This window comes from Ranitomeya imitator, chromosome 2, assembly GCF_032444005.1.
Source record: "Ranitomeya imitator isolate aRanImi1 chromosome 2, aRanImi1.pri, whole genome shotgun sequence".
Lineage (NCBI taxonomy): Eukaryota > Metazoa > Chordata > Amphibia > Anura > Dendrobatidae > Ranitomeya > Ranitomeya imitator.
The window spans coordinates 79,547,468-79,619,556 of record NC_091283.1 but is presented as its reverse complement, the minus strand read 5'-3'; positions in this window follow the sequence as shown (position 1 = coordinate 79,619,556).

Here is a 72,089-nt window from a genome sequence, read left to right as displayed (position 1 = left end):
ATGGGGGATGATAAGACGCTGTGTAGGGAAGGCGGAGATGATGAGACACTGTGTGGGGAATGGGGGGATGATGAGGAGCTGTGTGGGGAATAGGGGATGATGAGATGCTGTGTGGGGAATGGGATGATGAGGAGCTGTCTGGGGAATGGGGGATGATGAGACGCTCTGTGGGGAATGGGCGATGATGAGACGCTGTGTGGGAAATGGGGGATGATGAGGAGCTGTGTGGGGAATGCATTGATGATGAGACACTGTGTGAGGAATGGGGGATGATGAGATGCTGTGTGGGGAAAGGGGGATGATGAGATGCTGTGTGGGGAAGGAGGGGATGATGAGACGCTGTTTGGGGCATGGGGGATGATGAGACGCTGTGTGGGGAATGGGGGGATGATGAGACGTTGTGTGGGGAATGGGGGAATGATGAGGAGCTGTGTAGGGAATAGGGGGAAGATGAGATGCTGTGTGGGGAATGGGGGGTGATGAGATGCTGTGTGGGAAAAGGGGGATGATGAGACGCTGTGTGGGGAATGGGGAGATAATGAGATGCTGTGTTGGGAATAGGGGATGATGAGGATCTGTGGGGAATGGGGGGATGATGAGACGCTGTGTGGGGAATGGGGAATGATGAGACGCTCTGTGGGGAATGGGGGATGATGAGACGCTGTGTGGAAAATGGGGGGATGATGAGGAGCTGTGTGGGAAAAGGGGGATGATGAGATGCTGTGTGGGGAATGGTGAGATAATGAGATGCTGTGTTGGGAATAGGGGGATGATGAGGAGCTGTGGGGAATGGGGGGGACGATGAGACGCTGTGTGGGGAATGGGGGATGATGAGACGCTGTGTGGGGAATGGGGGGATGATGAGATGTTGTGTGGGGAATGGGGGGATGATGAGGAGCTGTGTGAGGAATAGGGGGAAGATGAGATGCTGTGTGGGGAATGGGGGATGATGAGACGCTGTGTGGGGAATGGGGGGATGATGAGGAGCTCTGTGGGGAATAGGGGGAAGATGAGACGCTGTGTGGGGAATGAGGGATGATGAGACGCTGTGTGGGGAATATGGGGATGATGAGATGCTGTGTGGGGAATGGGGCATGATGAGGAGCTGTGTGGGGAATGAGGGGAATCATGAGGAGCTGTGTGGGGAATGGGGGGATTTATTATGTGGGGAGATTTGGAGAGGAGATGGGGGATTTAAGGACACAAAACGAAGAGCAATGGGGGAGATGGGGGGCATATATGAGGAAACAGTCCTATGGAATTGGTTCGCATGTATGAGGAAACAGTACGGGGGAATGAGGGCATGCATGAGGAAACATGTATGAGGGTGATGGGATGTGTGCAGACACAGTATGGGGAGCCAGGTGAGCAGGCAGTATAGAAAGTGAGGGGGTAAATATATGAGGAGACAGTATGGTGAACAGGAGGGATGTGAGAGGAGACAGTATGAGGAGGGAGGGGAATAGTGTGAGGAGACAGTATGAGGGGAGAAAAGTAAGTGGGCACAGAATAGAAACTGAGTAGTGGGGGAGTAGCATGGGGGACAGTGTAAAGGCACAGCCAGAAGTGGACCAAGGAGGGGGAGTGTGATGAGAGAGTACAGTATAAATACTGAGCCCATAGGGGGACACAGTGTGAGAGGACAGTGTGAAGAGGGGGCCGGTATGGAAAGGAGAAGTCAGTGTGAAGAGCATGTACCATAAGAGGGACAGTGTGAGGGTTATATTTTGTGCAGACAATATAGTGATAGGCAATTTTTCATTCAGGAGCATTATAATGACACTTGTATCTTTAAGGGCATCATGTGGAGATTTGCTGCAGAAGAGCGGAGAAGATGGAAGTCTGCAGAGATGGTTGTTGATGAGAAAACTCATCATGGGGTCTGGACAAGATGAAGAAAAGAAGGAGAACGGCTTCAGAGACAACATCATCTATAAGGTACCTGGTTGTAAATGTTATTTGTGATACTGACTAATTCTCATGTTTTTATTTATGTTAGGAGCATTAAAGGGAATGTCCAGGTTTGTAATGAGTCTGCAGTTATTCTTCGTGACTGCAGACTTCTGAGTTCTCACAGTGCGCACTGCACACTGTCAGGATTCTCTCGTGCTGGCGATTTACATACATGCGTTCACGTGCTGACTAGACATGTGTGGCCTCACTCAATGAAAATGAACTGAGCGAGGCCGGGCACGTCTAGTCGGAATGTGGTCAGAAGTATTCAAATCACATGCTTGTGCTGACATGACTGTCCACCGGCCAGGGAGAATCCTAAAAGTGTGCAGTGCATTAGTTGTGAGAATTCAGTATCCTGCGATGTCAGGATTCAGCGCTGCAGGTTCCAGCAGTCGTCACATGGACACTTCACTCATATGTGACTTTCATACTTATGGTCCTGTGATGACGAGCTTCTCTTCTGCTTCTCTGTTTTTCCCTGAACATTGAGAGCATTAGGGAGAGGAGCTTGTCGGTACATGACTAAGTGTACAAGTCGCATATGTCCTTGGGGGGGGGGGCACCAAATTGAATTCTTGCCCCGGGTGCCAGAAGCCCTAGATACACCTCTGTGTGTGGGGGCTGAGTGTTACTCTGATGGGCATTGAGAACCTGGAATTCAGACACTAGCCTCTGCTGCTCACTGAGCCTTGCCATCATATGAAAGGTCAAACACCATTATGTGGGCAGGTCACAAATCAGTCGATGATGAGACAAATTAAAGCACTGCTGCAGCGCAGCCAGTCTGGTGAAAGCCTGAAATTACTTTCGCAAAAAAATGAGTGCTCACAAGGGTTACCTTGGCAAGTAGATCCGGCAAGTCAGGGTATGTTTTTAATAACCGCTGTATGACCAAGTTCAGCATGAAGGCCATACATGGAACATGTCACCAAGTTACATCCATTATCACACACGACCAGACCAGGTTGGAGGTTTAGTGGGGAGAGCCACTGATCGGCTGGTCTTTTATCCATTTGAACACTTCTGCTGCGTTGTGAGCTTTATCAATTAAACAAGTGAGCTTTAGCAGAGCTTGCTCCCACTTCGCCAAGACAGTGCTGCAGACTTCCGAGATGGGGAGAGGGGGAGAGATGGAGAGGTTAGTTCAGCTGAGGAGGATGAAGAGGAGAATTAGGAACTGGAATATGAGGAGATTGAAACACTGATGAAAGTTGTGTTATATCCCACCCTCTGACTCTGTCCCAGACTTCACAAGGTTCACTCAGTGGGCAATGAGGAAAATATAGCATCCCTGTCCACAAGAACTGGTCCACGTGTCTGTGGTTAGGTTGACCTTCCATGGGACCAGAACACAGCTGATATTGCGTAAAACATACTTCTGTAACACGGGGAAGGCACACCGGGAAATATAGTGGTGACTAGGAAGTGAAAACCATGGGGGCTGCCACTCTCACGACATAGCAGAAATACTCAGTTCCCACAAGTTGAAACAGCAACATTTCTAGGGATATAAAACTAGCCATGTGGATGTTTAGCATATGGGCCTGTGAGTGGGTAGGTGGATATTTCTGCTTCTTGTGAAACGTCTGGGGCAGGGACAACTGAACGCTGTGCTGGGACAACAAACTGGACATGGTTGCTGACTGTTGTGTCTGTGCAACTGCCAGTTGTGGGCAGGAGGCATCAGTGCCTGCTTCCTGAACAGCAGATTGGGAAGGCTGTAATACAAGGGAAGGGGCAGTGGCTTCACCATCAGACACATATTTTGTACCCAGGCATTACACCCACCTACTAGGGTGCTTGGCTGCCATGTGCTTCTGCTTGCTGTTGGTGCTCAGGTTGACAGTTTTCTTGCCTCTTCTTAGCTTGGTGTGGCAGTTGCTGCAAATTACAGTTGTTTCATCTGAAGGACTTTCAGCAAGAAAATGCCATACAGGGGAATAACGCACCCTTGGCCTGTTTTCTAGCTGAGTGGGGGGCTCTGTCGAACAGATGACCGAGTTCTCCTTTTGGTCAAACTATTACCTCTTCTTCCCTGTTTTAGTGCAACGGATCCATCCCTCTCTGCACTGCTGTGCTCGCTAGGCGTGCCACCATGCCATGTTGGATCACTGGCCTCATCATCGACCTTGTCATCTTCCAATTTGTCAATCTGATCCTCTTTCTGAGTTCCAATTTCACGCAGACATGATGGCAACTGTGGTCATAATTATCCTCTTCCCCTGACGAAGCTGCTGTTGCAGTGATACGCATGGGGCTCTTACCTCACCCCTTACCTCATCTCTTGTCTCCTCTGGGTGCCTTAGTCTGCCTCATTTTCCCACAACTTGAGCTGCATTTCTCTATCTTCAGTACAAATATTTCTTCCACCTTGCTCTTTTCTGCGGTTTTGTGCGCTTTTCATCACAATTGGCAGTTCACCTTTGTTCCTCATTGGACCAGGTTACTATAGGTATTATGATATACATCTTCTGGGGTTTATGCTTGTACCTAAACTTAATACTTTGATATATACATTGGGACTAAGGTTCTCTAGGTACTGAGCATGCTTAGATAATACTGCTATTAACTATATAGCCATGTTTATCATATAGGGTCTCCATTATGTTTATGCATGACTGCAGCGTATTGTGTGCTACTAGGCCCCTGAGCTAGAGGCATTTTCGCATTTGTATTTATACAACCAACTGTACTATTTATATTTATTTGTATCTGTATTTTTGGCTGTGTTACACCATGCATGTGATGTATAGGGGAGATGGTCATTGGTCTTATACTTAGACCTTTTTTAATGCTTTTATTCCGTGTCTGTCTTTTCTGAGGTGTAATAAAAGTATTTTGGATTTTTTTCATATTATTCATGGGTGTGCATACCATCATTAGTCTAGTCTTTCTTTCTTCTGTATTGTACCAAATTTGCCTTGCAGACTAGGTTTTGCACCCTGTATCGCTATTGGCATAGGGGTGCACCCCTTTTATATATATTTACAAGTCATGATTATCCTCCACCTCTTCAGACATGAATTGACTTTCCTCAACATGGCTTTCTTCTGGCCGTGGGTGCTCAAATGTTTGTGCATCATTGCATGCCACTTGCTCATGATCCTCTTTCATGGTGAATGGTGAGAGGCCAGAATAATTACAAGGGAAGGTAAACAGTTCCTCGGAATGGCCATCACTGGGATCATATGTCTCCTGGGACTCTTGATGGTGGGAGGAAGGAGGACCAGGTTCAGGATTGTGAGGCCCAGTCTCTTGGCTATGGAGACTGGACCATGTGGAAGACTTTGTGGTGCTGCATGTTAACACACTGGAGCCATTCTCTGCCATCCAACCAACAACAATTATGTAGCCCCAAAAAAATTTGTTTCGTATATGCTGGTACTGAGTAATAATTTTTGGCACTAAAAAGAGCTGTTTTGTATATCTAATATATAAAGCTGAATATGTGTGTGTGTGTGTGTGTGTGTATGTGTGTATGTCCGGGATTGGCATCTGCACCGTCGCAGCTACAGCCACAAAATTTTGCACAGTCACACGTCTGGACCCCGAGAGCGTCATAGGCTATATTGTGAGGCAAAATTTTAACCCCGCGCGTTCCAATTCACCAAACAATTTTGCCCCTATCTACATAATGGGGAAAAAAGTAAAAGGAAAAGTGTTGGAGTCGTCGCAGCTACAACAACAAAATTTTGCACAGTTACACATCTGGACCCCAAGAACGTCATAGGCTACGTTGTGAGGTGAAATTTTAACCCCGCGCTTTCCAATTCACCAAACAATTTTGCCCCTATCTACATAATAGGGAAAAAGTGAAATGAAAAGTGTTGGAGGCGTCGCAGCTACAGCCACAAAATTTTGCACAGTCACACGTCTGGACCCCGAGAGCGTCATAGGCTATGTTGTGAGGTGAAATTTTAACCCCGCGCTTTCCAATTCACCAAACAATTTTGCCCCTATCTACATAATGGGGAAAAGTGAAAGGGAAAGTGTTGGAGGCAAATTGACAGCTGCCAGATGTGAACAAGGGGGACTTAAAGAATGAGAGCGATGGCGCCAAAGAGTATATACCGTACAGTTGCTAAGGTGGGGCCCCGACATGGGATACTCACCACACGGGGATATGAACACACACACAAAATGCGCCACACACTACCACGTGCTTGAACACATATTACCCTCAGCACACATTTCACCACAAATACACCAACCTCGCCACATAAAAGTCGAAACACAAAAGTCGCCGCTCAAAACTCGCCACGCGCAAAACTCGCCACATGCAAAAACTAGGCTCACGCAAAACTCGCCACAAGTGCAAAACTCACCTCATGGAAAACTCGCCACACGCAAAACTTGCACACGCGGAAAAATTGCCACATGCACAAAATTTGCAACACATGCAAAAGTTGCCTCACACAAAACTTGCACATACTCAAAAGGCACCACACATAAAACTCGCCACGCGCAAAACTCGCCATGCGCAAAACTTGCTGCACACAACATGCTACACTAACCTGTCACATGCAACTCGACACACAAAAAGTTGCTACACGCATGTTGCCACACAATTCATCTCACAAAAGTTGCTACATGCATGTCGCCACACACAACTCAACACACACAACTTGACAAACGAAACTCGCCCTAAAACACACACAAGTCTGGTATTATCCTTCAAAAACAAAAATCTGATTAATAAGCAGACAAACTACAAGAGCAACAAATGTACCATATAGGAAATACGGCAGCTGTCAGTCACATGACCTGTCTATTATGTGTATGTGTGAGCTAATATATACTGCCAGGGGGAGGGCTTCCTGTTGGCTGGGGATTTATCAGGCTGCCAATTTATCTTACAAATACTGAGGTAAAAATACTGAGCAAATAACGTGTGAACGAGGTCTAATACAGGAGATCACACAGGTATATACTATACACAGGGGAGATGACACACAGATATATACTATATACAGGAGAGATGACACACAGGTATATACTATATAGAGGAGGAGATGACATACAGGTACATACTATATACAGGAGGAGATGACATACAGATATATACTATATACAGGAGGAGATGACACACAGGTATATACTATATACAGGAGCAGATTACCTACAGGTATATACTATATACAGGAGGAGATGACATACAGGTATATGCTATATATATAGAAGATGACATACAGGTATATACTATATACAGGAGGAGATGACACACAGATATATACTATATACAGGGGAGATGACACACAGGTATATACTATATATAGAAGGAGATGACATACAGGTATATACTATATATAGGAGGAGATGACATACAGGTATATACTATATATAGGAGGAGATGACATACAGGTATATACTATATACAGGGGAGATGACACACAGCAGGTATATACTATATACAGGGGAGATGACATACAGGTATATACTATATACAGGAGATGACATACAGGTGTATACTATATATAAGGGAGATGACAAACATGTATATACTGAGGTGAAAATGAGAGGTGTGAGGTGAAAATGAAAAGGTGTGAGTGCAAAATGAGAGGAGTGAGGGAAAATAGTGGAGTGATCGGAAAATGACAGATGTGAGGTCGAAATGACAAGTGTTAGGGGGGAATGAGAGGAGTGAGGGAGAAAATGAGAGGTGTGAGGGAGAAAATGAGAGATGTGAGGGGGAAAATTAAAGATGTGATTGGGAAAATGAGAGGCGTGATGGAAAAATAAGAGAAGTGACGTGCTATAACTAACCACAGATATTTACTATGCCCAGGCAACGCCGGGCTCTTCAGCTAGTTATGGTATAAAATATGAAACCCTGCCTCTCTCACTAATCACACAGTTTGTTCCTACAGTATACACAATGCAAAATAGCAGAGATCAGCAGCATGTACTTGCAATGATAACATCTTGCCTGTTTTTCCCTCTCAATTGTATAAAATGTCTCCTCCCTATGCAATCTTAGCCTAACATAGAACTAATCTTCACTCTCAGTAGCTCTTAAAAGAGCTTTTTGGAATCAGAAACTCTGTCCCTATGAGCTGCTTTCACTCTTCCTACCCTCACACTACGCTCTCACTACTCTATTTCCAGATGTAATATATGCAAGATGGCGCATGCAGGGAATGATATCCCCTATGATGCTGTAAGGTCAGCCAATGACACTAATGCCACACCAAAGATGGCGCCAGCATTACTGTGATTGGCAAGCAAGCCCAACATGTTCATTGACTGCAAATATGTGGCAAACATGCTGGGCGGGTCACTCAAATATAAATTCACTGAAACGGTCCCCTAGAAAACCAATATAAAGCCACCAAAACTAACAATAAATCACTGACTGCGGTGGACAACAAATGCCTAAAACATAACTTTTAATATCAAAATTTAAATGGCCACCAAAAATTGTGTGCAGTCTATTCACTTTTATTTACAATAGCGGGTACAAATAGAAACTAAACACTGAAAAAAAGGGGAAGGGAAGAGTGACAAATATTGCACTAAGACCCTAGATAAATAATATTGCCCTAGAGTCCTATATCAAAACCTCAAATTTCCCAATCTATGGGTTAGTGTAGACAGTCTAAATGCTAACCTTGGCTAGGTTAATATATCAACCCCCAGCAGAGATATATGAGATGAATTGCACACTAGCCCGCTAGTTTGGCAAACACCAAATTGCATTAAATATTTCATGTATCGCCATATAGTGCTGACTTCAAAATCAGTGTCGCAGACTTAACACTATAAAAAGGGCTCAATATACACTAGTGTCAAAGGAATGGGGCTATATTATTTTTGCACATTACGTTCCTTTTGTGCCTATGCTGTCCTATAATTAATCTCCAAGCGACGGCAGACACTGCTCCTATCATTTATGTCTGGGTGTCAAGTGTCACATGTTAATGTAGAATTTGGTGTAAATTGCAACTTTCTATGTATGTTTGCAACATACAGTAAATATATTTTTTGCGCATACACAATTATCCTTCAGGTGTTGAAAAAAGGTTTACATTTTTGCTTTATATGCTATTAGTGTATGTTGCCTCCTATAAATGCTGCATTGCTGTTTAAATGCCCAGTTCATGCTCCTTTCGAAGCGTTGCTAATCTGCTGCTAAGCAATATCTGTACACTGCATTCAGACAGTTTGCGTTCTGAACTTTCGATAAGTATGTAGTTGGGGAGATGAGAAGCTCAGAGAAGGAAAGTCCCATAGAGTATATGGATTTTTATTGAGCAGAAGCTAAAATGAGCTTCTAAAGGTGCATTAACCGGGAAATGATATAGAACTGCAGCATACTGTTTAGGAGAGAATGAAGCAAAATAAGGTAATGGAGTATGGTACAGTACAGACCAAAAGTCTGGACACACCATCTCATTTAAAGATTTTTCTGTATTTTCATGACTATGAAAATTGTACATTCACACTGAAGGCATCAAAACTATGAATTAACACATGTGGAATTATCTACTTAACAAAAAAGTGTGAAACTACTGAAATTATGTCTTATATTCTAGGTTCTTCAAAGTAGCCACCTTTTGCTTGTTGACTGCTTTGCACACTCTTGGCATTCTCTTGATGAGCTTCAGGAGGTAGTCACCGGGAATGGTCTTCCAACAATCTTGAAGGAGTTCCCAGAGATGCTTAGCATCACTTTTTACCCCTTTTGCCTTCACTTTGTGGTTCAGCTCACCCCAAAATCATCTCGATTGAGTTCAGGTCTGGTGACTGTGGAGGCCAGGAAATCTGGCCAAGCACCCCATCACTCTCTTTCATGGTCAAATAGCCCTTGCACAGCTTGGAGGTTTGTTTGTGGTCATTGTCCTGTTGAAAACTAAATTATGGTCCAACTAAACGCAAACCGAATGGAATAGCATGCCGCTGCAAGATGCTGTAGTAGCCATGCTCATTCAGTATGCCTTCAATTTTGAATAAATCTCCAACAGTGTCACCAACAAAGCACACCAACACCATCACACCTCCTCCTCCATGATTCACGGTTGGAACCAGGCATGTAGAGTCCATCCATTCACCTTTTCTGCGTCGCACAAAGACACGGTGGTTGGAACCAAAGATCTCAAATTTAGACTTATCAGACCAAAGCACAGATTTCCACTGGTCTAATGTCCATTCCGTGTTATTTAGCCCAAACAAGTCTCTTCTGCTTGTTGCCTGTCCTTATCAGTGGTTTCCTAGCAGCTATTTTACCATGAAGGCCTGCTGCACAAAGTGTCCTCTTAACAATTGTTGTAGAGATGTGTCTGCTGGTAGAACTCTGTGTGGTATTGACCTGGTCTCTAATCTGAGCTGCACTCAACCTGCGATTTCTGAGGCTGGTGACTCAGATATACTTATCCTCAGAAGCAGAGGTGACTCTTGGTCTTCCTTTCCTGGGGCGGTCCTCATGTGAGCCAGTTTCTTTGTAACGCTTGATGGTTTTTGCCACTGCACTTGGGGACACTTTCAAAGTTTTCCCAATTTTTCAGACTGACTGACCTTCATTTCTTAACCCTTTCATGACCCAGCCTATTTTGACCTTAAAGACCTTGCCGTTTTTTGCAATTCTGACCAGTGTCCCTTTATGAGGTAATAACTCAGGAACGCTTCAACGGATCCTAGCGGTTCTGAGATTGTTTTTTCGTGACATATTGGGCTTCATGCTAGTGGTAAATTTAGGTCAAAAAATTATGCGTTTATTTGTGATAAAAACGGAAATTTGGCGAAAATTTTGAAAATTTTGCAATTTTCACATTTTGAATTTTTATTCTGTTAAACCAGAGAGTTATGTGACACAAAATAGTTAATAAATAACATTTCCCACATGTTTACTTTACATCAGCACAATTTTGGAAACAAAATTTTTTTTTGCTAGGAAGTTATAAGGGTTAAAATTTGACCAGCGATTTCTCATTTTTACAACGAAATTTACAAAACCATTTTTTTTAGGGACCACCTCACATTTGAAGTCAGTTTGAGGGGTCTATATGGATGAAAATATCCAAAAGTGACACCATTATAAAAACTGCACCCCTCAAGGTACTCAAAACCACATTTAAGAAGTTTATTAACCCTTCAGGTGCTTCACAGCAGCAGAAGCAACATGGAAGGAAAAAATGAACATTTAACTTTTTAGTCACAAAAATTTTATTTAGCAACAATTTTTTTATTTTCCCAATGGTAAAAGGAGAAACTGAACCACGAAAGTTGTTGTCCAATTTGTCCTGAGTACGCTGATACCTCATATGTGGGGGTAAACCACTGTTTGGGCGCACGGCAGGGCTTGGAAGGGAAGGAGCGGCATTTGACTTTTTGAATCAAAAATTGGCTCCACTCTTTAGCGGACACCATGTCACGTTTGGAGAGCCCCCGTGTGCCTAAAAATTGGAGCTCCCCCACAAGGGACCCCATTTTGGAAACTAGACGCCCCAAGGAACTTATCTAGATGCATAGTGAGCACTTTGAACCCCCAGGTGCTTCACAAATTGATCCGTAAAATGAAAAAGTACTTTTTTTTCACAAAAAAATTCTTTTCGCCTCAATTTTTTCATTTTCACATGGGCAATAGGATAAAATGGATCATAAAATTTGTTGGGCAATTTCTTCCGAGTACGCCGATACCTCATATGTGGGGGTAAACCACTGTTTGGGCACTCGGCAGGGCTCGGAAGGGAAGGCGCGCCATTTGACTTTTTGAATGGAAAATTAGCTCCAATTGTTAGAGGACACCATGTCACATTTGGAGAGCCCCTGTGTGCCTAAACATTGGAGCTCCCCCACAAGTGACCCCATTTTGGAAACTAGACCCCCCCAATGAACTTATCTAGATGCATATTGAGCACTTTAAACCCCCAGGTGCTTCACAGAAGTTTATAACGCAGAGCCATGAAAATAAAAAATAATTTTTCTTTCCTCAAAAATGATTTTTTTAGCCTGGAATTTCCTATTTTGCCAAGGGTAATAGGAGAAATTGGGCCCCAAATGTTGTTGTCCAGTTTGTCCTGAGTACGCTGATACCCCATATGTGGGGGTAAACCACTGACCCCATTTTGGAAACTAGTCCACCAAAGAAACTAATCTAGATGTGTGGTGAGGACTTTGAACCCCCAAGTGCTTCATAGAAGTTTATAACGCAGAGCCATGAAAATAAAAAAAAAAATTATTTTCTCAAAAATGATCATTTAGCCTGCAATTTTTTATTTTCCCAAGGGTATCAGGCGAAATTTGACCCCAAAAGGTGTTGTCCAGTTTCTCCTGAGTACGGTGATACCCCATATGTGGGGGTAAACTACTGTTTGGGCACATGCCGGGGCTCGGAATTGAAGTAGTGACATTTTGAAATGCAGACTTTGATGGAATGCTCTGCGGGCGTCACGTTGCGTTTGCAGAGCCCCTGATGTGGCTAAACAGTAGAAACCCCCCACAAGTGACCCCATTTTGGAAACTAGACCCCGAAAGGAACTTATCTAGACGTGTGGTGAGCACTTTGAACCCCCAAGTGCTTCATAGAAGTTTATAATGCAGAGCCGTGAAAATAATAAATACGTTTTCTTTCCTCAAAAATAATTATTTAGCCCAGAATTTTTTATTTTCCCAAGGGTTACAGGAGAAATTGGACCCCATAAGTTGTTGTTCAGTTTCTCCTGAGTACGCTGATACCCCATGTGTGGGGGAAACCACTGTTTGGGCACATGCCGGGGCTCGGAAGGGAAGTAGTGACTTTTGAAATGCAGACTTTGATGGAATGGTCTGCGGGCGTCACGTTGCGTTTGCAGAGCCCCTGGTGTACCTAAACAGTAGAAACCCCCCACAAGTGACCCCATTTTAGAAACTAGACCCCCCAAGGAACTTATCTAGATATGTGGTGAGCACTTTGAACCCCCAAGTGCTTCACAGACGTTTACAACGCAGAGCCGTGAAAATAAAAAATCATTTTTCTTTCCTCAAAAATGATGTTTTAGCAAGCATTTTTTTATTTTCACAAGGGTAACAGGAGAAATTGGACCCCAGTAATTGTTGCGCAGTTTATCCTGAGTATGCTGGTACCCCATATGTGGGGATAAACCACTGTTTGGGCACACGTCAGGGCTCGGAATTGAGGGAGCACCATTTGACTTTTTGAATACGAGATTGGCTGGAATCAATGATGGCGCCATGTTGCGTTTGGAGACCCCTGATGTGCCTCCAACACTAACCCCCCCACACCCCTAACCCTAATCCCAACTGTAGCCATAACCCTAATCACAACCCTAACCACAACCCTAATTCCAACCCTAACCCTAAGGCTATGTGCAAACGTTGCGGATTCGTGTGAGATTTTTCAGCATCATTTTTGAAAAATCCGCGGGTAAAAGGCACTGCGTTTTACCTGCGGATTTTCTGCGGATTTCCAGTGTTTTTTGTGCGGATTTCACCTGCGGATTCCTATTGAGGAACAGGTGTAAAACGCTGCGGAATCCGCACAAAGAATTGACATGCTGCGGAAAATACAACGCAGCGTTTCCGCGCGGTATTTTCCGCACCATGGGCACAGCGGATTTGGTTTTCCATGGTACTGTAAACCTGATGGAACACTGCTGCGAATCCGCCGCGGCCAATCCGCTGCGGATCCGCAGCCAAATCCGCACCGTGTGCACATAGCCTATTTCTAAAGGTATGTGCACATGCTGCGGAAAACGCTGCGGATCCGCAGCAGTTTCCCATGAGTTTACAGTTCAATGTAAACATATGGGAAACAAAAATCGCTGTACACATGCTGCGGAAAAACTGCACGGAAACACAGCGGTTTACATTCCGCAGCATGTCACATCTTTGTGCTGATTCCGCAGCGGTTTTACAACTGCTCAAATAGAAAATCGCAGTTGTAAAACCGCAGTGAAATGTGCAGAAAAAACGCGGTAAATCCGCCATAAATCCGCAGCGGTTGAGCACTGCGGATTTATCAAATCCGCAGCAGAAAAATCCGCAGAGGACCAGAATACGTGTGCACATACCGAAACCCTAACCCTAACCCTAGCCCTAACCCTAACCCTAGCCCTAACCCTAGCCCTAACCCTAGCCCTAACCCTAGCCCTAACCCTACCCCTAGCCCTAACCCTACCCCTAACCCTACCCCTAACCCTAACCCTAACCCTAGCCCTAGCCCTAACCCTACCCCTAACCCTAACCCTAGCCCTAACCCTACCCCTAACCCTAACTCTATTCTAACATTAGTGGAAAAAAAAATCTTTATTTTTTTATTGTCCCTACCTATGGGGGTGACAAAGGGGGGGGGGGGGTCATTTATTATTTTTTTTATTTTGATCACTGAGATATAATCTATCTCAGTGATCAAAATGCACTTTGGAACGAATCTGCCGGCCGGCAGATTCGGCGGGCGCACTGCGCATGCGCCCGCCATTTTGGAAGATGGCGGCGCCCGGGGAGAAGACGGACGGACCCCGGCAGGATCGGTAAGTATGATGGGGTGGGGGGGATCGGAGCATGGGAGGGTGGAACGGAGCACGGGGGGTGTAACGGAGCACGGAGGGGGTGGATCGGAGTGCAGGGGGGGTGATTGGAGCACGGGGAGGGTGATTGGAGCACGGGGGGAGCGGACAAGAGCACGGGGGGAGCGGAGCACAGGACGGAGGGGAGCCGGAGCAGTGTACCAGACAGATCGAAGGGCTGGGGGGGGCGATTGGTGGGGTGGGGTGGGGGCACATTAGTGTTTCCAGCCATGGCCGATGATATTGCAGCATCGGCCATGGCTGGATTGCAATATTTCACCAGTTATAATAGGTGAAATATTACAAATCGCTCTGATTGGTAGTTTCACTTTCAACAGCCAATCAGAGCGATCGTAGCCACGGGGGGGTGAAGCCACCCCCCCCGGGCTAAACTACCACTCCCCCTGTCCCTGCAGATCGGGTGAAATGGGAGTTAACCCTTTCACCCGATCTGCAGGGACAAGATCTTTCCATGACGCCACATAGGCGTCATGAGTCGGATTGGCACCGACTTTCATGACGCCTACGTGGCATCAAAGGTCGGGAAGGGGTTAAAGTAATGATGGCCACTCGTTTTTCTTTACTTAGCTGCTTTTTTCTTGCAATAATACAAATTCTAGCAGTCTATTCAGTAGGTCTATCAGCTGTGTATCCACCAGACTTCTGCACAACACAACTGATAGTCCCAACCTCATTTATAAGGCAAGAAATCCCACTTATTAAACCTGACAGGGCACACCTGTGAAGTGAAAACCATTCCCGGTGACTACTTCTTGAAGCTCATCAAGAGAATGCCAAGAGTGTGCAAGCAGTCCTCAAAGCAAAAGGTGGCTACTTTGAAGAACCTAGAATATAAGACATTTTCTTTTTTTTCACACTTTTTTGTTAAGTTTATAATTCCACATGTGTTAAATCATAGTTTTGATGCCTTCAGTGTGAACATACAATTTTCATAGTCATGAAAATACAGAAAAATCTTTAAATGAGAAGGTTGTGTCCAAACTTTTGGTCTGTACTGTATATCTACAGTATGTTTCATTAATGAAACCATACCTTTCCTTAAGTTAATCTATTTGAACTATAAACTCTCATAAAATCCTAACAGCCATGCTTTTCTATTAGGTCTTAAAAATATTCCAATGCATTATTGTATTTTTTATGTAAGAGCATATGTGCCAGCCCGCAAAATACTTGGATGACTAAAAATATCTGTTTACTGTGGGAACTATTTCTAGCTTTGAAAATCAATTTCATTTGTTTTATAAAAAATATCTATGAAGTACATTAATAAGAATGTGAAGACATGATATTATGTTCGAAATCTAAGCATGTAGCATCAAATAATACAGTGCCTCAAAGCTAAATCACACATTTAAACTATTATAAAAGCAATGTATAAGCAAATATTAATTTTCAATATTTACATAATCATGGAATTTCCAAAAGAGCATCACTTGACTGGCTCTATTTGTAACTCCTATAAACTTTAACCCCCTTACGACATAGCGACTTTCCATTTTTACGCATTTCTTTTTTCTTCCCCTTCTTTCAAGAGTTATAACTTTAGCTTTCTATCGACATAGCTGTATGGGGGCTTGCTTTTTTGCAGAACGAGTTGTACTTTTGAATGACACCATCCATTAGTCTTTTATTAAAAAATGGTAAAAGAATTCCAAATCTGGTGAAACTGCGGAAAAAAGAGCATTCCGCAATTTTTTTTTGTTTTTTGTTTTTACAGTGTTAATAAAATTGTAAAAATAACTTGAGAATATGCTTCTCAAGGTAAGTAGATTTATGGGGATACCAAACTCGTCTTGTTTTTATTTAATTTAAGTGACAAAAATATTTGGAAATTTATTAAAAAAAATTGCTTGTGATGTGATTAGTGATGATTGAATAGTGAAATATTCGGATTCGGGAAATTGGCCTTAATAATTTCTGATATCCGTGTATTCGTACCAAATAACAAATCCAATCCAAGTCAATGGGAAAGCTGAATATTTTTCTGCTGGACCCAATAAACAGGTCTGGGGGCATGGGAAAAAGCTGAAATTGATGGAAAAGAGCTAACACTAAATGGGAACAGCATGGAGAAGATGCCTGCATGCCTTTCTGACTCACATATGGTATCTGGGAATAATGTTTTCAGACCATTGCGCCAGTTTTACACATTTTTAAAATGACCTACTAAATCCAACTGAAATTTTTTTTAAAGCAAAAAATGCTACGGAAATTTTTTTCCTTCATAATTACATGTATATGATGCAAAATACAAATGAAAAAAAAATATACCTCTCCTTTAGCATACTGTATGTTCTCAAGGAGCGTTTTGGCTTTAGTTTTTCTTTTAACATTTGTGAGGGCTCTCACTCCTATGTTTGGGAGGGAACCGCCCTCATGCCAAATAGTTAACAAGATAGTGGAATACATATTCCCCATCCCTTTTCAATGCCATTTTAAACATGCCCATTAGAATTTTAGGATTTGCCCGCAACCACCACCATTAAACCGCCATGTCATTATGTGGCCCTCGCTTACAATTTGCAGAGTATCAGCAGGTGCTGGAAACCTGAATTTGGTAAAGGCCCTTAGGTGGCCCTCTATCATACATTTGAGAGAGCTCTCACTCCTATGTTTGGGAGGTCCCACCCTCATTCTAAATAGTTAGCAAGAAAGTGGAAAACATATTCCCCATCCCTTTACATTGTCATTTCAAACATGCCCATGTGAATGTTGGACTTTGCACGCCACCACCATGTTCACCACTTCCCATTTTCACAGGGCCAGCAGATGCTGTGAAACTTGAGTTTTGTAAGCTCAACAGTTCATTTTTTCCAGCGGATCCCAATGTCATAACAGGTGAAGCCGCTGTAAGGTGAATATAATACTGTAGTTAGTGTCAAGAAATTGAATTCTACCGGACACCAAAAGCATTAGAATTAAATTCAGAATGCAGTGTATGCAAGCGAGGGCCTCTATTGTCTTTCTGTCAGGCCTGAAACCCATGTCAGGAACATATACAAGCCTCATTTTACTTTGAAGCAGCCTCTTCAAGGGAAAGAGACAAGAGTGCCTTTGACCAATCTGCACAAGCTTACGCACTTCTTTTGGAAACTGCCCAACCACGTTGAATGTATCTTTTGCATGGTTTTGAGCAACAATGGTTTAATTTCAGGAAATGTCCCAGAAAGTGTTGAGCTCAGTGGAGTGCAGTGGGATGGTTACGCTGACAATAGTGTCATCAGCGCACACATCTTGGTGCAGTACTCAAAATTTTGAAGACCCTCACATATGTTATTGATCCACATCCACTCGGCAGTTGCAACAGCAAGCTATGCTGAAGCTCATTTGTTTAGGTGATAAAGCTCATAATGCAGCTGAGATGTTGAAGGGGATAAAAGAACACATCGATCAGTGGCTCTCCCCGCTGAACCTCCAACCAGGCCTGGTTGTGTGCGATAATGGATGTAACTTGGTAGGGGCTGTAAAGATCGAAAATTTATATAAAAAAAGTATACCCAAGGAAATTGAATCATGTGTGTAGATAAATTACCCTTAAAATACATTTTCAATAATTCAGATATTAAAAAACACCTACCCAGTGAAAGAAAGTTTTGATGCTAAAAAAATAAACTGACCAAAAAACAATTTGCCTAAACATTCCCTGTAATAGGCCTCGATACGTCTCTACCTGTCTGTGGACGTTGGAACCGATAGGATACCAAAGCTCTTCAACTCCAAGGACGTCCACCCATTTCTTCTGATACATGTTGGCACCAATGACACGGCAAGGAAGGACCTACCGACAATCTGCAAAGACTTTGAAGAGTTGGGGAAGAAAGTAAAGGAACTGGATGCACAGGTAGTTTTTTCTTCTATCCTTCCAGTAGACGGGCATGGCACCAGGAGATGGAACAGGATCCTTGATGCAAACAACTGGCTAAGACGATGGTGCAGACAACAAGGATTCGGATTCCTGGACCACGGTGTGAATTACTTGTACGATGGACTCCTCGCCAGAGACGGACTACACCTCAACAAACCTGGGAAACACACATTCGCCAGAAGACTCGCTACACTCATCAGGAGGGCGTTAAACTAGAAGAAGAGGGGACGGGAAGAAAAACATTAGACTTGAACAAAGAAGATCCAGGAAAACATACTCTGAAGGGAGGTAAGAACATTTCTAAAACAATCCACAGCGAGGAGATTGGAACAAAACAAAATCCTCTAAACTGCATGCTTGCAAACGCCAGAAGCCTGACAAACAAGATGGAAGAACTAGAAGCAGAAATATCTACAGGTAACTTTGACATAGTGGGAATAACCGAGACATGGTTAGATGAAAGCTATGACTGGGCAGTTAACTTACAGGGTTACAGTCTGTTTAGAAAGGATCGTAAAAATCGAAGAGGAGGAGGGGTTTGTCTCTATGTAAAGTCTTGTCTAAAGTCCACTTTAAGGGAGGATATTAGCGAAGGAAATGAGGATGTCGAGTCCATATGGGTTGAAATTCATGGAGGGAAAAATGGTAACAAAATTCTCATTGGGGTCTGTTACAAACCCCCAAATATAACAGAAACCATGGAAAGTCTACTTCTAAAGCAGATAGATGAAGCTGCAACCCATAATGAGGTCCTGGTTATGGGGGACTTTAACTACCCGGATATTAACTGGGAAACAGAAACCTGTGAAACCCATAAAGGCAACAGGTTTCTGCTAATAACCAAGAAAAATTATCTTTCACAGTTCGTGCAGAATCCAACCAGAGGAGCAGCACTTTTAGACCTAATACTATCTAATAGACCTGACAGAATAACAAATCTGCAGGTGGTCGGGCATCTAGGAAATAGCGACCACAATATTGTACAGTTTCACCTGTCTTTCACTAGGGGGACTTGTCAGGGAGTCACAAAAACACTGAACTTTAGGAACGCAAAGTTTGACCAGCTTAGAGATGCCCTTAATCTGGTAGACTGGGACAATATCCTCAGAAATAAGAATACAGATAATAAATGGGAAATGTTTAAGAACATCCTAAATAGGCAGTGGAAGCGGTTTATACCTTGTGGGAATAAAAGGACTAGAAATAGGAAAAACCCAATGTGGCTAAACAAAGAAGTAAGACAGGCAATTAACAGTAAAAAGAAAGCATTTGCACTACTAAAGCAGGATGGCACCATTGAAGCTCTAAAAAACTATAGGGAGAAAAATACTTTATCTAAAAAACTAATTAAAGCTGCCAAAAAGGAAACAGAGAAGCACATTGCTAAGGAGAGTAAAACTAATCCCAAACTGTTCTTCAACTATATCAATAGTAAAAGAATAAAAACTGAAAATGTAGGCCCCTTAAAAAATAGTGAGGAAAGAATGGTTGTAGATGACGAGGAAAAAGCTAACATATTAAATACCTTCTTCTCCACGGTATTCACGGTGGAAAATGAAATGCTAGGTGAAATCCCAAGAAACAATGAAAACCCTATATTAAGGGTCACCAATCTAACCCAAGAAGAGGTGCGAAACCGGCTAAATAAGATTAAAATAGATAAATCTCCGGGTCCGGATGGCATACACCCACGAGTACTAAGAGAACTAAGTAATGTAATAGATAAACCATTATTTCTTATTTTTAGGGACTCTATAGCGACAGGGTCTGTTCCGCAGGATTGGCGCATAGCAAATGTGGTGCCAATATTCAAAAAGGGCTCTAAAAGTGAACCTGGAAATTATAGGCCAGTAAGTCTAACCTCTATTGTTGGTAAAATATTTGAAGGGTTTCTGAGGGATGTTATTCTGGATTATCTCAATGAGAATAACTGTTTAACTCCATATCAGCATGGGTTTATGAGAAATCGCTCCTGTCAAACCAATCTAATCAGTTTTTATGAAGAGGTAAGCTATAGGCTGGACCACGGTGAGTCATTGGACGTGGTATATCTCGATTTTTCCAAAGCGTTTGATACCGTGCCGCACAAGAGGTTGGTACACAAAATGAGAATGCTTGGTCTGGGGGAAATTGTGTGTAAATGGGTTAGTAACTGGCTTAGTGATAGAAAGCAGAGGGTGGTTATAAATGGTATAGTCTCTAACTGGGTCGCTGTGACCAGTGGGGTACCGCAGGGGTCAGTATTGGGACCTGTTCTCTTCAACATATTCATTAATGATCTGGTAGAAGGTTTACACAGTAAAATATCGATATTTGCAGATGATACAAAACTATGTAAAGCAGTTAATACAAGAGAAGATAGTATTCTGCTACAGATGGATCTGGATAAGTTGGAAACTTGGGCTGAAAGGTGGCAGATGAGGTTTAACAATGATAAATGTAAGGTTATACACATGGGAAGAAGGAATCAATGTCACCATTACACACTGAATGGGAAACCACTGGGTAAATCTGACAGGGAGAAGGACTTGGGGATCCTAGTTAATGATAAACTTACCTGGAGCAGCCAGTGCCAGGCAGCAGCTGCCAAGGCAAACAGGATCATGGGGTGCATTAAAAGAGGTCTGGATACACATGATGAGAGCATTATACTGCCTCTGTACAAATCCCTAGTTAGACCGCACATGGAGTACTGTGTCCAGTTTTGGGCACCGGTGCTCAGGAAGGATATAATGGAACTAGAGAGAGTACAAAGGAGGGCAACAAAATTAATAAAGGGGATGGGAGAACTACAATACCCAGATAGATTAGCGAAATTAGGATTATTTAGTCTAGAAAAAAGACGACTGAGGGGCGATCTAATAACCATGTATAAGTATATAAGGGGACAATACAAATATCTCGCTGAGGATCTGTTTATACCAAGGAAGGTGACGGGCATAAGGGGGCATTCTTTGCGTCTGGAGGAGAGAAGGTTTTTCCACCAACATAGAAGAGGATTCTTTACTGTTAGGGCAGTGAGAATCTGGAATTGCTTGCCTGAGGAGGTGGTGATGGCGAACTCAGTCGAGGGGTTCAAGAGAGGCCTGGATGTCTTCCTGGAGCAGAACAATATTGTATCATACAATTAGGTTCTGTAGAAGGACGTAGATCTGGGGATTTATTATGATGGAATATAGGCTGAACTGGATGGACAAATGTCTTTTTTCGGCCTTACTAACTATGTTACTATGTTACTATGTTACTATGAACCCTAAAGAACGATCTAGTGCCCCCACTCAATGTGGTCTATTTATCACTCCCCTATTACAGCCCTCTTAATAAAAGTGGGAAAGCAATATCTCATAGAACAGGGATGAACAGAGCCTTTTTTGTATATCAAAGTATGAGTGGGGGCGCCAGATCGTTCTTTAGGGTGCCAATCTCCACAGACAGGTAGGGACATATTGAGGCCTATTACAGTGAATCTTTAGGCAAATTTTTTTAGGTCAGTTTATTTTTTAGGTATCAAACCTTTCTTTCACTGGGTAGGTGTTTTTTAATATCTGAATTATTAAAGATTTATTTTAAAGGGAATTTATGTTCACACACATGATTCAATTTCCTTGGGTGTACTTTTTTTAATTAAATACTCGATCTTTACAGCCCCTACCAAGTTACACCCATTATCGCACACAACCAGACCTGGTTGGAGGTTCAGCAGGGAGAGCCACTGATCGGTGTGTTCTTTTATCCCCTTCAAAATCTCAGCTTCATTATGAGCCCTCGCTTACAATTTGCAGAGTGCCAGCAGCATGTACTTGCTTTGATGAGAACACCCAGACACCTGCCTGTCACCCCCTCCCCTCCTATTAAATCTCATCCTACTTAAATCCCCACATATCAAACAAGTAATCTCCTCACAATCTTCATCTTTTAAAAGAGCTTTTTAGAATAAAAAATAACGCTCACTATAACCTCCTATCACTCTCCCTACGCTCCTTTCAATCTCCCTATGCTGAAACTATGTTCTCCCTATGCTCTTTCCAGCATGCGTGCAAGATTGCACCTTTAAATAACCCCTATTATGCTGGAATGCTAGCCAATCACAGTAATGCTACACCGAAGATGGCGCCGGCATTGCTGTGATTGGCAAGCCAGCCTAGCATGTTCATTGGCTGCAAATATAGCACCAAACATGTTGGGCGGGTCACTCAAATATACCCAAGTGAATATTTAATTACTCACCAAGTAATGAATAATCCGAACACTGTACTATTCGTGCGAGTAATGAATAGTGTCAAATGTATTCACTCATTACTAGTTGTGTTTTTCCGAGACCTGTTACATTTTCAAGCTCTTTCCACCTCCTGTCGCCTCCAGCTCAAAAATAATTCCAGAATCTGTCCTTTCCTCAACCCTCAATCTGCTAAAATGCTTGTGCACGCCCTCATCTTCTCCCATGTCGACTACTGCAACATCCTTTTCTGTGCCCTCCCTGCTAACAGCCTTGCACCTCTCCAGTCCATCCTTAACTCTGCTGCCCGACTAATTATTCTCTCCCCTCGCTACTCCTCCACTTCTCCCATCTGCAAATCTCTTCACTGGCTCCCACTCCCTCAGCGTTTCCAGTTCAAATTACTAATACTGACCTACAAAGCCATCCATAACCTGTCTCCTCCACATATCTCTGAACGAATCTCCAAATATCTTCCCTCACGTAATCTCCAGTCCTCCCAAGACCTCCTTCTCTCCTCCACACTTATTCGCTCCTCACCTAACCACCTCCAAGAATTCTTCCTCCGAATATCCCCCATCTTCTGGAATTCTGTGCCCCAACATGTCCAACTATCATCCACATTCGGATCCTTCAGACGGAACCTGAAAACCCACCTCTTCAAGCAAGCTTACAGCCTGCAATGACCCCACTGCCTCCTTACCACTACCGGAGCTACGGCCTCACCAACACCAGAGCTGCTGCAACCCCCTAACCTACTGTCTCCTTCCCCACCATCCTGTAGAATGTAAACCTGCAAGGGCATGGTACTCTCCCTTCTCTATCAGTCTGTCATTGTTAGTTTGTTTAAAATAAGGCTACTTTCACACTAGCGTCAGAATCTCCCCGTCGCAATGCGTCGAGCAGAGATTCCAACGCTAGCGTTTGACGCACTGCACAACGGAGGCAGCGGATGCATTTCTCCGGCGCATCCTCTGCCCCATTGTGAGGTGCGGGGAGGTGGGGGCGGAGTTCCGGCCGCGCATGTGCGGTCAGAAAAAGCGGTCCGTCAGGAGCAAAAAACTTTACATTTAACGTTTTTTCCTCCCGGAGGTCCGCCACAACACGGCGCAACCGTCGCACGATGGTTGCGACGTGTGGCAAAGCATCGCAATGCATCGCTAATGTTAATCTATGGGGCAAAAACGCATCCTGCAAACAACTTTGCAGGATGCGTTTTTTGCCATAAACAACGCATTGCGACGTCTGGCAAAAAACGCCAGTGTGAAAGTAGCCTAAGCGACATCTGTCATTTGGATGTACAGCACCATGGAATCAATGGTGTTATATAAATAAATAATAATAATAAAATAGTTTTCAATTTTTGGTCAGCAAAGCTGTGTGAGGACTTTTTTTTCACCCTGAGCTGATGTTTTTATTGCCTCATACTGCTTTTTTTTTTTCAGGTGTGGTGGTAGCTGAAAAATTTCAATTCTGTATGTTTGATTTTTTTTTCTGTAAAGTGTACTGTTTACCAATCAAATTTATTAATTTTTTTTATTTTAATAGATCAGACTCCTAAGAACGTGAAGATACCATTAACCCCTTAACCCCAAAGAGTGGTTTGAACGTTAATGACCGGAACATTTTTACAATTCTGACCACTGTCCCTTTATGAGGTTATAACGCTGGAACGCTTAAACGTATCCTGATGATTCTGACATATTGTACTTCATGATAGTAGTAAAATTTATTTGATATTACTTGTGTTTATTTGTGAAAAAAAAACAGAAATTTGGCAAAAATTTTGAAAATGTCGCAATTTTCCAACTTTGAATTTTTATGCCCTAAAATCACAGAGATATGTCACACAAAATACTTAAGTAGCATTTCCCACATGTCTACTTTACATCTGCACAATTTGGAAATCAAATTTTCTTTTTGTTAGGAAGTTATAAGGGTTAAATATTGACCAGCCATTTCTCATTTTTACAACACCTTTTTTTTAGGGACCACATCACATTTGAAGTCACTTTGAGGGGTCTATGTGATAGAAAATAACCAAGTGTGATACTATTCTAAAAACTGCACCCCTCAAGGTGCTCAAAACGACATTCAAAAAGTTTATTAACCCTTCAGGTATTTCACAGGAATTTTTGGAATGTTTTACAAAAAAAATGAACGTTTAACTTTTTTTCACAAAAAAATTACTTCAGCTCCAATTTGTTTTATTTTACCAAGGGTAACAGGAAAAATTGGACCACAAAAGTTGTTGCACAATTTTTTGTGAGTATGCCGATACCCCATATGTGGGGGTAAACCACTGTTTGGGTGCATGGCAGAGCTCGGAAGAGAAGGAGAGCCGTTTGACATTTCAATGCAAAATTGACTATAGAGCCCCTGATGTGCCTAAACATTGAAACCCCCCACAATTGACACCATTTTGGAAAATAGACCCCCTAAGGAACTTATCTAGATGTGTGGTGAGCACTTTGACCCACCAAGTGCTTCACAGAGGTTTATAATGTAGAGCCGTAAAAATAAAAAATCATTTTATCACAAAAATGAACTTTTCGCCCCCAATTTTTTATTTTCCTTAGGGTACCAGAAGAAATTTGACCCCAAAAGTTGTTGTGCAATTTGTCCTGAGTACGCCGATACCCCATTTGTGGGGAAAACCACTGTTTGGGCGCATGGCAGAGCTCGGAAGGGAAGGAGCCCCATTTGACTTTTCAATGCAAAATTGACTGGAATTGAGATGGGACGCCATGTCGTGCCGTATTTGGAGAGCACCTGATATGCCTAAACATTGAAACCCCATACAAGTGACACTATTTTGGAAAGTAGACCCCCAAGGAATATATCTAGATGTGTTGTGAGGACTGTGAACCCTCAAGTGTTTCACTACAGTTTATAATGCAGAGCCGTGAAAATAAAAAATCTTTTTTTTTCCACAAAAATTATTTTTTAGCCCCCAGTTTTGTATTTTCCCAAGTGTAGCAGGAGAAATTGGATGCCAAAAGTTATTGCCAAATTTGTCCTGAGTAAGCTGATACTCAATATGTGGGTGGAAACACCGTTTGGGCGCATGGCAGAGCTCAGAAGGGAAGAGCGCAGTTTGGAATGCAGACTTAGATGGATTGGTCTGCAGTAGTGTTGAGCGATACCGTCCGATACTTGAAAGTATCGGTATCGGATAGTATCGGCCGATACCCGAAAAATATCGGATATCGCCGATACCGATATCCGATACCAATACAAGTCAATGGGACATCAAGTATTAGAAGGTATTCTCATGGTTCCCAGGGTCTGAAGGAGAGGAAACTCTCCTTCAGGCCCTGGGATCCATAGGGATGTGTAAAATAAAGAATTAAAATAAAAAATATTGATATGCTCACCTCTCCGGCGGCCCCTGGACTTCACACTGCTAACCGGGAGGCTTCTTTGTTTAAAAAGCGCGCCTTTCGGACCTGTGAATGACGTCCCTGCTTCTGATTGGTCGCGTGCCGGTCACATGGGCGGCACGCGGCCAATCAGAAGCCGCGACGTCATTCTCATTCACAAAACTGCTAATTCTAGGAATTGAGGACCTGCGAATGACGTCGCGGCCTCTGATTGGTCGCGTGCCGGTCACATGGGCGGCACGCGACCAATCAGAAGCCGGGACGTCATTCACCGGTCCGAAAGGCGCGCTTTTTAAACAAAGAAGCCTCCCGGATAGCAGCGTGAAGTCCAGGGGCCGCCGGAGAGGTGAGCATATCAATATTTTATATTTTAATTCTTTATTTTCCACATCCCTATTGATTCGATACCGATACCCGATATCACAAAAATATCGGATCTCGGTATCGGAATTCCGATACCGCAAATATCGGCCGATACCCGATACTTGCGGTATCGGAATGCTCAACACTAGTCTGCAGGCATCACATTGCATTTGCAGAGCCCCTGATGCACCTAAACAGTAGAAACCCCCACAAGTGACCCCATATTGGAAACTAGACCCCCAAGGAACATATCTAGATGTGTTGTGAGAACTTGGAACCCCAAAGTGTTTCACTACAGTTCATAACGCCAAGCCGTGAAAATAAAAAATCCTTTTTTTTCCACAAAAATTATTATTTAGTTCCTGGTTTTGTATTTTCCCAAGGATAACAGGAGAAATTGGACCCCCATACTTGTTGTCCAATTTGTCCTGATTACGCTGATACCCCATATGTTGGGGTAAACACCTATTTGGCTGCACAGGAGAGCTCGATAGGGAAGGAGCACTGTTTTACTTTTTCAATTGGCTGGAATTGAGATCGGATGCCATGTCGAGTTTGGAGAGCACCAGATGTGCATAAATAGTGGAAACACCCAAATTCTAATTGAAACCCTAACCCAAACACACCCCTAACCCTAATCCCAACCTTAACCATAACTCTAACCACACCCCTAACCCGAATATGCCCCTAGCCCTAATCCCAAACACACCTCTAACCCCAACACACCCCTAACCCTAATCCCAACCCTAACCACACCCCTAACTCCAACACACCCCTAACCCTAATCCCAACCATGACCTTAACCACACCCCTAGCCCTAATCCCAGCCCTAATTTCAACTGTAAATGTAATCCAAACCCTAACTTTAGCCCCAACCGTAACCCTAACTTTAGCCCCAACCCTAACCCTAACTTTAGCCCCAACCCTAACCCTAACTTTAGCTCAAACCTAACCCTAACTTTAGCCCCAACCCTAACTTTAGCCCTAATCCTAACCCTAAATTTAGCCCCGATCCTAACCCTAAGCCTAATGGGAAAATGGAAATAAATACATTTTTTACAATTTTATTATTTTTAACTAACTAAGGGGTGATGAAGGGGGGGTTTGATTTACTTTTATAGCTTTTTTACCGGATTTTTATGATTGGCAGCCGTCACACACTAAAAGACGCTTTTAATTGCAAAAAATAGTTTTTGCGTCTCCACATTTTGAGAGCTATAATTTTTCAATATTTTGGTCCACAGAGTCATGTGAGGTTTAATTTTTTGCGGGACGAGGTGACGTTTTTATTGGTACCATACTCGGGCACATGACATTTTTTGATCGCTTTTTATTCCGATTTTTGTGAGGCAGAATGGCTAAAAACTAGTTATTCATGAATTTCTTTTGGGGGGGAAATTTATACCGTTCCACGTTTGGTTAAATTGATAAAGCATGTTTTATGTTTTGGCGCTTTTATACGATAAAAACTATTTTATATAAAAAATTATTATTTTTTTGCATCGCTTTATTCTGAGGACTATAACTTTTTATGTTTTCGCTGATGATGCTGTATGGCAGCTCATTTTTTGCGGGATAAGATGACGTTTTCAGCAGTACCATGGTTATTTATATCCGTCTTTTTAATCGCGTGTTATTCCACTTTTTGTTTGGCGGTATGATAAGAAAGCGTTGTTTTTTGCCTCATTATTTTTTTTTACGGTGGTCACTGAAGGGGTACACTAGTGGGACAGTTTTATAGGTCGGGTCATTATGGACGCCGAGATACTAAATATGTGTACTTTTATTGTTTTTTTATTATTGAGATAAAGAAATGTATTTATTGAAACAATATACTGTATATTTTTTTCTTTATTTAGGATTTTTTTTTTATTACACGTCATTTTTTTTTTTTACTTTTTTACATTGCCTGGGGGGGGACATCACTGTATAGTGACAGATCGCTGATCTGACACTTTGTGTGCACTGTGTCAGATCAGCGATCTGACAGGCACTGAAGGGAGGCTTCCCGGTGCCTGTTCTGAGCAGGCGCTTGAAAGCCACCTCCCTGCAGGACCCGGAAGGCCCCCCGTGGCCATTTTGGATCCGGGGCCTGCAGGGAGGAGGAGGAGGTAGGAGACCCTCAGAGCACCGTGATCACATCCATCACGTTGCTCCAAGGGTCTCAGAAAAGCACGCAGGGAGCCCCCTCCCTGCGCAATGCTTCTGTGTGCCGCCAGAACGCAGCAATCATCTTTGATCGCAGTCTGCCGGGGGTTAATGTGCCCGGAACGGTTCGTGACCACTCCTGGCACGTAGTGCTGAATGTCACCTGTAATAATCAGCTGACACCCGGCGGCGATCGGCAGCGCTCCCCCTGTGAGCGCCGCCAATCGACTATGATGTACTATCCTGTCATTGGGAATTAACCCCTTTACCCCCAAGGGTGGTTTGCACGTTAATGACCGGGCCAATTTTTACAATTCTGACCACTGTCCGTTTATGAGGTTATAACTCTGGAACGCTTCAATGGATCCTGGTGATTCTGACATTGTTTTCTCGTGACATATTGTACTTCATGACAATGGTAAAAATTCTTTGATAGTACCTGCGTTTATTTGTGAAAAAAACGGAAATTTGGCGAAAATTATGAAAATTTTGCAATTTTCCAAATTTGAATTTTTATGCAATTAAATCACAGAGATATGTCACACAAAATACTTAATAAGTAACATTTCCCACATGTCTACTTTACATCAACACAATTTTGGAACCAAAATTTTTTTTTGTTAGGGAGTTATAAGGGTTAAAAGTTGACCAGCAATTTCTCATTTCTACAACACCATTTTATTTTAGGGACCACATCTCATTTGAAGTCATTTTGAGGGGTCTATGTGATAGAAAATACCCAAGTGTGACACCATTCTAAAAACTACACCCCTCAAGGTGCTCAAAACCATATTCAAGAAGTTTATTATCCCTTCTGGTGCTTCACAGGAATTTTTTGAATGTTTAAATAAAAATGAACATTTAACTTTTTTTCACAAAAAATTTAATTCAGCTCCAATTTGTTTTATTTTACCAAGGGTAACAGGAGAAAATGGACCCCAAACATTGTTGTACAATTTGTCCTGAGTATGCCAATACCCCACATGTAGGGGTAAACCACTGTTTGGGCGCATGGCAGAGCTCGGAAGCGAAGGAGTGCCATTTGACTTTTCAATGCAAAATTGACTGGAATTGAGATGGGACGCCATGTTGCGTTTGAAGAGCCACTGATGTGCCTAAACATTGAAACCCCCCACAAGTGACACCATTTTGGAAAGTAGACCCCCTAAGGAACTTATCTAGAGGTGTGGTGAGCACTTTGACCCACCAAGTGCTTCACAGAAGTTTATAATGCAGAGCCGTAAAAATAAAACAAAATTTTTTTCCCACAAAAATTATTTTTTTAGCCCCCAGTTTTGTATTTTCCTGAGGGTAACAGGAGAAATTGGACCCCAAAATTTGTTGCCCAATTTGTCCTGAGTGCGATGATACACCATATGTGGGGGGAACCACTGTTTGGGCACATGGGAGGGCTTAGAAGGGAAGGAGTGCCATTTGAATGCAGACTTAGATGGAATGGTCTGCAGGTGTCACATTGCGTTTGCAGAGCCCCTAATGTACCTAAACAGTAGAAACCCCCCACAAGTGACACCATTTTGGAAAGTAGACCCCCTTAGGAACTTATCTAGATGTGTGCTGAGCGCTTTGACCCACCAAGGGCTTCACAAAAGTTTATAATGGAGAGCCGTAAAAATAAAACAAAAATTTTTTCCCACAAAAATTATTTTTTAGCCCCCAGTTTTGTATTTTCCCGAGGGTAACAGGAGAAATTCGACCCCACAATTTGTTGTCCAATTTGTCCTGAGTGCGCTGATACCCCATATGTGGGGGGAACCACTGTTTGGGCGCATGGGAGGGCTCGGAAGGGAAGGAGCTCCATTTGGAATGAGGACGTAGATGGAATGGTCTGCAGGTGTCACATTGCATTTGCAGAGCCCCTAATGTACCTAAACAGTAGAAACCTCCCACAAGTGACACCATTTTGGAAACTAGACCCCCTAAGGAACTCATCTAGATGTGTTGTGATAGCTTTGAACCCCCAAGTGTTTCACTACAGTTTGTAACGCAGAGCCGTGAAAAAAAAAAAAAAAAATCTTTCCCCCCAAAATTATTTTTTAGCCCCCAGTTTTGTATTTTCCCGAGGGTAAGAGGAGAAATTCGACCCCAAAAGTTGTTGTCCAATTTGTCCTGAGTACGCTGATACCCCATATGTTGGGGGAAACCACCGTTTGAGCGCATGGCAGAGCTCGGAAGGAAAGGAGCGCCATTTGGAATGCAGACTTAGATGGAATGGTCTGCAGACGTCACATTGCGTTTGCAGAACCCCTAATGTACCTAAACAGTAGAAACCCCCCACAAGTGACCCCATATTGGAAACTAGACCCCCCAGGGAACTAATCTAGATGTGTTGTGAGAACTTTGAACCCCCAAGTGTTTCACTACAGTTTATAACACAGAGCCGTGAAAATAAAAAATCTTTTTTTTCCCACAAAAAATATGTTTTAGCCCCGAGTTTTGTATTTTCCCAAGGGTAACAGGAGAAATTGGACCCCAAAAGTTGTTGTCCTATTTGTCCTGAGTACGCTGATACCCCATATGTTGGGGTAAACCCCTGTTTGGGCACACGGGAGAGCTCGGAAGGGAAGAAGCACTGTTTTACTTTTTCAACGCAGAATTGGCTGGAATTGAGATCGGACGCCATATCGCGTTTGGAGAGCCCCTGATGTGCCTAAACAGTGGAAACCCCCCAATTATAACTGAAACCCTAATCCAAACACACCCCTAACCCTAATCCCAACAGTAACCCTAACCACACCTCTAACCCAGACACACCCCTTACCCTAATCCCAAACCTATTCCCAACTGTAAATGTAATCTAAACCCTAACTGTAACTTTAGCCCCAACCCAAACTGTAGCCCTAGCCCTAACCCTAACCCTAATCCTAACCCTAGCCCTAACCCTAGCCCTAACCCTAGCCCTAACCCTAATCCTAACCCTAGCCCTAACCCTAGCCCTAACCCTAACCCTAATCCTAACCCTAGCCCTAACCCTAGCCCTAACCCTAGCCCTAACCCTAACCCTAGCCCTAACCCTAACCCTAGCCCTAACCCTAGCCCTAACCCTAGCCCTAACCCTAGCCCTAATGGGAAAATGGAAATAAATACATTTTTTTAATTTTTCCCTAACTAAGGGGGTGATGAAGGGGGGTTTGATTTACTTTTATAGCGTTTTTTTTAGCGGATTTTTATGATTGGCAGCCGTCACACACTGAAAGACGCTTTTTATTGCAAAAAATATTTTTTGCGTTACCACATTTTGAGAGCTATAATTTTTCTATATTTTGGTCCACAGAGTCATGTGAGGTCTTGTTTTTTGCGGGACGAGTTGACGTTTTTATTGGTAACATTTTCGGGCACGTGACATTTTTTGATCGCTTTTTATTCCGATTTTTGTGAGGCAGAATGACCAAAAACCGGCTATTCATGAATTTCTTTTGGGGGAGGCGTTTATACCGTTCCGCGTTTGGTAAAATTGATAAAGCAGTTTTATTCTTCGGGTCAGTACGATTACAGCGACACCTCATTTATATAATTTTTTTATGTTTTGGCGCTTTTATACGATAAAAACTATTTTATAGAAAAAATAATTATTTTGGCATCTCTTTATTCTGAGGACTATAACTTTTTTATTTTTTTGCTGATGATGCTGTATGGGGGCTCGTTTTTTGCGGGACAAGATGACGTTTTCAGCGGTACCATGGTTATTTATATCTGTCTTTTTGATCGCGTGTTATTCCACTTTTTGTTCGGCGGTATGATAATAAAGCGTTGTTTTTTGCCTCGTTTTTTTTTTTTTTTTCTTACGGTGTTTACTGAAGGGGTTAACTAGTGGGCCAGTTTTATAGGTCGGGCCGTTACGGACGCGGCGATACTAAATATGTGTACTTTTATTAATTTTTTTTTTTACTTTTTTACTTTGTCCCAGGGGGGGACATCACAGATCAGTGATCTGACAGTTTGCACAGCACTCTGTCAGATCACTGATCTGACATGCAGCGCTGCAGGCTTCACAGTGCCTGCTCTGAGCAGGCTCTGTAAAGCCACCTCCCTCCCTGCAGGACCCGGATCCGCGGCCATCTTGGATCCGGGGCTCGAGCAGGGAGGGAGGGAGGTAAGACCCTCGCAGCAACGCGATCACATCGCCCCCTCCCTGCGCGATGCTTCCCTGCACCGCCGGCACATCGCGATCATCTTTGATCGCGGTGTGCCAGGGGTTAATGTGCCGGGGGCGGTCCGTGACCGCTCCTGGCACATAGTGCCGGATGTCAGCTGCGATAGGCAGCTGACACCCGGCCGCGATCGGCGGCGCTCCCCCCGTGAGCGCCGCCGATCGCGCTGGACGTACTATCCCGTCCATGGTCATAGGGGCCCACCCCACATGGACGGGATAGTACGTCCGATGTCAGAAAGGGGTTAAGTCCCAGGTCACCTCGACGGACAGGTTAGTATGTCATATGAGATTAAGGGGTTAATGTGTATTTTATAATAATTTTATTACTATTGTAATTATTTTCACTGGGGGAAAAGAGAGTGATTCAAACTTTTGTATATTTCAATATGTAAAAAAAATGTTTTTGCTATAAACTTAAGTTCCCTCAAAGGACTTGAACTTTGAACTTGTGATCATTTGATTGCTTGTACTACAGTACTGCAGTGTATGGTAAAACTTGCGGTCTTCTATGAACAGCAGACATGAGTTTTGGCTTTCATAGAAGTATCATTATGACAGGCTTGGACTTCTTCAGCTGTCATCACATCCCATCGGCACCCCACAATTGTGTTGTGGGGGCAACAATGGGCAGTTAGAACAGCACATCCCAAGGTTGTGCACTGTAAATGCTGCTGTCAGAAAATGACATATTACTCAAAAAAGGAAAGCAAAAGAACCCCAAGTAATAAAATGCATGAATCTTTATTTAACTAATAATTAAAGACTGTAGATCAAAGGGAAATCCAAATATAAATATAAATCATAACGTAAAAGGGTGCAAAGTGATTCACAGATAAGAATCACTTTAAAGGGACACTGTCACCTGAATTTGGAGGGAACAATCTTCAGCCATGGAGGCGGGGTTTGGGGGTTTTTGATTCACCCTTTCCTTACCCGCTGGCTGCATGCTGGCTGCAATATTGGATTGAAGTTCATTCTCTGTCCTCCATAGTACACGCCTGCGCTGTGCAAGATTGCCTTGTGCAGGCATGTACTACGGAGGACAGAGAATTAACTTCAATCCAATATTGCAGCCAGCATGCAGCCAGCGGGTAAGGAAAGGGTGAATCAAACACCCAAAAACCCCGCCTCCATGGCTGAAGATTGTTCCCTCCAAATTCAGGTGACAGTGTCCCTTTAACACAATGAAGCAATCTAATGGGCAAATAAATGTTTCAAATGCATGGTCAAAATCACTGTCTAAATTAGAAAGTGCATATACTCAAGTACAGATGAAAAAGGAGCAAACTGGTGTAGAGAGCTGATGCTGAAATCTAATGAAAAAAATAAGGATGAAAAGAAGGGACTGACTGAAATAAAGGATTACCATATAATGTATGCACATAGAAATATTGATAAGGCTAAAGTGTCTCAAAGCATATGAGGTAGATGATGGAAGTAGCAAGGTATGCTCTAAAAATAAAGTATAACTGCAGGTAAGAACAGTGGAAGAAGACTCAAGAGATTGTCACAGGAACAAGCATAATAGAGTACATGCTAGCTGCCGTGAGTGCTATTTACACTTTGGCAGACATGGCATATGTAAGGACCACACTCCATGCCCTCTATAGACACACTCCCAGGAAGAAGCAACAGCTAAAAGCGCATTGGGCTTCTCGCCTACACACATACTGGTTTCCACAGGTACCCTGTCTTTACCATCTACAGTTAGGGCCAGAAATATTTGGACAGTGACACAAGTTTTGTTATTTTAGCTGTTTACAAAAACATGTTCAGAAATACAATTATATATATAATATGGGCTGAAAGTGCACACTCCCAGCTGCAATATGATAGTTTCCACATCCAAATCGGAGAAAGGGTTTAGGAATCATAGCTCTGTAATGCATAGCGTCCTCTTTTTCAAGGGACCAAAAGTAATTGGACAATGGACTCTAAGGGCTGCAATTAACTCTGAAGGCGTCTCCCTCGTTAACCTGTAATCAATGAAGTAGTTAAAAGGTCAGGGGTGGATTCCAGGTGTGTGGTTTTGCATTTGGAAGCTGTTGCTGTGAGCAGACAACATGCGGTCAAAGGAACTCTCAATTGAGGTGAAGCAGAACATCCTGAGGCTGAAAAAAAAGAAAAAATCCATCAGAGAGATAGCAGACATGCTTGGAGTAGCAAAATCAACAGTTGGGTACATTCTGAGAAAAAAGGAATTGACTGGTGAGCTTGGGAACTCAAAAAGGCCTGGGCGTCCACGGATGACAACAGTGGTGGATGATCGCCGCATACTTAATTTGGTGAAGAAGAACCCATTCACAACATCAACTGAAGTCCAGAACACTCTCAGTGAAGTAGGTGTATCTGTCTCTAAGTCAACAGTAAAGAGAAGACTCCATGACAGTAAATACAAAGGGTTCACATCTAGATGCAAACCATTCATCAATACCAAAAATAGACAGGCCAGAGTTAAATTTGCAGAAAAACACCTCAAGAAGCCAGCTCAGTTCTGGAAAAGTATTCTATGGACAGATGAGACAAAGATCAACCTGTACCAGAATGATGGGAAGAAAAAAGTTTGGAGAAGAAAGGGAACGGCACATGATCCAAGGCACACCACATCCTCTGTAAAACATGGTGGAGGCAACGTGATGGCATGGGCATACATGGCTTTCAATGGCACTGGGTCACTTGTGTTTTTTGATGACATAAGAGCAGACAAGAGTAGCCGGATGAATTCTGAAGTGTACCGGGATATACTTTCAGCCCAGATTCAGCCAAATGCTGCAAAGTTGATTGGACGGCACTTCATAGTACAGATGGACAATGACCCCAAGCATACAGCCAAAGCTACCCAGGAGTTCATGAGTGCCAAAAAGTGGAACATTCTGCAATGGCCAAGTCAATCTCCAGATCTAAACCCAATTGAGCATGCATTTCACTTTCTGAAATCCAGACTTAAGACGGAAAGACCCACAAACAAGCAAGACCTGAAGGCTGCGGCTGTAAAGGCCTGGCAAAGCATTAAGAAGGAGGAAACCCAGCGTTTGGTGATGTCCATGGGTTCCAGACTTAAGGCAGTGATTGCCTCCAAAGGATTTGCAACAAAATATTGAAAATAAAAATATTTTGTTTGGGTTATGTTTATTTGTCCAATTACTTTTGACCTCCTAAAATGTGGAGTGTTTGTAAAGAAATGTGTACAATTCCTACATTTTCTATCAGATATTTTTGTTCAACCCTTCAAATTAAACGTTACAATCTGCACTTGAATTCTGTTGTAGAGGTTTCATTTCAAATCCAATGTGGTGGCATGCAGAGCACAACTCGCGAAAATTGTGTCACTGTCCAAATATTTCTGGCCCTAACTGTATATACTGTATATATTCATGGAGTTATTCATACACGTGTGTTTTTTTAGGATCACCAGCAATTCTATTTAGTTTGTTCATGTGACAATCTCTTGGGTCTCAATGACAGTGACGTCAGTAAGGTTAACAACCTGGGAAAAGGTTAAGAATTTTGAGAATGGTTTGCTACACTGAACCGAAACGTCGCCATCATGGGCTAAATAAAACAGCTCCTTATCCACAGACAGTGGTGTGCTTCTTCCTTTTTTGGATTACTATATATCTATGTAGATATATGCATAAATATATAGATACACAGTATGTATATTGTGGTTTGACGGGTGGCTATGTGGTTAATGGGCTGTATGTATCACAGAGGTGGGTGGCCCTGTGATGGAAGCCTGGGCTTATTTTGCTCAGCAGAACTACTGCTGAGTGTTACTATATATTGGAAAGGTTTCCCGGTGACTTAGAGAGATGGGTGGTTCCAGTCACCTATATACCCCACCCAAGGGGGTTTGTCTGAACACCCAAGATGGAGTCTGTGTGTTTGTGCATGGGCAGTGCTGGCCAGGCTGCTGGCCAGGCTGAGTCAGAAAGAGAAGGCATGAGGTATACCTCCGGAGAGGATGCCTCTGAGGATAAGAGGCATCCAGGAACCATTGCAGCCATCACAGACAGTTAACAGACACTATTCCGTGTTAGGTACACCAAGGTTCAGGAACGATCGTGGTTACAGTAGAGCCAAACGGTTGCCAGAGGGTGCACGGGATGCTGCATGTTACCAAGTACCTGAGACTTGGTTTATGATGTGTATTAATTAACCAAATGGACTGTTTAACCATGAGTGTCCCTGCGTATGCCTCAACGACCAGCCAAGTGAGTACCCCCTGTCCACAGAGAGTGGAGAATCGTCACAGTTGGTGGTAGACTGCGGGCATCGGTCCAGGAGACACCTGGGAGGACTACAGCAGGTGTTTTCTGTGGATTGGCGGGTCCACGAGGTTGCAGAGCCTTGTGGAGTCATGCAGAGTTGTAAAGAGAGGTGAAGAGCCTTATGGAGCCATGCAGAACCATGAAGGGAGGTGCGGGGCATTGCTGTGCTGTTCAGAACCTGGTGGAGCGGTGCGGAGTCTCACTGTGTGGAGCCATGCAGAGCCTTACCGAGCTGGACAGAGCCTTACAGAGTGGTGTGGAGCCTCCCTGTGAGGGGCTGTTGGGACAGATAGACTGCCATGCACAGGCGGTGAGGGGCCTGAGAGAGCCATGATAGCTTTGTTGCTGGGGCAACGATATAGCTGCAAAAGCATGCAAAAGCAAGCATTTGACTGCCACTCGGAGGGGATGTGAAGATTAAAGCTTCTGGCTGTAACTCGGATGGGTTACAAAGCTTATCAACACCCTCATTTCAGGTTTTGCTGTACTTGGAGGAGGGTGCCAGGGCCAAGAGCGATAGCAGCAGGAGCTTTGTAAAATGCCCCGTGGGAGTCGAAGCAGCCATATGGGAAGTGGCTTGAAATGATGCTCTCGAGGAGTTCTAACACTCCGTTTATCATGTCCCAAAAGGGGCAGTGTCCCAAAAGGGGATAGTGTCCCAAAAGGGGGCAGTATCCTGTAGTCAATCGAGGCTGTGCTGAGATAGGTCTGTCTTCATCTTGAGTCTTGAGCGACTGCTCTATCTACTAGGAGCTGCTGCTTGGAGCCTCTGGTGTCGGTCCCAATGCCTCTCTGAGCTGGATTCATGTACTGGTTCACATGGTTCTGTAGCTTGGTGCCTGACAGGAGTTTATATATATATATATATATATATATATATATATATATATATATATATACATATACATATATATATATATACGAGGGGCGATCCAAAAGTAATGATAATCAATACTAAACACAGTGAATATAGTCAAAAAATAAATTTATTTTTCTACATAGTCTCCTAACAAGTCTATACATTTAGTCCATCTCTTTTCTAAACTTAGAATTCCCTTCGAAAAAAATTTGTGATCTTGACCCTCAAAAAAATCCCCAACAGCGGTTATCACGTCGCTATTGTCGTCAAATTTCTTGCCCCGGAGGTGTTCCTTGAGCCAAGGAAAGAGAAAGAAGTCATTGGGGGCTAGATCTGGTGAATAGGGGGGGTGTTCCACCAGTTCAAAGCCCGCTTCTTGAATGGTAGCCATGGCAACAGCAGCTTTGTGAGCCGGCGCGTTATCTTGGTTTAGTTTCGGGATCAAAGTAGTGGATCCAGGTCTCGTCCATGCTCAAAAAACGTGACAAAAAATTTTCCTTGTCTGCTTGGAACTTTTCGAGATTTGCTATTGAAATGTCAACTCGTTTCTTCTTTTGTTCGTCGGTTAACATTTTTGGCACCCAACGCGCGGAGACCTTTCTCATATGCAATTCTTTTGCAAGGATTCTTTGAATACTGCCATATGAGATCCCTGTGACCTCAGCTACATGCCTGATAGTCACTCTTCGATCTGCCAATACAACTTCTTCAACTTTTTTCACGTTTTCTTCATTGAGGGATGTGGATGGGCGTCCTTCACGATGTTCATTTTCCGTCGATGTTCTTCCCAGCTTAAATTCCTTGGCCCAGCGTGCAACTGTGGAATATGGAGGAGAAGAGTCCCCCAATGTTTCCACCAAGTCGCTGTGTATGTCTTTGGTAGTCATTTTTTTCAAGCAGAGGTATTTGATGACAGCTCTGAGCTCGTTTTTTTCCATTTTGATGTTCACTCCTCGGCAGTTCATATTCAAATGAATGTAGCTCCCAGGAATCGTGGTCTATTTAAGTAATTTTTTTTTCCTGGACTAGTGGGTACCTAAGAGAGAAGAAAACAGTTTATTTTAATTTCTGTGTGCAATAGAAATAACCGATTATCATTACTTTTGGATCGCCCCTCATATATATAGACTGTGAAAATTATCAAACCTTTGCCTTTTAAAAAAACTTTTTTCTTTCAAAAGTTATTAATACGAACAGTACATTAAAATTATAAGGCAGTGGGCAAGATGTCTGAAATGTATATGTGCTGAAATAAGAAAGAACAGTAGGGAGCGAGTCGGGCTGTAGAATATGGGGTGAACATATAAACTCCTTGCAGATGTTGTTCTTTGTCAAATTTGAACCCAGGACCCCAGCACTGCGAAACAACAGTATTACCTATTGATGAGTGAATATATGCAGCACTATTCACACAAATAGTACGCTATTCAGGCTATGTGTTACTCGGAGAGTAATTTAGTGTTTGCCTCAGTATATTTGAGTGACCCGTCCAGCATGTTTGGCACTTTACTTGCAGCCAATGAACATGCTGGGCTGGCTTGCCAATCACAGTAATGCCGACGCCATCTTTGGAGAGACATTACTGTGATTGGCTGGCCTTACAGTGTCATAGCAGATATTTAATGGCCGCCGGCGCCATCTTGAACACTTTGCAGCAGGAAACAAAGTAGTGTGAGTGTAGGGAAAGTGCTAGGAGCGTATAGGGAGAGTTAATTATTAAAAAAAAAAATAAGAGCTGAAGATTGGGAATAATAGTGTTTTGTTAGGTGGAGATAATGTAGGGAGAGGTTTAATAGGAGGGAGAGTAAAAGGTAAGCACCTGGGTGTTATCAGCATTGCATTTACATACTGCAGATCTCTGCAATTTTCCATTGTGTTGTATAGTTTAGTATTAGGAACAGACTGTGGGATTAGGGGGAAATAAGGAAGGTTTCATCCATTACCATAATATACAAATTAGCTCTTTTTAGAAGCAAATAATATTAGGTAGTACCAGCATATACAAAACCAATTTTTTTCTATTTACAAAATATTCCTGCGTAGCAGCCTACTAAAAATTATTTTTTACAGCTGAATAATATTCCGCAGTGCCAGCCTATATTAACATCCATTTTAAAAGCTAAATATGCAAATTGCCTCTTCTGAGAAAAAGAGGACTTAAACTCTATAGCGCCACCTTTTGGAAGTAGCGATCCTACAAGTCACAATCAACCCTTTAACGAGTCGTGCAATATGACTTAGGATAAAAGCCAAATCAATATCTCAATTCGCAAGCTAAATAATATTTCTTGTCTTTTTCTCACATACTGTAGCTAATATTAATCTAGCAGTTGTGTGAGTGGCGCAAAACCTGTTGAGCTAAGGAAATGTCACTATCTACCAGTAATTTCCTTGAGTCTGCTGTCTAAAGGTGATATAAAAAAATCGCAAACAAATTCGATTGGTAAAATATATAGAATATCTTTATCTAGCAGTTGTGCGACTGGCACAATCTGGGCAGAGATAAGAAAACGTCACAATTTAGCAGTGGCAATAATTTTCATTAGTCCTCTGTTGCAGTGTATCAGCAAGGTGATACTTTTGAAAAATAAAGACAGGAATCATCATCGGGTGAACAGTTTTCTTGGAGATTATTTTACCAAATCTCTGTGATAAGACTCTATTTGCATTTCTTCCTGATTCTTGAAATACTTTTTCATTAGAATAACACATTCAATATGAGAAAGATGACATTAAGGGGTGTGGATGTGGTGGTGCCCGCTAAAGCTGTGTCACAGATCAGAAGGTGACTGGATCTCATTCTTGCTTCCAGTCAAAATTTGATCAGCACAATACACCATTGTTGAACCCTAACAAGTGCAAGGATGATGTGGGTTGGATGACAGACAAAGACTCTAGTGTGTTAATAAGCAGCATCACAAACTCTTCCACACAGTTCAGACTCAGTAGCCAATAGACTGGGCATCTGAATCATCAACCTGGTCCTCCTTCCTCCCACCATCAAGAGTCCCAGGAGATAGATGACCACAACGGTGGCCATTCTGAGGAACTGTTTATGTTCCCTTGTAGTTTGTCAGACCTCTCAATGTGCACCATTAAACAGGGTAATGAGTAGGTGGAGTGCCGTGATGCCCAAACATTTGAGCACCCACGGTCTGGAGAAAGACACGTTGGGGAAGATCAATTGATGTCTGAATAGGTGAAGCATAATCATGATGCACAGTTGCCATCAGGTCAACCTAAAGTGGCAACTCAGAAGGAGGATCAGATTGATGAACTGGAAGATGACATGGTCGATGATGATGCCACTGATCCAACCTGTTATGGTAGCACGCCTAGCGAGCACAGCAGTGCAGGGAGGGATGGATTTATAGCATGATAACAGGCAAGAAGAGGTAGTGATTTGACCAGAGGAAGAACTTGGTCAACTCTTCCACAGAGCCCTGCACTCAGTTATATAACAGGCAAAGTGTGCGTTTTATCCCTGTATGGCAGTTTTTTTCGGAAATTCCTTCAGACAAACAACTGTAATTTGCAGCATCTGCCAAACCAAGCTAAGAAGAGGCAAGAACACTGCCATCCTGAGCACCACCAGCATGCAAAAGCACATGGCCCTTACCCTGCATTATGGCCTTCCCAATCTGCTGTCCATGAAGCAGGTGCTGATACCTCCAGCCCACAACCTGCAGTAGCACAGTCACAACAGTCAGCTACCACATCCAGCTCATTGCCCCAGTGCAGCATTCAGTTGATTAACAGAAAACAGAATTATCCACTTGTCGGGATCACACTCAGTCGGAGCAGCCTTTGGAAGTGGGAAATCACCAGAAATAATACACAAGACACGTCTTGTATAGTGTATCACTGGGAAGTCTCTGAAGCACGCCTGCCTTCAATGTGCTATCCCTTCTTTATATAGCTGTTTCAGTAGGTTTAGTGGTTATACAAGTTTTGCATGTTTAAACAAAGAGACAAAACAGGAAAGAAAGAAAAGAAAAGAAAACAGTTTCGTGGGCGGCAGTTTCACAACAAACAGTACAAAGGCAATTCCACAGACAAGAAAAACAGGATTTCATACTATAGCTAAAATGTCCTTGAATGGACAGGTCAATATTTATCATAAATTCTTTTTTTTATTTTTGTTCATTGAGGTAATCATTTTTGTTCTGCTCTTCACAATCCCCCCTTTGACATATTCCATTCAAAACCTTGTCGATCATTTTAGTCATTCTTTTTGTGATATTACAAAAAAAAACTTTATATTCTCGCATCCATTACACAAAATTTATTTGTGCATACCGAGATACCCTTGAGTACAACCTTGAATAATACATATATAATTAGAATAACCATAACTGTATGTATTAGGCTTTGCATAATCCCGGTAACCCACCCACCGATCCCTCTGAACCAATTGGCCGGGTTAAGAAAAGAAAAGGTATCTGACCACCAGCTATCCTTATTTTGGTCATTGTCTTTGTCATACTGATCCCTGAGTCGTTGTACGTCTTTTAATTTAAATCTCATACTCATAGTACTATTCGGGTCTATATAATGACAGCAGGTGGGTCCGATGATTTGACACATACCCCCTTGTGAGGCAGTTAGGTAATCCAATACCAGGGTATGTTGGTTAGTGACTATTATTGTATTTAATATGTCCAATATATCCCAAATCTGATCATCTAGATAATCCGTGGCTCTAACTAATTTATCCCACATTTGTGTTAACATAGGATAAATAAAAATGGTACTAGCAATTTTGTTGGGAATTCCCATTTGTACTATATGCGGCCTCCCCGAGGGACGTGGTGAGTTATCTGCAGCTCTTTTATACAGTGTGTGCTTGGGCACGGCTTGCATATTCACTTGTTTATTTGAAATTATGAAAGTAGCCGGGGTTAGGCGTCCTAATGTACAAGTACCCTTTATACCTACGGGAAGCCATTTATATGCTCCTTCTCCGCATATCCAAAATGTACCCTCAGGCAGATCCCACAAAGCTGAGTGCTGCAATACCAATCTGTGAGCCAAATCCACAAAACTAGATACATTCTGAAGCATGCACCAAGAGGGTTTTTGTCCCAAGGGGCTACAGTACCCGGCTGCGGGATTCCCACATACATGCATTCCGTTGACATACTCATTGGATTCATTACAAACCAGGTTCCCCGGCTTACTTGTACAACTGTGTGCATCACCTTGGGGGAACAACTCAGAATGTTCCCATTTTCTATTATGTATGTATCTTTCCAATACTGTAGGTTTGAAAGCATTAGAGGAAGGGGTGGTTGTACTGAAACTGAGCTGTAGATTTTCAGTGGGGACCTGTCCTAAATCAGTTAATCCAGTCTTATTCCTAGGTACCCATTTTCCTCCCTTGAATGCTAAATATTGTAAGTTGTCTATTTTTCCTGTAAGATTGCCCTGCCACCAAGGAAGTTCTACCCATCCCACAATTGGTATGGCGATTGTAGTATTCCATAGTCTAGTATTGCCAGGTTGGTTGTTGGCCAGGTTGTCTGAACAATTAGGCCAAGCGAATATTTCTTCAGCTGACACGGGAACTGCTAGAAAAGGTATACTTGTGGCTGATACTGGTGAATGGGTACAGATCCAACAATCTGCCAGGGGTTGCGTATTACTTAACAAGTCATGCACTAATTTTCTATGATGTTGTACGAATCTATTGTTCAAAGGGGCTAGAGAATTCAGTCTTTCCCATGCCTCCGTTGAGGTTAACATTATTAACATCAATATCATGAGTCTTATACTGCTTTTTTGCAATGGCTTGCATGTATCCATGATGCCTTTCCTTCAAGCTTGACTGCTGTTGGAGTTGTTAACAGGACTTGGAAAGGTCCGTCAAATCTCGGTTCCAGAGTCTTTCTGGTGTGTCTTTTCACGTAGACTTGATCACCACGTTCCAACTTGTGGCCTCCTTCGAGATTTTCTGGATCTGGAAGGGAAGCAAAAACTTGCGAATGCACTTTAGTTAAACGTTTTTGTAATTCTTGTACATAAGCAGTTAAAGTCTCAGTATTCAACATCAGTTGTTGTGGAAAATAACAACCCAAATTTGCTGCTCTACCAAAAAGAATCTCATGTGGTGACAGCTTAGCCTTCCCCCTTGGGGTGTTTCGGATGGAATACAGGGCAAGTGGTAGACACTCGGTCCAAGGCTTTCCTGTTTCTGCCATGGCCTTCTGGATTTTTAATTTTATTGTGCACAGGTAGTTTTTTCTTCTATCCTTCCAGTAGACGGGCATGGCACCAGGAGATGGAACAGGATCCTTGATGCAAACAACTGGCTAAGACGATGGTGCAGACAACAAGGATTCGGATTCCTGGACCACGGTGTGAATTACTGGTATGATGGACTCCTCGCCAGAGACGGACTACACCTCAACAAACCTGGGAAACACACATTCGCCAGAAGACTCGCTACACTCATCAGGAGGGCGTTAAACTAGAAGAAGAGGGGACGGGAAGAAAAACATTAGACTCGAACAAAGACGACCCAGGAAAACATACTCTGAAGGGAGGTAAGAACATTTCTAAAACAATCCACAGTGAGGAGATTGGAACAAAACAAAATCCTCTAAACTGCATGCTCGCAAACGCCAGAAGCCTGACAAACAAGATGGAAGAACTAGAAGCAGAAATATCTACAGGTAACTTTGACATAGTGGGAATAACCGAGACATGGTTAGATGAAAGCTATGACTGGGCAGTCAACTTACAGGGTTACAGTCTGTTTAGAAAGGATCGTAAAAATCGGAGAGGAGGAGGGGTTTGTCTCTATGTAAAGTCTTGTCTAAAGTCCACTTTAAGGGAGGATATTAGCGAAGGGAATGAGGATGTCGAGTCCATATGGGTTGAAATTCATGGAGGGAAAAATGGTAACAAAATTCTCATTGGGGTCTGTTACAAACCCCCAAATATAACAGAAAGCATGGAAAGTCTACTTCTAAAGCAGATAGATGAAGCTGCAACCCATAATGAGGTCCTGGTTATGGGGGACTTTAACTACCCGGATATTAACTGGGAAACAGAAACCTGTGAAACCCATAAAGGCAACAGGTTTCTGCTAATAACCAAGAAAAATTATCTTTCACAATTGGTGCAGAATCCAACCAGAGGAGCAGCACTTTTAGACCTAATACTATCTAATAGACCTGACAGAATAACAAATCTGCAGGTGGTCGGGCATTTAGGAAATAGCGACCACAATATTGTGCAGTTTCACCTGTCTTTCACTAGGGGTACTTGTCAGAGAGTCACAAAAACATTGAACTTTAGGAAGGCAAAGTTTGAACAGCTTAGAGATGCCCTTAATCTGGTAGACTGGGACAATATCCTCAGAAATAAGAATACAGATAATAAATGGGAAATGTTTAAGAACATCCTAAATAGGCAGTGTAAGCGGTTTATACCTTGTGGGAATAAAAGGACTAGAAATAGTAAAAACCCAATGTGGCTAAACAAAGAAGTAAGACAGGTAATTAACAGTAAAAAGAAAGCATTTGCACTACTAAAGCAGGATGGCACCATTGAAGCTCTAAAAAAGTATAGGGAGAAAAATACTTTATCTAAAAAACTAATTAAAGCTGCCAAAAAGGAAACAGAGAAGCACATTGCTAAGGAGAGTAAAACTAATCCCAAACTGTTCTTCAACTATATCAATAGTAAAAGAATAAAAACTGAAAATGTAGGCCCCTTAAAAAATAGTGAGGAAAGAATGGTTGTAGATGACGAGGAAAAAGCTAACATATTAAACACCTTCTTCTCCACGGTATTCACGGTGGAAAATGAAATGCTAGGTGAAATCCCAAGAAACAATGAAAACCCTATATTAAGGGTCACCAATCTAACCCAAGAAGAGCTGCGAAACCGGCTAAATAAGATTAAAATAGATAAATCTCCGGGTCCGGATGGCATACACCCACGAGTACTAAGAGAACTAAGTAATGTAATAGATAAACCATTATTTCTTATTTTTAGTGACTCTATAGCGACAGGGTCTGTTCCGCAGGACTGGCGCATAGCAAATGTGGTGCCAATATTCAAAAAGGGCTCTAAAAGTGAACCTGGAAATTATAGGCCAGTAAGTCTAACCTCTATTGTTGGTAAAATATTTGAAGGGTTTCTGAGGGATGTTATTCTGGATTATCTCAATGAGAATAACTGTTTAACTCCATATCAGCATGGGTTTATGAGAAATCGCTCCTGTCAAACCAATCTAATCAGTTTTTATGAAGAGGTAAGCTATAGGCTGGACCACGGTGAGTCATTGGACGTGGTATATCTCGATTTGTCCAAAGCGTTTGATACCGTGCCGCACAAGAGGTTGGTACACAAAATGAGAATGCTTGGTCTGGGGGAACATGTGTGTAAATGGGTTAGTAACTGGCTTAGTGATAGAAAGCAGAGGGTGGTTATAAATGGTATAGTCTCTAACTGGGTCGCTGTGACCAGTGGGGTACCGCAGGGGTCAGTATTGGGACCTGTTCTCTTCAACATATTCATTAATGATCTGGTAAAAGGTTTACACAGTAAAATATCGATATTTGCAGATGATACAAAACTATGTAAAGCAGTTAATACAAGAGAAGATAGTATTCTGCTACAGATGGATCTGGATAAGTTGGAAACTTGGGCTGAAAGGTGGCAGATGAGGTTTAACAATGATAAATGTAAGGTTATACACATGGGAAGAGGGAATCAATATCACCATTACACACTGAACGGGAAACCACTGGGTAAATCTGACAGGGAGAAGGACTTGGGGATCCTAGTTAATGATAAACTTACCTGGAGCAGCCAGTGCCAGGCAGCAGCTGCCAAGGCAAACAGGATCATGGGGTGCATTAAAAGAGGTCTGGATACACATGATGAGAGCATTATACTGCCTCTGTACAAATCCCTAGTTAGACCGCACATGGAGTACTGTGTCCAGTTTTGGGCACCGGTGCTCAGGAAGGATATAATGGAACTAGAGAGAGTACAAAGTAGGGCAACAAAATTAATAAAGGGGATGGGAGAACTACAATACCCAGATAGATTAGCGAAATTAGGATTATTTAGTCTAGAAAAAAGACGACTGAGGGGCGATCTAATAACCATGTATAAGTATATAAGGGGACAATACAAATATCTCGCTGAGGATCTGTTTATACCAAGGAAGGTGACGGGCACAAGGGGGCATTCTTTGCGTCTGGAGGAGAGAAGGTTTTTCCACCAACATAGAAGAGGATTCTTTACTGTTAGGGCAGTGAGAATCTGGAATTGCTTGCCTGAGGAGGTGGTGATGGCGAACTCAGTTGAGGGGTTCAAGAGAGGCCTGGATGTCTTCCTGGAGCAGAACAATATTGTATCATACAATTATTAGGTTCTGTAGAAGGACGTAGATCTGGGTATTTATTATGATGGAATATAGGCTGAACTGGATGGACAAATGTCTTTTTTCGGCCTTACTAACTATGTTACTATGTTACTATGTTACTATTGTCCCATTTAATCTTTCCACTTTACCTGAACTCTGTGGATGATATGGAGTGTGAAACTGGTTTTCTACTCCCAACATTTTCATAACATTCTGGAATATTTCCCCAGTAAAATGGGTACCCCTATCTGACTCGATCACCTCAGGCATGCCGTAACGGGGTATCAGTTCATGTGCTATTTTAATGGCAGTAGTTTTTGCTGAGGCTTTACGAACTGGATAAGCCTCTGGCCACCCTGAGAACATGTCCACACACACAAGCACATATTCGTATCCATTGTACCTAGGAAGTTGGATGTAGTCGATCTGGAGTCTTTGAAAGGGATACAGTGGTCTTACATGATGCTTGGTTGGGGTTTTAATGGCCTGACCTGGATTGTGTGCCAGGCATATAGCGCATGCAGCACACATGTTCCGAGCAAAATTACCAAAGCCTGGAGCCAACCACCTTTCTTTTACCTTGAGCGTCATACCATTTGCCGACACATGCGTGGGTAGGTGGAGGTCACTTGCCACTGCGGGGTACCAGGCTCTGGGTAAACACAACAAAGTTCCTTTTTTCCATAATCCTTGCTGATCTTCTGCCCCTTTTTTCTGCCACTGCCCTCGTTCTTCGTCGTCTACCTGTTTCTGAGCTTCCTTCAATCTTTCCTCATCATCTTCAGAGCTATCTAGTGTGTGGGCATGATGTAAGGGTTTACGTGCTGCCTGTTTTGCTGCCTTATCGGCTTTATCGTTACCCCTGGCTTCCTCGGTGTCGAGTCTCACATGTGCAGCTACCTTTATCACCGCTATTTCTTTAGTTTCTTGTGCTGCCTCCAGAATCTGTCTAATGAGGGAGGCATGTTTAACAGGTTGGCCTGAAGCAGTCATATAACCTCTGGCTCTCCATATTACGCCAAAATCGAAAATAATGCCATTAGCCCGGTTCACTATGTAATTTCGCCGGAATTTTCTGGAGAGTTTCAAATATGTACATTTTTGGAAAGGCTATGGTATAAGCAATAAGAAAAACAATGTTTCCATTTGCCCCGAGTCCTAAGTGGCCGCCATCTTGGATTTTACAAAATGGCTGATTTACATCGATTTTTGTTAATATCTCAGCTTGTAAGTAACGTAAAACTTAAATTTTGACAGCTAAACATACATTTTGAGTACTAAGAAATGCAGTGGTATCCAAATAAATACTCTATATACGACTACAAATTGTATCGGTTTATATTTGAACAAATTTTCGAACTCGAAAAGCAGAGAGTTAATGTTTTTAACTTTTGAACAACCAGAGTGTCTTTACATATCGCCACCATCACTGTCATCATCAGTTTCATATTTGGTCTGAGTGTCCTCGTCATTCATACACTCGCTGTCACACTGACAAAGATCGGTACAGGATAAGTTATTTTTTCGGCACGAACACCTTGAAGAAGAACAGTCATGTTTGCATTGACAACTAATCATCTCGATTATTGCTTTTGGAGCTGGAAGAACATCTGTCATGGTTGGTTTCAACTGTCCATCCAACCCTTTGTGATAGCCATTCTTCTCGGGATCCAGCTGAGAATCCTGCAAAGCAATGTTAGCTTGTCCCCACACTCTGGCTTGGATATGGACTCTGAGGACATGTTGTTTTAGAGCTCCGAGTGTAGGAGGTAACCTGTCACTTTCTGCCATATGCTTGCAAAATAGATGCCATCGCAGTTCGGGAATATTCTTAATAAAAATGCCTTTTGGAGAGTAAGCAAAACATACGAAGGTAGCAAGAGTTGACAACATAGTTTTGCTCACTTCTTTTTCAGTCGAAAGCATCTGCAGAGAACTGATTACATCTGGTGTTGCGTTCATGTAAGCTTGCAGCCAGATTGCTTTGCCAATTCGAGAGAACCTTCCAGTTGTGTCAGCACCAGTGAATGCATGGAAGGCTGTCAAAGCCTTTGCTCTGTCTGCCCCTATGACTCTCCTTATTGGCTCTATCTCGATCATCCCAGAGACCATTGAAATCGATGTATTCTTCAGCATGAGGTCATAGTTAGCTATGACCAACACCAGTACATCGGTATCAGGGGAGAAGAAAACCATCCTTGCATCCGGTGGGTTTCGTTGTGTTGCCAAGACAGCTTGGTAGATCAACAGTGTGTCTGCTTCTTCGTGATTTGAATTCATACATGATGTTCTGACTCATAGTGAGTGCTGCTCGGTCAACAATTTTGGTCCTTCTTTGAGTTTCAAGGCTGTCAATCGGCCCTGTTATGATCCAACGGATAGCAGAATATAATTCTGCTGGAACGTCGTTTATGTCACTAGTGACCGTTATGGTGTTTTTATCATTGACTTCCGTTGTAAAATTAGCAATGCTTTTCCTAATTAACTGTGCTGCTTTGTAGATTGTCTGCATGTTGTCTGCATCATCACTACGACATTCCATTGCAGAATTAACCATGATTTCCTCACAGGCTTCTGGTGAATAAAGAACTGCTGATTCCCTTCTGTTTTTTGAAAGACAGGATTTCAGATGTGGCACTGGCAAGGCATTCATTATAATTTCTTTGAGCCACTTTCTAGTGAATGTAGGTTTGTGATTTTCCACGCCTTCTATACCAAGCATATTCAAATAAGTGGTTTCGATATCTTGTATAGATAGATATGATTGGTTCTGTGTTTGAATATCCACTAGGTTTATCAACTCTAGCAGACTTGCACGTTGTAATAAGGGTTCTTTGTGGTCTGTTCTGTTGGTACTACGTTCTCGTTGTCCATGAAAAACATGCTTTGTCCAACAGCTTTTGTGGTACCGGACGTCAATAGAATGTGCATCCCCTGGTCCCCAGTCTTGTTTTCAGTGTTAAATTATCTGATGTTTCAATAGCTTGTTTCAACGATTTCCCTGCGTTGACTGTCCTCACATTATAAAGCTTCTCATTCTCATCGTTCTGACAAAAGAAACATTTTTCCTTATCCAGTGGCCATGTATGTGACCTCGTGAATGGTGATGAAGAGTCAGATGTTAATGAACCTGATTCGTCCATTTCAGCACGTCCTCTTTTTAATCCTCGTTTCTTGGTAATGTGGCTACCAGTAGCTAATGCATGTGCATAACGGTCCCGGGCTCGTTGTATTTGGTCGTTGTTAATTGCATTTGTGTAACAACTTCGATGGTAGACTGCCTGATGTGTAGCGATTGTGTCTTTCCTGTTGCTAATCCGTCGATGGATATCAACATAGTTGCCATCTTGTAAACTTGCCCTCTCTGCTACTATGTCCAAAACGCGCTGGTAAGACTGTATCCGAGGATTTTGCACCAACTTCTCATTGCCATTGGAAGACTGACAGAGCATACATAGCTTCCAGTTGATAGGTGCCTCACCTTCACAAGTGACTTCAGTAGCTTGTGGTTTGTCTGTCATGTTCAACTCCTGTAATAAAAGAAAAAAAAAACATGTGATTCCTGTCATTATGTATTATTATGTCAATACTAATTAATTATAAAAAACTGCTGTAGTAAATATCTAAAACACATCTGCAACTAGTAATATTGCATTTCTTAGCCCTAAAATGTATGTTTAGCTGTCAAATTTTATTTTTATGTTATTTATAAGCTGAGATATTAACGAAAATTGGTTTTACGTCAGCCATTTTGTCAAATCCAATATGGCGGTCACGTGGGACTCGGGGCAAATGGAAACATTGTTTTTCGTATTGCTTATACTATAACCTTTCCAAAAATGTATAGTTTTCAGACTCTCCAAAAAAATCCGGCGAAGGCCTAAATCAATACATAGTGAACCGGACTACATGTGCATATCTAGAATCAGTGTATATGTTTGCTGTCTGATCTTTGGCTATTTTTAGAGCTTCAACTAATGCCGTAAGTTCTGCTTCTTGTGCAGACTGATTAGCAGGGAGAGGTTCTGCTTTCAGCACTTCATGCTGAGTTACTACCGCATAACCTGTATGAAATTGTCCATTCATATCTGCATATCTACTGCCATCTATGAAAAGTTCAAATGTAGCATTACAGAGTGGCTTGTCACGTACATTACATAAGCCCTGAGTCTCTTGTTCCATTAATTGTACACAATCATGCATTGACTTTGATGGGTCAAAGGAGTTGGAGAGTGCAGTTGCAGTTTCCTCAGGTATGGTACCCCCCTCAGACTCTAAAGGGAGCAAAGACGCGAGATTAAGAGTCTGAATCCTGGCAAAGGAAATGTTGGGCGGCAGTAGTAGGGAACATTGGAGACGGAGGTGTCTGGCCATTGAAATATGTTTAGGTTGGACCTGGTTAAGAATGCCATGTACATCATGAGTGGTCTGAACTAGAAGTGGGTGATCAAGAACAATCTCAGAAGCTTTATCTAATAACAGTGAAATTGCGGCTACTACTCTTACACAAGAAGGTGCGGCTCTAGCTACAGGGTCCAGATGAGCTGATATGTATGCCACAGGTCTCTGTTTGTTTCCATGTTTTTGTGTGAGCACCCCTGTAGCATGTGAGGATATCTCAGCTGCCATCAATTGAAAAGGTTTAGTGTAGTCTGGGAGTCCCAAAGCCGGAGCTGATACCAGTGCTGTTTTCAAAGAGGAAAATGACTGTTTAGCCTCTTTACTGAGTGAATATGGTGTGTTGGCAATACAGTCATATAAAGGCTGCATGAGTTGACTTGCATGTATGATCCACTGTCTACAGTGTGAAACAATACTTAGGAAAGCACGCAGCTGTTTGTGATTCCTGGGTTCAAGCATGTTACGTATGGCTTCCGTACGTTGAGGTGTGAGGTGTCTGGTGCCCTGTGATATGCAGTGACCTAAAAACACGACTGTTTGTTGACAAGCCTGGAGTTTCTGTCTATTTACTTTACAGCCTTCTTGCGCTAGGAAAATTAAGAAATTAACAGTTGAGGTAACTGCCGTCTGTTCATCAGGGCAAGAATAAGTAAGTCATCTACATACTGTAGAATGACTACTCCTGGTTCTGGGATGAAATTTTTTAGCACTGTCTGCATTGCTTCAGAGTACAAAGTTGGTGAGTGTACCATACCTTGTGGCAATCTTGTCCATGCTAATTGTTTACCCTTGAATGTAAAGGCAAACAAATGCCAACAGTTCTTATGTAGTGGCACAGAAAAAAATGCGTTTGATAAGTCAATTACCGTAAAATATGCAGCAGTGCTGGGAATTTGAGACAGTAAGGTATGAGGATTCGGTACCACAGGGGTGACCGGTGCCAAAACCTTATTGATTTCCCGTAAGTCGTGCACCATGCGATATTTCACCATAGTTTCTTTGGAGGACACTTTCTTTTTAACAGGATATAAGGGTGTATTGGCGGGTGACCTGATTTCTACCAAAACACCTTGTAACACATAATCCTGAATTTGTTGAGAAATCGCCTGTTCTTGCTGGGCGCTGATGGGGTATTGCCTAAGCTGAGGTAATATGGTTCCCGGGGCAGTTTCTAACAGTATAGGAGCTACTGATAAAAAATCCTACATCAGTGTCTCCTTTTGCCCATAGGCTGTCAGGAACCCAAGACAAGTCAATTTTTGCTTGTTGAGTGTAAATTTCGGGAAAATCCTCCATTGCCTGTATTCTAACATATGGTTCCAGAGTTTCTGCATCTTCAGGGATGGTCAGCATAACTGTGCCATCTTCTCTAAAATGGATGTTTGCATGCATTTTACTTAAGACATCAGTACCCAACAAGCAGGTAGGTGCACCTTTAGCAAATAAAAATTTGGATACAAAAGTTTTAGGGCCAAAGCTCACATTTAAAGGTTTTGTAAAGGGCAACGCCTGAATTTTACCATCATACCCTTCTGCATATGTAACCTTTGAGGATATATCGTCAGGATATGGTAAAAAGTCCTGATTTAAAATGGAGGATGTTGCTCCCGTATCTATCAGAAAAGGTACATTTTTACCCTCAACTTCAACTTGTATTATTGGTCTTCTAGAAGGAAGAGAGACCTGCATAACTTTCAGTCATTCTGAGCTGTCTGTTTGATCAGGCACTGGGTTATTTATCCTATTTTTGGGTACAAAGGTTCCTGAATCTATATCTGCTTTTCTCTTCCTACATTCCCTTTGGAAATGTCCTGGCTTCTTACAGTAATGACAAGTAAACTTTTGATTAGCAGAGCCAGTATTAGCCTGTGCAATTCTTACTGGCTTAGAATTTTCTCTTAAGTCCATTTCTATCCCTACAGCTTTCTGTCTAGCCAGGTGTGGGTCTTCCAAGGTTCTCCAATCAGGGGTTGCGGCCTTAAGCTTTTCCTTCACTTTTGGAGACAATCCATCTATAAAGGTTTTTGTAACTAACCTCATCATTCCTGGAGCGGTTAGATCCATGCCTTCATCTCTGAAATTATTTTCTACACTTAGATAATAGTCGTCTACTGATTGTCCAGATTTCTGAGCCACCACTCCCGTTGTTCCTCTCTGCCTCTGTCTCTCCCTCATGAAAACCATTAAGTGATCTACAAATTGTGTACCTGATTCTATCGTTTGTAAGGCACCATCTCCTGCTTGGGGCCTATGTACCTGTAGATTTGCTAATAGCTCCTGGAAGAGTCCAGGAGTCATTTTCATTCTACATAATTCTTCTCCATCTGCCCAAACTCCAGCGTGAGTCTGCATAATTTGCTGTATATATTGTGCAAATCTAACTGGACACTGGGTGGGATCTGGTGCGTTATGCAAGAGAGACATGCCTTCAGCGGGGGACCAAGGGAAATATTGTCGAGTTTGGTGATATCTAGTTCCCATTACTCCGTCAGCACCAGGTTCCCTAAAGGGTCTTGGTACTACCCTAACAGGGGCAAGTACAGCGCCATGTCTAGGTGTACCACAGGCTAGGCAATCATTTCTCCAGTCTGGATTTTGTTGTCCACAGTGCGGACATACCCATCCTCCTGGTCCGGCTAAACTTTGAGGTGGTGTTTGGAGAAAAGATGGGGCATGTGGGTTAAGGTATGGGGGTGGGGTATTTTTAGATTCCACATTTTGTTTTTCTCCACAGCCTGTGGGTCTAATACACCACTTTTTACTCTGTTGATTATATGTCCATCCCTCATTTTCTGCTACCCTAGAGACATCAATCAATGCTTGGATCTGATCTATCCATTTCTTGTCTCTGATTATGCCTTTTTTCCTTTCCTGAATTCCTTCCCATAGTTTTCTACTAAAAGCTTCTGCCCTAGTAACTCCAAACTTACTAAAAATCTTTTTCAGCCCCTTAGTGGCATCTTCACCACTTCTCTCCTTTATGATAGTATAGATATCTAATTCTTCTGGTTCAGACTTTGTTTGCTTATTCCCCATTTTCTTATCCTGAGCTTTCTTGCCCTAGGTGGCGTTTGGGTATGAGAATACCTCGTTACCTTCTTCCTAAGGAGCTAGGATGTCTTTTTCTTGCCCTAGGTGGCGTTTGGGTATGAGAATACCTCGTTACCTTCTTCCTAAGGAGCTAGGATGTTTAAACTGTGTTGATGTAAGAAAATCCTGATTCCTACACCTATAGCAAACAACACAAATGCAACCAGACAGAAAAAGAACATACAACGTATCTTGTCCCAGGCTAATTTATCTGTCCTGGGCTTATACTATCACATACAACGTATTCTTGTCCCAGGCTAATTTATCTGTCCTGGGCTCATACTATCATACACTTATCCGTCACCAGGTTTTTGTCAAAGACAGGATCAGAGATTGAACATAGGCGCGGAGGTCTCCCCGAAAGGACGCAACCACGTTGCCCAGTGGGACAGTCACTTCTTCTGTTTCAACCCCCTGGGCGGCTTATAGGGCTATTCCCAACTTCCACATACCTTCTATTCACATTCACTCTCATTTAATGCCGTACTCCGTGAGGTGATCAATTCCTAAATAGTTCAAGAACCCGAGCTATAGGTATCCTCCTCTACTAGAACTACCCGCTAAAGAACACGACACAGAAAATCTTACGGACAGTGCAGGGCAGATATAAGAGATCTAACAGTGTCTCTTACCTGGCCAGGTTTTTGTTCATCTGCCGTCCATTATCCCAGATTCTCTTTTCGTTCGTATTCTGCCGGTGTTCTTGAAGGAATACACAGACCTCGGGTCCCTGTTCAGGCGCCAGGAAATGTCGGGATCACACTCAGTCGGAGCAGCCTTTGGAAGTGGTGAATCACCAGAAATAATACACAAGACACGTCTTGTATAGTGTATCACTGGGAAGTCTCTGAAGCACGCCTGCCTTCAATGTGCTATCCCTTCTTTATATAGCTGTTTCAGTAGGTTTAGTGGTTATACAAGTTTTGCATGTTTAAACAAAGAGACAAAACAGGAAAGAAAGAAAAGAAAAGAAAACAGTTTCGTGGGCGGCAGTTTCACAACAAACAGTACAAAGGCAATTCCACAGACAAGAAAAACAGGATTTCATACTATAGCTAAAATGTCCTTGAATGGACAGGTCAATATTTATCACAAATTCTTTTTTTTTATTTTTGTTCATTGAGGTAATCATTTTTGTTCTGCTCTTCACACACTCATCCACAGTCCAAACGTTAAACACCCACAGTGCCATATTGTTACACCTGGAAATGTTGCCAATTCGACTTGTGAGAACAAAATCTTTCCACAACCTCTTGGAAGTGGCAGCCCCATGGTACTCGATTCCCAGCCGCCACTACTGGCCAACGCAGTCACAGGGAAGGTCCACCTAACCACAGACACGTGGACAAGTTCTTGTGGACAGGGATGCTACACATGCTGAACTTGGTTGTACATCTTTTTAAAAAAAATGCCCTGACTTGCCGGACCTGCTTGCCAAGGTACGCTGTGTCATGTCAGGGCACATTTCGGATAGTCATCTCAGACTTTCACCAGTGTAGCTTTGCTGCAGCAATGCTTTAATTTGCTTAGTCACTGACTGATTTGTGGCTTGCACACATGCTGGAATTCGACTTTTTGTATGTTGGCAAGGCTTAGTGAGCAGCAGAGGGCAGTGTCTGAATTCTAGCTTCTCAATACCAGTCAGAGTAACACTCAGCCCCAACACATAACAACTGCCAAATGGGTGTGGATCGCTGACATATTATTATTATTATTATTTATTATTATAGCGCCATTTATTCCATGGCGCTTTACATGTGAGGAGGGGTATACATAATAAAACAAGTACAATAATCTTGAAAAATACAAGTCACAACTGGTACAGGAGGAGAGAGGACCCTGCCCGCGAGGGCTCACAATCTACAAGGGATGGGTGAGGATACAGTAGGTGAGGGTAGAGCTGGCCGTGCAGCGGTTTGGTCAATCGGTGGTTACTGCAGGTTGTAGGCTCGTCGGAAGAGGTGGGTCTTCAGGTTCTTTTTGAAGGTTTCGATGGTAGGCGAGAGTCTGATATGTTGTGGTAGAGCATTCCAGAGTAGGGGGGATGCACGAGAGAAATCTTGTATGCGATTGTGGGAAGAGGAGATAATAGGGGAGTAGAGAAGGAGATCTTGTGAGGATCGGAGGTTGCGTGCAGGAAAGTACCGGGAGACGAGGTCACAGATGTATGGAGGAGACAGGTTGTGGATGGCTTTATATGTCATGGTTAGGCTTTTGTACTGGAGTCTCTGGGTGATGGGGAGCCAGTGCAGGGATTGACAGAGGGGAGAGGCCGGGGAATAGCGGGGGGACAGGTGGATTAGTCGGGCAGCAGAGTTTAGAATAGATTGGAGGGGTGCAAGAGTGTTAGAGGGGAGGCCACAGAGCAGGAGGTTACAGTAGTCAAGGCGGGAGATGATGAGGGCATGGACTAGGGTTTTTGCAGATTCTTGGTTTAGGAATGTGCGGATCCGTGAAATTTTTTTGAGTTGGAGGCGGCAGGAAGTGGAAAGGGTTTGGATATGTGGTTTAAAGGAGAGATCAGTGTCAAGGATTACCCCAAGACAGCGGGCTTGTGGGACTGGGGAGAGTGGGCAGCCATTTACTGTAATGGATAGGTTCGTTGGGGGGGTTGCGTGAGATGGGGGAAAGATGATGAATTCTGTTTTGTCCATGTTAAGTTTTAGAAATCTAGTGGAGAAGAAGGATGAAATAGCAGACAGACATTGAGGGATTCTGGTTAGTAGGGAGGTGATATCTGGTCCAGAGATGTAGATCTGTGTGTCGTCAGCATAGAGATGATACTGAAAGCCGTGAGATTCTATGAGCTGTCCCAGGCCAAAGGTGTAGATGGAGAAGAGCAGGGGTCCTAGAACTGAACCTTGCGGGACTCCGACAGATAGGGGGCGAGGTGAGGAGGTGGTGTGTGAGTGGGAGACGCTGAATGTCCGGTCAGTTAGGTATGATGAGATCCAGGATAGGGCCAATTCTGTGATGCCAAGGGATGAGAGGGTCTGCAGCAGCAGGGAATGGTCCACTGTGTCAAAGGCAGAGGACAGGTCCAGGAGGAGGAGGACAGAGTAGTGTCGCTTGCTCTTGGCGGTTAATAGGTCATTGGTGACCTTAGTTAGGGCAGTTTCAGTGGAGTGGTGTGACCGGAAGCCTGATTGAAAGCGGTCGAAGAAGGAGCAGGAAGATAGATGGGAGGACAGTTCAATATGGACATGTTGTTCCAGTAGTTTTGAGGCAAAGGGGAGAAGTGATATAGGGCGATAGCTAGATACAGAGGATGGGTCAAGAGAGGGCTTTTTGAGGATAGGTGTGATTGTGGCATGTTTAAAGCTTGAGGGGAAAATGCCAGTTGTTAGTGATAGGTTAAAGAGATGGGTTAGGGTTGGGATGAAGACTGTGGTGAGGTTTGGGATGAAGTGGGATGGGAGTGGGTCAAGTGCACAGGTGGTGAGATGCGATCTTGAGAGACATCTGCTAGGTTCCTCAAATACTTTGAGTACTGCACCAAGATGGTGAGCGCTGATGATGCTATTGTCAGCATTACCATCCCGCAGTTCTGTCTATTAAAACTTTCACTGCAGAATCTCAAAGAGGAAGCTTTGAATGCCGAGTAGGTGGCTATAGAGCAAGATTTTACAGTGGCTGATACACACATCCTAGCCTCACACAATATTCTCAGGCCACATTGGGTGATAACAAGGAACAGGAGGAGGAGGAGGAACAGGAGTCTTTGCTCTGCGCTATTTAGAGGACTCCCAATTCCAGCTTCATGCTAGTCCAGCATGGATGGCCTGAAAAGGAAGAGGAGCAGGAGGCTATGTGTCATGAATAGGAGAGGATGGTTAGTGTTCTTCCTGGTGAGGACACTGAATGTTTGACTTTTTATAGTCTGCCACATATGTCAGAGTTCATGTCCAGATATCTTTTCCAAGACCCTTGCGTGAAACAGGTCTTGTCCAACATGAAATACTGGCTGTGCACTTTTCTTGACCCATGGAACGAGGTGAAATTTGCTTCTTTCATGTCGGAGGCAGACGTGCCATTTTCAGTGCATGCATGCCAGAGAGCTGTTGTGGATAATTTGCTAAAAAGATTACCCTCAGACAACACTGCTGGCAGAGCTACCCGCTCTTTTCACCCACAAGGAGAACAGGCGAGGGTCATGTACACCAGGTGCAAGTCGGGGGGGAGAATGTTCACCAACTGGGTCATTTTCATGAAACCGTCACATTAGCAAGGCTCTCTATGGGAGTAACTAATGAGGAGGAATAAGTTGACCAAGATGGTGAAGGACTACTTAAGTGACCGTACCAGCTTACTTCCTGATTTTTCCTTGCCATTTAACTATTGGATGTCCAAGATGCACATTTGGCCCGACTTCTCCTTGTACACCTTGGAGGTGCTGCCATGCCCTGCCACAAGAGTTTTTTTGCAAAAAACGTATCAACCAAATACCCTGTTTTTTACATCTTTTACTAGCACTTGCGGATTACTGCAACATTTTTTCAAACTGAGTGTTTTTGGTTTTACTATTCTCTTTTGTGTCTTCAGGTTTCTTGGTGGTGTGTGAACATGATCATACAGACTTGTTCACTGTGCAAGTAGCCCATGTGTTCCTGCCACAAGAGTGTTGTTTAAATGGGTTTTTAGTAGTGTTGAGCGATACCGTCCGATATTTGAAAGCATCGGTATCGGATGGTATCGGCCGATATCCGAAAAATATCGGATATCGCTGATACCGATATCCGATACCAATACAAGTCAATGGGACACAAATATCGGAAGGCATCCTGTAATGGATCCCAGGGTCTCAAGGAGAGGAAACTCTCCTTCAGGCCCTGGGATCCATATTCATGTGTAAAATAAAGAATACAAAATATTGATATACTTACCCTCTGACGCGCCCTGGTCGTCACCGCTGCAACCGCCTTGCTTTCGTTCCGAAGAATGAGCGCGTAAAGGGCCTTCGATGACGTCGCGGCTTGTGATTGTTCGCTGAGCGGTCATGTGACATGACTGCTCAGCGACCAATCACAAGCTGCGACGTCATCGAAGGCCCTTTACGCGCTCATTCTTCGGAACGAAAGCAAGGCGGTTGCAGCGGTGACGACCAGGGCGCGTCAGAGGGTAAGTATATCAATATTTTTTATTTTTATTCTTTATTTTACACATTAATCTTAATCCCGATACCGATTCCCGATATCACAAAAATATCGGAACTCGGTATCGGAATTCCGATACCGCAAATATCGGCCGATACCCGATACTTGCGGTATCGGAATGCTCAACACTAGTTTTTAGTTTGGTTGTTGCTATCATAATGAATAAGCGCACACGGCTGTCAACGAAAAAATGCAGACATACTGACTCTTCTAAAATTGAAGGAGGGCTGGACTTCCTCCAACTTTGTAAGCCCTAAAGATGATAGCAATGTAATGTAAATGCAGCCCAAATGATTTTTTAAAAATTTGTATTAACATCCATCCCTTACCATATAAACCCATTTTGTTCAAGAAATCACCTCCCTTTTCACCTCCTGCTTCTGCAACTAGTGCTTAGTGGTCATCTATTTATACCCCACTTGGTAATGTTTATTATTAATAATAATAATAATAATAATAATAATAATAATAATGTTTATTACTTTTTGAAAACTTTGCACATTGTGCAGTGGTGAAACTTGTACTCCCTCTACCTCTACCTCTTGTTATAACTGCTAAATGTATTGTGAGGTCCCCATCACGACCTCTTTCAGAGTGTATGATACAGACCCCTTGGGGTAATTTTTCAAAAACTTTGCACACTGTGCAATGGTGAAACTTGCACTCCTTACCTCTACCTCTTGTAATAACTGCTAAATGCGTTGTGATGTCCCCATCATGGCGTCTTTCAGCTGGTCTGACACAGACCCCTTGAGTAATTTTTTGAAACAGTTCACATTGTGCAATGGGAAACTTCTATTCCCTATCTATACATATTCTAATAACTGCAAAATGCATTGTGAGGTCCCTTTGACAACCTCTTTCAGAGTGTATGGCACAGACCTCTTGTAGTAATTTTTGGAAAACTTTACACCTTGTGCAATGGTCGAATTTCTACTGTCAATCTGTGTTGCCCTCCTCACTGTCTCTTTTAGCATGTATCTGGTAGCCTTATGTTTATTTTTGGGTCTGCACTTGGACATTTTGGAACATTAATGCAATAATATGCTCCACACAATTATTCAGGTTTCAGCTTTACACAGAATAATAATATGAGTAATGAAACATGCTCTATATATATATATATATATATGCTGCTAGTTCGAAATTCTCACTCCCACATCCCTTTTTGAAGGGAAATTCGACATAATACTTCAGTTAGCATACGCCATATACTGCTCATATACGCAGCACCCCAGTACGTGGGTAGGACATCTGGGTATAAAATTTGTGTCTGATGGTGAAATCACTGGACCATTCCCTGTGTTGTGTCATTCCCAATCTGCTGTCCAGGAATGAGGCACTGATGCCTCCTGTCTACAAGCTGCAGTAGCACAGACACAACAGTCAGCAATCCTGTCTAGTTTGTTGTGCCAGCACAGCATTCAGTTGTCCCTTGACAGCATATATATGTTTACAAATTGTTAGTTAGATAGGCCATACATATTGGTTAGCACTTTACATTGTTCGGTGCTGGACAAAGGCCATTACTGACTTTCCCAGGCTCCCAAATGAGACTTGTGTGTCTTTATTAAACTGTCGCTTTCCTTAGATTTTCTAAATTTGGGTCCTTACAAAGATGGTGGTGGGGTTTTGGCCAGTTTCTAGACATGTTAAGTAGGTCTAAAGGTACCGTCACACTAAGTGACGCCGCAGCGATACCGACAAAAATGTCGATCGCTGCAGCGTCGCTGTTTGGTCGCTGGAGTGTTGTCACACAGACAGCTCTCCAGCGACCAACGATCCCGAGGTCCCCGGTAACCAGGGTAAACATCGGGTTACTAAGCGCAGGGCCGCGCTTAGTAACCCGATGTTTACCCTGGTTACCATTGTAAATGTAAAAAAACAAACACTACATACTTACATTCCTGGTGTCTGGTCATGTCCCTCGCCTTCAGCTTCCCGCACTGACTGAGCGCCGGCCGTAAAGTACAGCGGTGACGTCACCGCTGTGCTGTACTTTACGGCTGGCCGGCGCTCACCAGTCAGTGCGGGAAGCTGACGGCGAGGGACCTAAAAAAAGAAAACAGAATGGACTATGAAACAGGCCCGCACAACCATAGAAAGTAGAAAAATAACACAATGTTTATTGAACATCACAGCAAAACATATAAAAACATTTAAAATGTACCAATAGTGTACAAAAACACCCCTACAAATAAATATGAAGTCGACATGAAACACAATACAATGGGTCAGCATAATATATGTCACCTTATATAGATGATAATACCCCCTAGTTGAAAGGGAAACGCATCCATATATGCTTAGGGCATAAGAGATCATAGGTGCAAAGAACCATAAGCCCCCTATTGGAAAAGCTAGAGAAGAATACCTTGTAAAAAGGATGTCCGTATCAAATCTACTAATTGGTTTGGAAGTAAAGTGCCCAGCAGATAACAAGGAAAAACAGCCTATAGTTACAGAGGGGGGGCAATATAATGCCCAGCATACTCATCTGAGGCGGGGAGAGAAAAAAAAAAAGGACAGGCTGGAACCCAAAAATATATCGACTACGCAAAGTCAAATAGAAGCCAGTGCCTAAATGTAAATGGCATAAGGCAGGGTAGGGTGTGTGAGCCCCACGCGTATCGCCGCCACAGCGGCTTCGTCAGGGGAAGTCCTGTAAATGTGAAAAAACAAACACTACATACTTACATTCTCGGTGTCTGGTCATGTCCCTCGCATTCAGCTTCCTGCACTAACTGAACACCAGCCGTAAAGTACAGTGGTGACGTCACCGCTGTGCTGTACTTTACGGCTGGCCGGCGCTCACCAGTCAATGCGGGAAGCTGACGGCGAGGGACCTGACCAGACACCGGGAATATAAGTATGTAGTGTTTGTTTTTTTACATTTACAACGGTAACCAGGGTAAACATCGGGTTACTAAGCGCGGCCCTGCGCTTAGTAACCCGATATTTACCCTGGTTACCAGTGAAGACATCGCTGAATCGGTGTCACACACGCCGATTCAGCGATGTCAGCGGGAGATCCAGCGACAAAATAAAGTGCTGGACTTTCCCCAGCGACCAACGATCTCCCAGCAGGGGCCTGATTGTTGGTCGCTGTCACACATAACGATTTAGTTAACGATATCGTTGCTACGTCAGAAAAAGCAACGATATCGTTAACGATATCGTTATGTGTGATGGTACCTTAAGAGACTGGATTAATATGCTCCACAGACCTATTAAGACTACAGTCTCACACATATTGGAACATGGTCATTATCATGCTAAGACCTTTACGGGAGCTCTGCAGCACTGCTTGTCACCTGAGTAGTACACTCCACAAGCCTCAACACTCTCTGGGACATGTCCTGTAATTTCTCCATTGTTGCTCAAAGCCATGCAAAATATACATTCTGCATGGTTGGGTAGTTTCCAGAAGACGTGCGTAGGCTTGTGCAGATTGGTCAATGGCACTCCTGTCTCTTTCTCTTGAGGAGGCTGCTTTAAAGTAAAATGAGGCTTGTACATGTTCCTGACATGGGTTTCAGGCAGACAGACTGAGAACAATACTGGCCCTCGCTTGCATACACTGTATTCAGAATTTAATTCTAATGCTTTTGGTGTCTGGTAGAATCAAATTTACTGACATTAATCATACAGGTTCCCCAACTCCAGTATTATATTCACCTTACAGCGGCTTCACCCGCTATGACACTGGATCCATTGGGCCAAGAATAGAAATAGACAGTGCTGTCTATTTCTATTCTTGGTATATCGTTTGGTCCTAGTGGGTTCCCTGGACCTGGACGGGCGCTCCGGCCTATGAGTGCTGTCAGCCAACCTTTTGTTTCTTGGCACTGGATCCATTGGGATCAGGTGGCCAAAATGAACTGTATAACTTACAAAACTCAGGTTTCATGGCAACTGTTGGCCCTCTGAAAATGTGAAGCGAAAGCCATATAATGACATGGCAGTGGACATGGTGGTGGTGGTGGTGGGCGAAGTCAAATTTATAATTGGAATGTTTTAGCTGGCATTGTTAATTGATAGAGAATATATATTCCACTTTTTAGCTAACAATGTTGAATAAGGGAGGCACCACCCAAATGTATGATACAGGGCCATCTGAGGTTCCATCTCAAACTCAGGTTTCACGGCACCTGCTGGCACTTTGAAAATGTGAAGCGAGGGCCACAGAATAACATGGCAATGGACATGGTTGTGGTGGTGGCTGAAGCCCCAAATTAAAATGAGCTTGTTTTAGCTGGTATTTTAAATTGATGGAAAACATATATTCCACTTTCTAGCTAACAACGTTGAATGAGGGAGGGACCTACGAAATGTAGGATACAGGGCCACCTGAGGGCCCTTCCCAAACTTAGGTTTCATGGCACCTCCTGGCACTCTAAAAATGTGAAGCGTGGGCTGCATAATGACATGACAGTGGACATGGTGGTGGTGGCGAGCGAAGCTCAAAATTAAAATGGGCATGTTTTAATTGTCATTGTAAATTGAAGGGGAATATCTACTCCACTTTCTAGTTAACAATGTTGAATGAGGGGGGCATTGGCTGTTCAGTAACTTAGAGGTTTTTATGGATTTATGGATTTTTCAATAAACTTCCAATTTTTATGGATATTCTCCCATTGCTGGATTTTTTCTTCCTATCTGTTTTTACTTACAAAATGGTGTCCAGCTTGAAAGCTTTATGTATAAAAATAGCTGGGTTGTTGATAGAAGGAAACATGGTTTTCCAGTACCACATTCCACAAATTTTTTTTCTATCATGGCTAAAACCAACTCAAAATAGTTGATGCCACAGTCAGACTTGGCAAAGGCAGAGAATAAGAAGCCTCTAAGTTCTCAGACTGTAAACCTTTTACAAGAAGACTCCAAGCTACATCTGCAGAGTACTTGTTAACTAGTGGAACCACTTAATAAGAGTACCAAATGAAGTTGGGGTCAGAAGAACCAGGAAATAACAACACTGTGGCCAGATCAGAAAATGAAAGCAAAGTCACGGTGAAGCCAAGTAAGAACAAAAAATCTAAAGCTGTCAAAGGGTAAAAAAAAGTCCAAGGTCAAAAGAATGGCAAGAGTAATGGGGTTACTCCAAAAGAATAATATTACAAATCAGGTAAAAAATCAGAGATAACTATTAGAAATGAGCAAATAAATTCACGTGGAATTGAATTCTACTCAAACTTCACAAAAATCTACATTTGCTAAAATGCAATTTTTTTGCCTTATGGGTTCAGCAAAATGACAGCCAATTAATTGTCCTCATTTTTTTGAACCATAATGTGCCATCATAGTTTAAAAAATAAAAAATCCTTCAACTCACTTCACTGCTCAACTCTCTGGCCCCTCCACTTATCATCACCACTCATTTAGACCTCGCAACTTCTTCCAAATTCCCCCCATTCAAGTTGAAATCTACAGTCCTCTAACACTGCATAGGACTTATGCATGTCATGGTGCCCTGGTGTATTCTGATTATGCACAGGAGGTCAACAGCATTAGGATGTCATGCTCTGCAGCGTTGGCCTCCCGCATGTCTGCATGTTACAGTTATTGTGCTCGAGAGACCCCAGAGCATAATAAGGGACATTATATTTGCAGATAATAACTTCTCCACAAATCAAATTTCCAGGGAAAAAATTATAAATTTGAATTTTGCATGATCCGCTTATCTCTAATAACTGTAATAATAAGAGATTAAGCAGTATACATGGAAACAATAATTTAAATAAAGCTACATCAAAAATAGCTTCAAGTATGGCTCATAGATGGCTTCAAAACTAGTCCCTTATTGCTTTGCTGACAAGGACCCTTTATTAGACATTCTGAATTTTTCGTTGAGCAGAAGATCAAAATTCCAGAATGACTGAACAACCAATGCCCAGAACATGTGTCACCCAACTTTTTTGCCATAGCCAGAGAGAATACCTTAATGGCATTGGCTGTCAAAAGAGAAGATCACAGGGGCACAGGAAATTAAGCATCTGACAATTACTAAATGTTTTCCACCACTCTGCTTAGAAAATTCGAGGGTTAACAATCCCAGAATAGACCTATAATTGTGTGGTAATGAGGACTATATTTCTTATCCTGTATTAGGGAATAGTGCTGAGCCACCTCCCTAGTATTCGGGTTCGGTTCGGTTCGTCAAACAGGGAGGTGTTTGCCGAACTGTTCGTCGAACGTTCGACGAACACCGTCGAACCCCACTGAAACCAATGGCAGGCAAACACAAACACATACAAACACATGGAAAACACATAGAAAACACTTTAAAAGGTGTCCAAAAGCTGACAAACTGCTCAGAAGACACAACAAACACATGGAAAAGTCACAACTACATATAGTCATGCGAAAAGAAAAGAGGTGGAGGAGTAAAAGGTGGAGGCGACACATATAGGCATGTCATACCCTTCTAAAATCAAGAAAGGCTGGAGTAAAAATCTAAAATCACTCTAGCAACACCCAGACGTCTTGACATAAAAAATATAAAAAAAGAAATATCTTTAGTTTTTAAATGTAACTCCAAAAAATGTTGTACCTGTGGGATCCTAGATCATGGGGCTAAAACTATTAAATGCAATAATACTGGTGATGTCTTTGAAATCTCACAAAGACTCACCTGTAGTAGTGATCATGTTGTATATGTCATCACATGCAGTTGTGGTTTGCAGTATGTGGGACGCACTGTACAGACACCGCGGTCCCGCATGAATGGCCACAGAAATAGAGCAAAAAATGGCTTTTTAAAACATAGTCTCTCAAGGCATCTACTACTTAAACATAATAAAATTTTTAACATAAAAGTAACTCCAGTGGAGCAGATACCCTCTGGAGTTGCAAACAGGAATGCAGGATACAGGAATTGTATATTTCTTCTGCAGATGTTACTGTTCCTTGACCACCTACCCCACGGACACAACCTTTTTTTCCCTTTCCAACACGCCTATTCCCCTTTCCACCAGCAGCATGCTTTTTGCCACTCATTTTAGTGCTTAACTAATTGGCAGCTCTGTATCTGTAGTTGTTGGCACAACAACCGATGGATGAAAACCAAGCAGAACTGAGTGGCCAAACTGTGGTACTAGGCCCTAAACTATCAACTGGATTAGATGCAATGACAATTGAGATACACAGCCGATGTAGTTTGTTTCACAGGCAGGCTACTCTGCAGATGTGCAGACACTGCTCCTAGGCCCTAAACTATCAACTGGATTAGATGCAGTGAAAATTGAGATACACAGGTGGTATAGTTTGTTTCACAGGCAGGCTACTCTGCTGACGTGCAGACACTGCTCCTAGGCCCTAAACTATCAACTGGATTAGATGCAGTGAAAATTGAGATACACAGGAGGTATAGTTTGTTTCACAGGCAGGCTACTCTGCTGACGTGCAGACACTGCTCGTAGGCCCTAAATTATCAACTGGATTAGATGCAGTGAAAATTGAGATACACAGGCGGTATAATTTGTTTCACAGGCAGGCTACTCTGCTGACGTGCAGACACTGCTCCTAGGCCCTAAACTATCAACTGGATTAGATGCAGTGAAAATTGAGATACACAGGCGGTGTAGTTTGTTTCACAGGCAGGCTACTCTGCTGACGTGCAGACACTGCTCCTAGGCCCTAAACTATCAACTGGATTAGATGCAGTGAAAATTGAGATACACAGGCGGTTTAGTTTGTTTCACAGGCAGGCTACTCTGCAGACGTGCAGACACTGCTCCTAGGCCATAAACTATCAACTGGATTAGATGCAGTGAAAATTGAGATACACAGGCAGTATAGTTTGTTTCAGAGGCAGGCTACTCTGCAGAAGTGCAGACACTGCTCCTAGGCCCTAAACTATCAACTGGATTAGATGCAGTGAAAATTGAGATACACAGGCGGTATAGTTTGTTTCACAGGCAGGCTACTCTGCAGAAGTGCAGACACTGCTCCTAGGCCCTAAACTATCAACTGGATTAGATGCAGTGAAAATTGAGATACACAGGCGGTATAGTTTGTTTCACAGGCGGGCTACTCTGCTGACGTGCAGACACTGCTCCTAGGCCCTAAATTATCAACTGGATTAGATGCAGTGAAAATTGAGATACACAGCCGGTGTAGTTTGTTTCACAGGCAGGCTACTCTGCAGATGTGCAGACACTGCTCTTAGGCCCTAAACTATCAACTGGATTAGATGCAGTGAAAATTGAGATACACAGCCGGTGTAGTTTGTTTCACAGGCAGGCTACTCTGCTGACGTGCAGACACTGCTCCTAGGCCCTAAACTATCAACTGGATTAGATGCAGTGAAAATTAAGATACACAGGCGGTATAATTTGTTTCACAGGCCGGCTACTCTGCTGACGTGCAGACACTGCTCCTAGGCCATAAACTATCAACTGGATTAGATGCAGTGAAAATTGAGATACACAGGCAGTATAGTTTGTTTCACAGGCAGGCTACTCTGCAGAAGTGCAGACACTGTTCCTAGGCCCTAAACTATCAACTGGATTAGATGCAGTGAAAATTGAGATACACAGGCGGTATAGTTTGTTTCACAGGCAGGCTACTCTGCAGACGTGCAGACACTGCTCCTAGGCCCTAAATTATCAACTGGATTAGATGCAGTGAAAATTGAGATACACAGCCGGTGTAGTTTTTTTCACAGGCAGGCTACTCTGCAGATGTGCAGACATTGCTCCTAGGCCCTAAACTATCAACTGGATTAGATGCAGTGAAAATTGAGTTACACAGGTGGTATAGTTTATTTCACAGGCAGGTGTTAGTTGTTGAGTTCCCGATTTTGCACAGGGGGAATCTCAAACCATCTCTGCTGCAGTCTCCCATTCTTCTCCAGCCGCAGTGGAGTCTGCTCAGTGGGTACGTCGGTCCCCGTGTCCAGCTCAGGCTAATACTGGATGACTGGTTACTACTGCCCTTCCAGGCTCTGTTCTTGTAGCCAGCAATGTTCAGCAGCGAGCAGGTCTTTCTGGGACTAAGTCCAGACTTTCCCTTTCTGAACATGCCCATGGGATGACCTCCCATTGCAGGTCGGGAGTCACATGCTTAGATACTGCAGCTAATCCCATTGGTCCTCTAGGAAGGTCCTAAATGTGTTCTTCTTCTGTGGCAGACTCCCATTGGTCCTTCTCGGAAGGTCTTGTACTTGCTGCAGCTATAAAAGGTTTGCATGGCCGCACGGCCATGCGCTAGTATACAATTGTTATCCTGTGTGTGTTGATGAGTGCAAGTCGTTCCTTAAAAAACCCATCCCTTGTGTATGACTGTTCGCGTAAGGTGTATGGCTGCAATCTAGCGCCCGGCTGAACTCACAGCTTTAACACACGAAACAGCGTCTAACTGCTGTGACCGCCAGTGCAGCGCCGTGTGCTATTAGAGCGCTTACCTTACCCAAGTCTGGGTGGTTAGTGGCGTCCGCTAGTGTGGCACAGTATGCACTTCTGTGCATATTAGTTACCTCTGATACCCCAATTGTGGTGTCGATTGCAAGAGGTCTACACTAACTCTTATCCTGTGTCCTGGGATAGAGTTCTGTGGTTCCTTGCTTGCGCTCTCTGTGCGGTACCGCGACCCTGTGACTTAACAGGGATCACTTTCTTCATACAGGGTGAAGTAAACCCATGTGTGTATCCTCATTATACCACCATATAGTCCGTCATTACTTAGCAGCAGGTTCCATCTCTGCACGGTGGACCTCGGGCTGCGAACGCACCTTATTATATCTATTTAATTATTTGGTGCTTCCACTAGCCCTAACACTCTGCTGGCGAGCAGACACTGCTCCTAGGCGCTAAACTATCAACTGGATTAGATGCAGTGAAAATTGAGATACACAGGCGGTGTAGCTAGCTTCACAGGCGGGCTACTCAGATGACTATCAGACAATGCTACTAGCCCAAAAGGATTGGCCGAGCTAGATTACACCAAATGCTGTGACAAACACTTGCAGAGCACTGGCACAGACCTGCCTGGCAATCAGTGCTATGAACTGCTGTAACCTATCCTAAAAAGGGCTGATATTACAACTAGTCCCGACTCCTCCCGACTCCCTTAACCTATCTCTCTGACAATTCGCTCCAAAAAAACACTCTTAGTCTGTATAGCGGCCACAGCAGCAGCGGTGCCGTCTAACACTAAGCTGCAGCAGTGAGAAAATGGTGGCGTCGGGGCAAATGGCTGGTTCTTATAGTGCAAGGACATGTGACATACACAGCCAATGACTCATGCCCTTGCTTGTGTGCATCACATGCACATTGCTGTGTGTGTGCGCACTGCTGATAGGCTGAGAGACTGCACCGCCCCACTGTAAATGCAGGAAAAAAAAAAAATGGAGATTGGCGTTATTTCAGCACAGATCTATCCTCCGCCCCCCCGCCCACTATACACTGAAACAGTCTATTAACAATGATTAACAATTTTAATGTGCAAATCAAGCGAGGCTTTTGCTGAACGAACAGTTATCGAGCAGATACCCGAACAGCTGAATTTTTTGCAAATTGTTCGGGTTCGTCGAAAGTCTCGAACACCGCCCAAAACAGCTCAAATTTGAAATTGGCGAACAGTTCGACTCGAACACCGCTCATCTCTATTAGGGAATATACTCTTCGCCATAATGCTTCCCAGTGAAATGTCTGAGGTGCATTTACACTGAAAGATTATCATGCATGAGTATTCCCAAATGGGTTGTCCACTATAACTCCTTCTCAATCTGTATGATTTTCTCAGTAAAATATGCAAATTGCCTCTTCTGAGAAAAATAGGACTTAAACTCTATAGCGCCACCTGTTGGAAGTAGCGATCCTACAAGTCACAATCAACCCTTTAATGAGTCATGCAATATGACTTAGGATAAAAGTCAAATCAGTATCTTTATTCGCAGACACGGTGTTTCGGGCTGTTGGCCCTCGTCAGTTCGAAGCATGAGAACTGATTTGGCTAGGTGAGATGCTCTGGACTGGGGTCTAAAGGGTAACATTTCTCCTTATTGAAAGTGACATACCAGCTGGCTTGGCAAGGTTAGGAGGCTTATTCGCCGTGCAATGCTCCTCTGGGAAATTAAATATGCAAATTGCCTCTTCTGAGAAAAAGAGGACTTAAACTCTATAGCGCCACCTATTAGAAGTAGCGATCCTACAAGTCACAATCAACCCTTTAACGAGTTGTTAAACTCAGTAAAATAATAACACTTATGCTCACCTCCGGTGCTAGCGCTTTGCCAGCAGTGTCAGCACTGGCTCTCCCGGGGATCATTCACCATTGTTTCCAGTTGAACTTTGGAATATGTATGAACGAACATTAAATGATCAACAGCGAACAAATAATGATGTTGAAGGGTGGCACTGTAGCTTTCAAGAAACATGTGGTACTCTTTTCCCAAATTTATACCGGTTCATTAACTGTCTGAAACATCAGCAAGAGCTTCACAGTTTAGAAATTATTCAGATAATAGCAGGAAATCGCACCCCTGCAAGAAAAAAAAAAAATATGCTGCAATTTCAGCAAAGGTTAAACGTATTGTGCAAGATTTCAACAATAGAAGCTTGATAGATTATCTGAGAGGCATCGCCTACAGCTTTGAATTTTAGTTGATGGTCACATATTTAGCTGTACAATAATTCAAACATTAGCACCTGCAATTTTTCTTTTCTTTCCTCTTTTTCTCTAACCCTTCCCCCTCTAAACCCTTTATGTTTCTTGTTTAACAGTTTTATTTTATACAGTTAAATAGTAACTCTAAAAAAACAAACAAGTTTTGCTATGCTATAGTACCTGTGGCAGTGATCTTCTTTTCCAATGAAGACCCCCTTCCAGCAACTTCACTTCTATGTGAAAAGTCCCATCCAAGTTCCAGCAGCAGGCTCCCTGTGATGCAGGATTTCAGTGGCTAATACGGAGGTCGTTTCGTCTTAGTAGCAGAACATGTGGATGGATTCTAGGGGGCGTGGCTACACGGAACGTGCAACTGTCAGGCCTCTTTCAGACTAGCGGTTTTGCCGGGGATTATCGCAGCAGTTTAAAACCGCAGCAGTAGTCGCCAGCAAAACCACTACATAGCACTCGATTTGCCAAATGCAAGTCAATGGGCTCAAGTTGCGGGAAAACTGTGCAGCAGAAAGCTGCATGGTTTTCCATTTTAAAACATGTTCTATCTTCCTGGCGATTACTGCTGCAGTTTTAAACTGCCAAGGTAATTACCAGAAAAACCGCAAGTCTGAAAGAGGCATCAACGTACTCCCTATGATGTATACAGGGCTGCTGGTTCCCAGCCCCCTGCAAAGCTCCCCAA